Raw genomic sequence first — 69,728 nt, 5'->3', positions numbered from 1 at the left:
CAGACGCTCAACTCCTGAGCTCACCAGGAGTCCCTGAATCATATTTTCTTTATCCATCCTTTGTTGACAGACACTTAAGTTGCTACATATCTTGGATGCTGTAAATAATGTTGCAATGAATATGAGAGTACATACCTCTTTTCAGGTTAGTGGGTTGTTGTTGTTGTTGTTCTTTTGTTTTGTTTTAGTGTCTTTGTTGGAAAAATACCTGGAAGTGGAATTGCTGGATTATATAGTAGTTCTATTTTTGAGTTTTTGAGGAACCCCTTACTGTTTTCCATAGTGGCCTTACCACGTTACATATGCACCAACTGGACACAAGAGTTCCCTTTTCTCCACATCCTCATCGACATTTGTTATTTCCTGTCCTTTTGACAATAGCCATTCTGACAGGTGCAAGGTGGCTCATTGTGGTTTGATTTGCATTTCCCTGATGATCATGTTGCTCAGCACCTTTTCATGTGCTTTTTGGCCATTTGTATGTCTTCTTTGGAAAAAAGGAGGAGGGGCTGAGGGAGAAGCAGGCGCCCCACTGAGCAGGGAGCCTGATATGGAGCTCGATCCCAGGACCCAAGGATCATGATCTGAGCTGAAGACAGATGCTTAACTGACTGAGACACCTAGGTGCCTCAGGTCTTTTTCAATTTTTTTTTTTTTATCAATGTCTTACAGTTTCCAGTGGATGTGTCTTTCATCTTCTTGATTAAATTTATTCCTAAGTATTTTATTGTTTTTGTTTATTTACGTAAGCTCTACACCCAACATGGTGCTCAAACTCAACAACCCCGAGATCAAAGGTCACTTGCTCTACAAACTGAGCCAGCCAAGAACACTCCCATTATTGTTTTTGAAGCAATGGTAAATGAGATTGAGTTCTTAATTTCTCACTCTTTTTAAAATTTTTTTAAGATTTTATTTATTTATTAATGAGACAGAGAGAGAGAGAGAGAAGGGGCAGAGACACAGGCAGAGGGAGAAGCAGGCCCCATGCAGGGAGCCGGATATAGAACTTGATCCCAGGTCTCCAGGATCAGGCCCTGGGCTGAAGGTGGTGCTAAACCACTTAGCCACCTGGGCCGCCCTCTCTTTTTTTTGAGAGAGAGAAAGATAGCACATGCATGTGGGTGGGTGGGAGAGGGGCAGAGGGAAAGGGAGAGAGAGAATCTTAAGCAGGCTCCATGTCTAGTGTGGAGCCCAATAGGGCTTCACCTCACAACCCCATGATCATGATCTGAACTGAAATCAAGAGCCAGATGCTTAACCAACTGAGCCACCCAGGCACCCCTTAATTTCTCTTTCTCCTACTTCATTATTAGTATATAGAAATGCAACAGATTTCTGTATATTAATTTTATATTCTGCAACTTTATCAAATTATTAATCAGTTTTAATAAGTTTTTGTTTTTTGGTGGAGTCTTTAGGGTTTTATGTATTTAATATCACATCATCTGCAAATAGTGACAGTATTACTATGCCCTTTTCTTTCCTTCTTTTTTAAGATTTTATTTCTTTATTCATGAGAGACACAGAAAGAGAGGCAGAGACACAGGCAGAGGGAGAAGCAGGCTCCATGCAGGGAGCCCGATGTGGGACTCGATCTCGGGACTCCGGGATCACGCCCTGAGCCAAAGGCAGATGCTCAACCACTGAACCACCCGGGTGTCCCTACGGAGAAGTTTTTGATTACTGATTTAATCTGTAATCAGCATCTTCAGACTTTTTTATTTCTTCATGATTCAGTTTTAGTAAGTTACATGTTTCTAGGAACCTATTCATTTCTTCCAGGTTGTCTGATTTGTTGGCATATTTTTGTCCATAGTCATCTCATGATCCTTTGTATTTCTGTGGTATCAGTTGTAAGTCTCCTCTTTCATTTTTTTTAAAGATTTTATTTATTTACTCATGAGACAGACAGAGAGAGAGAGAGGGAGAGAGAGGCAAAGACACAGGCAGAGGGAGGAGCAGGCTCCATGCAGGGAGCATGACTCGGGACTCGATCCCGGGTCTCCAGGATCAGGCCCTGGGCCAAAGGTGGCACTAAACTGCTGAACCACATGGGCTGCCCTCCTCTTTCATTTATGATTCTATTGATATGAGTCTCTTATTTTCTCGTGAGTTTTTTCGTGAGTCTAGCTAAAGGCATGTCAGTTTTGTTCATCTTTACATTGATCTTTTCCATTGTCTTTTTACTCCCTATTTCATTTATTTCCACTCTTACCTTCATTATTTCCTTTCTTCTACTAACATAGGGCTCCATTTGTTCTTATTTTTCTAGTTCCTTGTGGTGTAAAGTTAGATTGTTTATTTGATATTTTCTTGTTTCTTGAGGTATGCCTTTATTGCTATGAACTTCCCTGTTAGAACTGTTTCTGCTAGAGTTTTGGTATATTATGTTTCCATTTTTATTTCTCTCAAGGTATTTTTAAAAAGGATTTATTTATTTGAGAGAGAGAAAAAAATACATGGGGGGAGGGCGGAGGGAGAGGGAGAGGGAGAGAGAAATCCAAGCAGACACTGTGCTAAGCATGGAACCCCACGCAGGGCTGGATCATGACCCTGAGATCACAATCTGAGCCAAAACCAAGAGTCAGATGCTTAACCAACTGTGTCACTCAGAAACCCTTCAAAGCAATTTTTTCTTTCTCTGTTGATTTCTTCTTTGACTCATTGGTTGTTCGGTAGCATGCTGTTGAACCTCCGTGTGTTTGTTGATTTCTAGATTCGTACCATTGTGAAAACACGCTTCATAGGAGTTCAGTCTTTTCAAGTTTATTAAGACTCGTTTGTGCCAACCATGTGGTCTATCATAGAGTGCTCTGGGGTACCTGGGTGGTTCAGATGGTTAAGCATATGACTTCAGCTCAGGTTATGATCTTGCGGTTCTTGAGTGAGCCCCAAGTCAGGCTCCTTGCTCAGTAGGGACTCTGCATGTCCCTCTCCCTCTACCCTTCCCCCTACTCATGCTCTCTCTCTCTCTTAAATAAATAAAATCTTTTTTAAAAAAGAATATTCTGGGCAGCCCAGGTGGCTCAGCTGTTTAGCGCTGCCTTCATCTCAGGGCGTGATCCTGGAGACATGGGATCGAGTCCCATGTCAGGCTCCCTGCATGGAGCCTACTTCTCCCTCTGCCTGTGTCTTTGCCTCTTTGTGTGTGTGTCTCATGGGTAAATAAATAAAATATTTTTTAAAAAATAAAATCTTTTAAAATATATATTCTATGTATAGTTGAGAAGAATGTACATTCTCTTGCTTTTAGATGGAATGTTCTTTATATCTGTTAACTCCATCTAGTCTAACATGTCATTAAAATCCAATGCTTCCGTATTGATTTTCTATCTGGATGATCTGTCCTTAATGAAAGTGGAGTATTGGGCAGCCCGGGTGGCTCTGTGGTTTAGCACCGCCTTCAGCCCAGGGCGCGATCCGAGAGACACAGGATCGAGTCCCACGTTGGGCTCCCGGCATGGAGTCTGCTTCTCCCTCTGCCTGTGTCTCTGCCTCTCTCTCTCTGTGTCTCTCATGAGTAAATAAATAAAATCTTTAAATTATATATATATGTATATATATAACAAGTTATATTTATAGCCATCTAGATTTTAAATTTTATTATAACCATTCTAGCATGTATGAAGTGGTATCTCACTGTGGTTTAAACTTGCATTTCCCTAATAACTAATGATGTTTGGCAACTTTTCATCTACTTGTTGTCCTCTTGCATATCTTCTTTAGAGAAGTCTATTCAAGTCTTTGACCCATTTTTTAATTGAGTTGTTTTCTTATTGTCAATTTGTGGAATTTCTTTGTATATTCTGGATATTAATCTCTTATCAGATATATGATTTGCAAATATTTTCTCCTATTCTGTGGCTTATGTTTTCATTCTTTTGATAATGCCCTTTGGTGAGACCTGGGCCTTTTGCAGGTAACCCAAGTGCTTCTGGGGAGCTTATCCTCTCTTCACTGTGCATGAAGAAATCAAGGCCTTGTGAGAAGTCATATGTTTTGAGGATGGGACATGACGGATTCTCTAGCCATTGGGATTTGGCCCACAAGGGTTGGTCCCTTCCTTCATGTTCCCCTCAAGTGTTCAAAGACTTGGGTCAAACAAGAAAGGAGAGAAAAGAGAGCAGTGAATAATGTGCCCATCAATGATTGAGGAAACAAACCTGGACCTACTCTTACAACTCAAGAAACCCGGGTTTACTGATGTACACTGCAACATAGATGAAGCTTGAAAACATTACACTAAGTGAAGAAGCTGGTAACAAAAGACCACTAGTTATACAATTGCATTTGTTTGAAATGTCAACAGTAGGCAAATCTATAGAGACAAAAAGTAGATTAGTAGTTGCCTAGAACCGGTGGGACATGGAGGTGAGTTAGGGGAAATGGGGAGGGACTGCTAACAGGAATGGATTGCTTTTCCAGTTGATGAGAAGGTTCTTCTTTTTTTATGAGAAGGTTCTAAAATTGATTACGGTGTGGTAGTACAACTCTATTGTGATATTGTGATTTATAAGAAATGTAGGGTTGGTCACTCAGATGACCAAAATATATTTCTTATATATATTTGGTCTTTGTCCACAGATCCTGGCTCAGAGCTCCCCAAACCCTTGGAATTCCCTAAGTGTTGAGATTAATGAAGGTGTCTTTTGTTATATTCACATAGATAACTTTTGAACTGCACTCAAGGGTGGGAACTGGTTGCCAGGAGATCCAACCATGTGATTAGAATGTTAGATCAGTCCTACTCCCTGACTTCCAAGGAGGGGTAAAGGTCTGGAGGATCAATCAGCCAATGGCCAAAGACAGTCCTGAGTATGCAATGAAGCCTCCATAAAATCCCAAAAGGATTGGGGTTGAGAGCTTCCAGGTTGGTGAACACGCGGAGAATGGCAAGAGTGATGTGCTTGGAGAGGGCACGGAAGCTCTGTGCCTTCTTCCCCATGTCTCGCCCTGTGTATCTCTTTATCTGGCTGTTGACTCATATCATTTGTCATATCCTTTAATAAACTGGTAAACAAAAGTGTTTCCTTGAGTTCTGTGAGCCACTCTAGCAAATTAAAGAACGTAAGAAGGAGGTCGTTGGAACCTCCAATCTGAAGTTGATTGGTCAGAAGCGCAGCTGATAACAGCCTGGGGCTTGTGACTGGCAACTGAAGTCAGGGGTGGGGGGTAGTCTTGTAGGTTTGAGCCCTTAACCTGTGAAGTGTAAGCTTGCTATCTCTGGGTAGATAGTGTCAGAATCGAGTTGAATTCTTGGACACCCTGTTGGTGCCTGAGAACTGTTTGGTGTTGTGGGGAAGAGGGACCCCCATGTTGAAACTGGGGCCAGGAACCCCCAAAGATCTGTGAACAGACTAAAAGCCATTGGATTGTATACATTAAGAAGACGAGGTGTATGGTGTGTGTATTATACCTCAATGAAACTTTTATTTAAGAAGAAGGAAAAAAAACAAGGGCTGAGGCCCCATGGGTGATCCTTCCCCTCCCTCTGCCTTGGCATGCTGGTGCCTTCACTTGATGGAGAAGCGTGGCCGTGCCTGGACATGCTCACAGCGGGTGTGCTTCATGGTCAGCCCATAGATGGGGGTTAGGTCTACTCTCACACCTGCTGGCACGCTGAACTCCAGCCGCTGCAGCAAGATGGCTAGGAAGAGGAAGATCTCCCACTTGGCCAGGACCTCTCCTATGCACCGGCGCTTGCCCATGCCAAAGAGCATCACCTTCTCACTCAAGGTCTTGTTGATGGCGGTGCCATCTGCAGTGAGGAATCGCTCTGGCCGGAATGCAAATGGATCCCCCCACACCTGTCTGCAAGAGGAACAGAGGAGTCAGGATTTCTGGGCTAGGGAGACCCTAGGAAGAAAAGCCTGAGCAAGACTTCTGTTGATAGCACAAGGGTTAGAATAGATCAAGAGTAATGAGAAGAGAGTGGAGAGAGGAACCGAGATATACTTTCAAACTTATTTCTTTTACAAAGCTGTCTCTAAAATGACCCTGTTAATGGTGCTTTATCATAGTGTTATTTTAAAGAAATAATGGTTCAACTATAAGAAATTAAAAGAAGGAAAACATGGGATGCCTGGTGGCTCAGCGGTTGGGTGTCTGCCTTTGGCTCGGGGCATGATCACAGGATCTGGGATCGAGTCCCACATCAGGCTCCCTGTGGGGAGCCTGCTTCTCCCTCTGCTTATGTCTCTGCCCCTTCTGTGTGTCTCTAATAAATAAATAAATAAATAAATAAATAAATAAATAAATCTTAAAAAAAAAAGAAGGAAAACATTATCTCCATCCTACTGAACACAAGGAGTATCAGCTGTACCTCCTGGTTTATGCTTTATTGTTTTGGAATAACTGTTGACAGCATCCCTTTTCCTCAGAAGTACCTCAATTTGGATGGTAAATTATATGGTCCCCCTACCTGTAGGCTAGAGTGGGATTTTCCAAAGAGAGGTCGGTAGACCATTGACATCACAATCACCTGAGATGTTCCACTTTACTTACCGAAGTGGAATCTTAGGGGATAGGCACCCTAACCTAACCAACCTCTGGTCATTTCCTATGTACACTAATGTTTGAGAAATATGGACCTCAATTTTGTTACTTAGAACACATTACATAGGGCACCTGCCTGCAGCTCAGGTCATGATCCCAGGGTCCTGAGATTGAGCCCGCATCAGCGAGGAGTCTGTTTCTCTCTCTACCTCTCCTTGCTTGTGATCTCTCTCTCTCATGCTTTGTCTCAAATAAATAAACAAAATCTTTTTTTTTTTTAAAAGAACATACTATATATATAGCCATTGAGACCCCATTCCTGTATTATACCCAGTTCCCAGGGGGACAAATAGCCTTCCTGACTGCTGAGCCTCATATATTTTTCAATGGGGGAGGTATACTCACTGGTCATGATTGACCTGCCACTGGTTTATGAAGACACAGCATTCCTTGGGGATGTAGAAGCCCTTTAAGGTTGTGTCCTTTGTTGTGCTGAGGAGGGAAGAGGGCTCTGTCAGGCTCAGGGCAGGAACACTGGGGTGTGTCTCTGGGATCTACTTGCTCCTTCTTCCACCCCAATAGCTTGTCCCCCACAGTCTCTATGTCCTACACTGGGAGGGACTATCAGGAGCACGGAAGGGGTGAAACTATCCTTCCTCTTCCTCAGCTTCTGTTCTTCAACTTCAGCAAGTGTTCACTAAACCTTTGTTTGTGTCCAGCTGTGCACTTGGCCATCCTCTGAAGCCAAGAAACTGGCAGTCTGGAGTATCCCTGGGTAGTTCCCAGCCTGACTGAGGAGTCAGACCTTCTACTCTGGGAATAAATAGACCAACATATGGGTAAGAGTAAATGTTCACTAAGTCTCTTGATGTTGTTAAAATCCCAGGACATAATCAAGGACAAATGGCTGAAAGTCCTACAATATATCAGAGAATGAAGCTGTGCCAGCTGGATGAGTCAAGAAAGCCTGATAGTGAAGGGGAAGTTTGTGTCAGGATTGACCTTGGGCAAGGGTAAGATTCAGGTGGTGGGAGAAGAGGTTAAAAGGCATTCCAGGCAGAAGGTCCAGCATAAGCAAAATTGGAGGTTGACCGCATCATGCTGGGGAGGTACAGCGAGGCCAGCCCGGGTGGATTGAGAGTACTTGCAGGAAAGGAATGTGAGCAGAGGTGAATGAGAGCTGAGATCAGCAGTGTGACTTTCTCCTGAAAGCTGGGTAGTTTGATCATGGTTGGATTGGTTGTCGGCAGCCAAGAGGCTGAGGGGAACTTGGTGACGTGGCCAGAAGTGAGAGGCCGAGGTCTGAGCCAGATCCAGGGCTGAGAAGATGGGAGGAAGAAACATGGTGAAGGCTACAAAGGTGGCAAGGCAGAAGAAGCAGGCCTTACCTGTGGGGGATGGTGAAGGGGATAAAGGAGGTGTGTCGGAAGATCTCCAGGATGAAGGCCTCCATTAAGGGCAGCTGGGGCCTGTCAGAGAGGCGAGGCTGCCGTGCCCTGCCAATCACCGTGTCTGCAGAACACAGAAGACCAAACCGGGCTTAGGGCTGCCCCGACTGCTTCATGGTATCTAAGTCCCCTATTACATAGTACTGTCTGTTATATATCTAAGGCCCAGTAACCACCCTACCCCCAGCATGTTCTAGGCAAGGGTGGGCACCAGTGTATGCCCAGGGCTTACACATGGTAGGCACACAACAGCTATATGTCATTGAACAAAGAACCTGGGGATCTCAAGCTTCTCTTAGCTTGTGCATCTCTACCGCATACCCAACTCCTTCTGGATCTTTCTCTGTATCTCAGGGTTTGCCACAAGGTACATAAGACTCCAGGAAATGGCCGTTGTGACAGTGTCAAATCCTAGGCAGCATGATGCAAGGTGAGGAAGGGGGAAGACAAGAACAAGAAACCAACATTTACTAAGCATCCAGCACTTACGTACCAAGCATTGCTTTCTCTGTCTCCTTCCAAGTACATCCTCCACCCCCCATGATTTTCCGGAGAGTAGAGACTGGGTCTCCTAGTTTTATAATTAGCTGCTAGAATTACATGAGAACCCCTTATTGTTCATGTGGGGAAACTGATGCCCAGAAACAGACAGGGACTTAGTTGAATTTCCACTGGGAATTGTTGGCATGACCTGGACTCAGAACCCTGAACATGGGCCAGATGTCTGTGTCCTGCACTATCTGGGGTATAGTTGGCAAATTATCTGATGGACTCAGGGGCTGGACAAGTCTGTGGTCGAACAACAGGCATGAATGGATGGAAGGGACGTGGGTCTGGTTCCTACCGGCCCCAAAAATGTCGTTGATAACGTTGACTATCTTCTCATGGGAGATGTGGCCATCACTACTCCTGGAGCTCTTCTCACTGTGCTTCAAGAGGGTGCCTGTGATGTCCTGGACACTGTGCTGTGGGGACACAAGCTTAGGGGCACCATGGCGCTTCCAGGTTGGACCTTGCCGTACCCTATATGGCACTGCCACCTGGATTCCAGGCAGTAGGTTGGGCTTACAGGAGGAACTGGTAGCAGCCTGGATACCTTCCCTCACAATAACCTCAGGGGCCCAATTTCAAAGGAAGAGCTTGTGGAGAGTACTGGCAGCCAAGTGCTACCTAGGTGTGGATAAGCCCCCGTCAGGGTTCGGGTTCCTGAAGAACAAAAGCCTTCTCATGGTAACATCCCCCCACATTGTGGAACTTTGCCAGGGCCCCATTCACAGCCAAATATCTCTGGGACTTTGAGCAACCCCAAGACGGAGGCAATTGGATGAGGAATCTGAGCCCCAAGAGGGAGAAAGATTGGTCCCAGATGTTCCAGAGTCTTCCTAGGCCTTGGCAGCACATCAGCCGTGTGTGTACCTCAAAGCTGGGTGAGAGGGGCCACACCCATGCTCTGCAGGGTACCCCCTCACCACCAGCACCTTGGGCTCACCTCATCAAAGTCTTGATAGTGTTCCTGGACAATTTTCTGCAGGGACTGCACGAACGTCTGGTTGAAGTTCTTGAATCTCTGCAGGGCTGAGTTGGGCATATATTGGAGAATGGAGAAGAAGTCCACCGGGTTCCCGGAGGAGGCGGTCTCCACAAAATCATTGGAGCTCATTAGGAGGGGGAGCATTTCCTCACTTCTCTGAGAGAAGTGGTGCCCAAAGCACATTGCACCAATGACATTGGCCACTGACAGCAGCACATGGTTGTAGGGATCAAAGCGCCCAACCTCTGCCATCTGCTCCTGCAGCCTGCTGAGAAGGGCCTCGGCCTCCTTGCTCACATGCTCTTCCAGGTAGCAAGAGCACGAGGAAGCCGGGTCGGAGGCAATGGAGAAGGTGTTGAGCGCGTTCTGAGCCAGGCGCCTGCGCGCAGCCCACACTGGTCCGGAGTCTGGGCTGAAGGACATGCTTTGACCCTCGGTCACCAGAGAGAAGCTGTAGAGGTCGGGCCGGCCCTTGAAATCATCCCCCTGGCGCACCAGGGCCTGCCGGATGGTGTCCAGGCTGCTGAGCACCAGCACGGGGGTGGAGCCGATGCGGATCTGCAGCACGTCCCCATAACGCTGGCTCAGCCTGGACAGCGCCAGGTGAGGGCTCTTGCCCAAGGTCAGCACGTTCCCGAGCAGGGGCCAGCCCCAGGGCCCCGGTGGACTCTTCAGGCCTTTGGGAAGCCGAGGCTGCCAGGCCTTGACCACCCAGAGTATCAAACAGAAGATGGTGGAGGCCAGGAGAAGCTCTGTGGCCATCTGGGACAATGCCATCTGTATCAACTACGGGGGAAGAAGAAGGAGGAGCCAAGCCAAGTGTCAAGTTGCAGCCAATCATTCATTCACTCACTCAGTCAATCCACACTGGCACCTGTTCAGTGCTTGGCTCCCCGCTGGACACCAGAAAGACTAAGATACATCCGCCCTGGGTCCTGTGTGCCCGGAGCTCATCGTTAGAGCATCACAGAATCTCAGGCCTGGAAAGGAGCCTCAAAATTCCTAACCTGAGGAATCACCTCCCCTGTGCCTCCCCTGTGCCATCACCTCAGTTTCCAATTCTGAGGCTGGAGTGGAGGCAACTGACACTTGAAAACAGGAAGCCCCCTTACCAGGCCCCAGCTCAAGGTCATGCTGGACATCATGCCAAGCAGTCCCTGTCCATACTGGCTTCCTGCCAATACCTCCTTCTACCCAGGGTACAGGGAGCTGCTCCCCCCCAGCAACACGGAGGGGGCCAACATCCCAGGCTGATGCAAATGACTGGTGATGCCCCTTGCCCGAGGCATTCTTTACTACACCCCAGGAGACACCTCCTCTGAGGATGAGTCCCCATCCCCTCATAATCTCAGAGCCTGAGGTTGGGCTGCAGCCAGAGCCTCGGCTGCCCTCGTCCAGGTGGGGATCCCTCCCCATTTCTCCATTTGAATCACTCCAAGGGCCCTTAAGATGGTCCAGTCCAAGCCGCTAATTTCAAAATGGAGAAACTGAGGTTTGGAGCTGGGCAGGGAGGCCTTGAATTCAGGCCTCCTACACCTAACCTCAGGTCCTTTCATTCCTCCAACTCCACTGTTCCCAGGATATATGGTAGAGTTTCCAGGGACTGGAAAATGAGCTCAAGAAACGTACCTGTAGAGGCAGGAGCTTGAGATCAGTAGGATTGTGGAGGCTGGTACAGAGCTTCTGGCCCCTGGGGGAGGAGGCCTTTTATAAATACCACCCTCTCTCAGATTGGCCCAGCCATCCTGGCCACCTGATATCAGTTACCAAATGAAGCTGGAAGGCTCAGCCCTTGGCCTTGGGCCATGTTCTCTTGGCTCCATCTACTACCCAGGGCAGGTCTTCAGGGAGAGATGCCATGTCGCTAGGGAGGAACATCCAGCTCTTCTCAGGATCCAGGATCAGCCTACTTATTTCTCTCAAGGGCAGGACAAGGTGCTGAAAACAAGTCTCCTGGGTTGTTCCAGGTTCCTTTCTCACTGCACCCATGAGGAGGGACCCTCCTCTGTCCAGGCGGATGTGCTCCTCTTGGGAAGCGTGCTCTGTAGCACCCCTCCAACACCCTGCACAACCAGGTAGGGAATGGGCATGTTCTGGCCATCTCTGAATTTCAGTCCAAGTCCTTAATCTAAAACAAGAGACAGGGACTCCTGGGTGGCTCAGCGGTTGAGCGTCTGCCTCCGGCTCGGGGCCTCATCCTGGGGTCCCTAGATTGAGCCCCACATCTGGCCTCTTGCGGGGAGCCTGCTTCTACCTCTCCCTGTGTCTCTGCCTCTGTGTGTGTGTGTGTGTGTGTCTCTCATGAATAAATACATACAATCTTTTTAAAAAAATAAATAAAAACAAGAGACAATAAGACCCTGCATTCTAAAGGGCAACTCCTTTGCCCTCCTCTATCCTTGTAAGAGATGATAAAAAACTTAAAATCAAGTGAAGAATATCCATGCTATGGGCTGTTCCTCATGGAAACGGGCTTAAATTCTTCAAAACAGTCAATATAATTTTTTTTTAAAAGGTCCTTTTCAACGGCAGCCCTGATGGCGCAGCAGTTTGGTGCCGCCTTTAGCCTTGGGTGTGATCCTGGAGACCTGGGATCGAGTCCCACATCGGGCTCCCTGCATGGAGCCTACTTCTCCCTCTCCCTCTGTCTGTGTCTCTGCCTCTCTCTGTGTGTCTATGAATAAATAAATAAAATCTTTAAAAAAATAAAATAAAAAATTTAAAAAAGGTCTTTTTCTAGGTTGAAGAGTGAAGAAACAAAACAACCAAATGCTATATGTACAATTTCATGGGACCCTGGACCTAAAAACTGTTTAAAGTTACAAAAGACATTTTTGGGACAATTGGGGGTACATAAGCATGGACAGGAGATTAGAAAATATTATGGAATTAATGTGAGGTTTCTTTTTTTTAAAGATTTTATTTATTTGAGAGCAAGCTCGCAAGGTCATAAGTGGGGGGAGGGGCGGAGGGAGAGGGAGAAGCAGACTCCTGCTGACTGTGGGGGGCAAGTGGGGGTGGAAGGCAGACTGGGCCTCCAGGTGCCCCTAATGTGAATTTTCTTAGTCATGAACATAGCACTGCAATTATGTGGGAGGATATTGTAGGAAATCCTAGGCGACTAAGGTTGAGCATTCAGGGGTGAGGTGCCACGATTTCTGCAACTTACTGCTAAATGATTCTATTTAGTGATGGAATTAGAGGGACGCTTGGGTGGCTTGGCAGGTGAGCACCTGCTTTCAGCTCAGGGCATGATCCTGGAGCCCCAGGTTCAAGTCCCACGTCGGGCTCCCTGCATGGAGCCTGCTTCTCCCTTGGCCTGAGTCTCTGCCTCTCTCTTTGTGTGTCTGTCATGAATAAATAAATAAGATCTTGAAGAAGAGGAAGAAGAAGAAGAAGAAGAAGAAGAAGAAGAAGAAGAAGAAGAAGAAGGCTGTCCCCTAGACCAGCACACTGTGTACCTGCTTGAAATGTATCCCTGGATTGGGGGGGGAGCAGCTGTGATGGTGGGGGCAGCAGAGGGCAGCCTGCATGACAGAGTGGGGTGCAATACGAGGATATGAGTCTCCCGAGAGCCAGGTAGGCATCCTGAAGGCGCTGGACTCAAGCTGCATGCATGGGGGCTCACTGCAGAGGAGACCCTAGAAGCCACAGGGTGGGGGTGAGCCGGGGGGGCAGGAGGTCAGCCAGAGTCCAGGAGCCACTTAGGAACTCTGTGATGTGCAGGACAGCGGGGACCCTAAGGCACTTGATGAAAAGCCCGCAGGGGAACACCTGCTCCATAAGGGCACCCTTCACCCAGGGAGAAGATACACAGCACCAGCCGGATAGAGATTGGTGTCTCCTCCAGCACCCTCCCCCTGCACCCATCCAGGTGGAGAGGCCTGCAAGGTGGGGGGCCGGGGGAGGAAGGAGCACAGAAACAGAGCAGACTTCTCCCCTCCCCGTGGGGTCTCGTCGGGTCCGCAGAAGGCTGAGAACACGCCCCAGACTGGATGTGAGGAGCAAATTTAGATTTAGACGGGACTGGGCTCTCTCATTCCTGAAAAGGAGAAAGCTGTGTGCTCAATCTGGGCCGCAGTCAGGGCCACGGCTGGGGAGTCTGGAGGAGCCGCCGAGCAGGTGTGAGGACCGCGGCTGAGAGAAAGGACGACAGTCTTCAGTCTGTGTCTCTACTAGGTTCCGCTCACGCAATAAAAAGATCAGGGTCTGAGCCGAGGCTGAGTTTTAGGGAACACCGCTCTCGGTCTGCCTGCGTCTCCCTCCCCACCTCCCTCCCTGCCTCCCTCCCTCCCTCACCCCGTCTCCCTCTCCCTCTCCCCCTCTCTGGCGCTCACTCCTTAATGAACTAAAGTCGTGCTTTATTCAATCTCCTTAGTTTTAGCCTGATGTCCTCTCCTGTTCCAGGATCCCATCGAGGAAGACACCACATTATACTGAGTGACCATGTGTCGTTAAGCTCCCCTTGGCTGTGACGTTTCTGACTATCTTTGTTTTTGATGACCTTGACAGTTTTCAGGAATACTGGCCTGGTATTCCACAGGAGGCCCAGTACTGGAAACTGTCTGCTTCTCTCAGGTTGAGGCTGGGGTTATGGGTTATTGGCAGGAGGACCATAGAAGTAAAGTGCCATCTTACTCACATCATGTCAAGGCTAGATATTGTCAGCCTGACTCAGGATGGTTGATGTTGGCCTTAATCAACCTGTTGAAGTAGTGTTTGTCAAGTTTCTTCGTGGTGAGTCATTCTTTCCACTCCTTACCATACTGATCTCCTTGGAAGAAGTCACTGTGAATGGCCCACACCTATGGAGAGGGGACTCCTGCTCCTCTTCCTTGAGGACGGAGTATCTACGTAAAGTATTTGAACTTCTACTTATCTTTTTATTTTTAATAAAAATCTTAAAACGTTTATTCAATGATAAGAACCATGCAGAAAAGCACAGCTGTCATGTACAACTTGAATTTTTACAGATTTAACAAAGCCATATAACCAGCCCTCAGATCAAGAGAAAGAACATGACCAGCACCCCAGAACCCCCTTGGGTAACCCCTAGTTACCCAAGGGTAACTACAACCCCAAGTTGTAATAGTGTACATTACTTGGGTCTGTTTTTGTTCTTTCTATAAATGAAATCATGCTGTGTGTACTCTTTTTTTGGTCATGGAATATTTTGTTAATTAACAGATTTTATTTTTTATTTATTACTTAAAAGATTGTATTTATTTGAGATAGAAAGAGAGAGGAAGAGCAGACCAGCAGGGGGAGAGGCAGAGGGGAGGGAGAAGCAGGCTCCCCGCTGAGCAGAGAGTCCAGAGCCTGGCTGCATCTAGGACCCTGGGATCATGACCTGAGCTGAAGGCAGATGCCTAACCGACTGAGCCACCAAGGGACCCCAAGATTTGATTTGATTTGATTTTTTTTTAAAATTTTTATTTATTTATGATAGTCACACACAGAGAGAGAGAGAGAGAGGCAGAGACACAGGCAGAGGGAGAAGCAGGCTCCATGCACCGGGAGCCTGATGTGGGATTCGATTCCGGGTCTCCAGGATCGCGCCCTGGGCCAAAGGCAGGCGCCAAACCGCTGCGCCACCCAGGGATCCCTTGATTTGATTTTTAAAAAATATTTTATTTATTTATTCATGAGAGAGAGAGAGAGAGAGAGAGGCAGAGACACAGGCGGAAGGAGAAGCAGGCTCCACGCAGGGAGCCCCATGTGGGACTTGATCCCTAGTCCCCAGATCACGCCCTGGGCTGAAGGCGGAGCGAAACCGCTGCGCCACCAGGGCTGCCCCAGATTTTATTTTTAACAATAGTCTTAGCTTTATAGAAAAATCAAGTGGAAAAAAGAAAAAGAAAAAGAAAAATTGAGTGGAAAGTACAGAAAACTGCGACATATTCCCTACACCCATGCACACTTTCATGGGGTTGATACTCACATTTGTATCACTTGATGCAACTGATGTATGAATATTGAAACATTAGTAATAACTAAAGTCTGCAGTTTACATTAAAGTACACACTAAATCAAAGTACACCCTATATTGTAGGGCTCTCTGAATTTTTTTAAATTTTATTTATTTTTTCATGAGAGACACACTGAGACAGGCAGAAACATTGGCAGAGGGAAAAGCAGGCTCCGCGCAGGGAGCCCGATGTGGGACTCGATCCCGGGACCACAGGATCACACCCTGGGTCAAAGGCAGGCACTTAACCGCCAAGTCACCGAGGCGATCCCAGGCTCTATAATTTGTTTTCACTTTCTTATGGGTCAACTATAAAAGATAAATTTAACATTTCAGCCACTTTTAAAAAAAATTTTTTTTTAATTTATTTATGATTGGCACACAGTGAGAGAGAGAGAGGCAGAGACACAGGCAGAGGGAGAAGCAGGCTCCATGCACCAGGAGCCCGACGTGGGATTCAATCCCGCGTCTCCAGGATCGTGCCCTGGGCCAAAGGCAGGCGCCAAACCGCTGCGCCACCCAGGGATCCCCCATTTCAGCCACTTTTAAAAAGATTTTATTTATTCATGAAACACAGAGGGAGACAGAGAGAGAGAGAGAGAGAGAGAGAGAGAGATGCAGAGAAGTAGGCTCCATGCAAGGAGCCGGATGTGGGACTCCATCCCAGGAATCTGGGTCACGCCTGGGACTGAAGGCGAAGGCGGTGCTAAACCGCTGGGCCACCAGGGCTGCCCTTGTTTTGCTTTCTTTAAGAGAAAGCTTTTGTCTCCTTTTTTTTTTTTGTTTTGTTTTGTTTTTGTTTTGTTTTAAAGATTTCATTTGTTTGAGAGAGAGAAAGAGAACACACACAAGAGAGGGGAGGGGCAGAGGGAGAAGTAGATTCCCCGCTGAGCAGGGAGCCCATCTTGGAGCTCCATTCCTGGACCCTGAGGTCACAACTTGAGCTAAAGTCAGGTGCTTAACCGGCTAAACCACCCAGGCCCCCCTTGCACATGTTTTTGTATGTATTTCTGTCATGTATAGACCCATGAGTAGACATGCTAGGTCATAGACTAGACATATGTCCGATGCTAGTAGATTCTACAGAAACAGAACAATTTTTCAGAGTACTTGAACCAATAGGCATGCCCACCAGCTTGCTCACTACCATGGAATATTTTTAATATTTTTCATTTTATCCGTTCTGGAGTGCATATTGTCCGCTTCGCTTTTTAAAATCCCTCAGTGCGGGATCCCTGGGTGGCACAGCGGTTTGACGCCTGCCTTTGGCCCAGGGCACGATCCTGGAGACCCGGGATCAAGTCCCACATCAGGCTCCCGGTGCATGGAGCCTGCTTCTCCCTCTGCCTGTGTCTCTGCCTCTCTCTCTCTCTCTCTGTGACTATCATAAATAAATTAAAAAAAAAAAAAATCCCTCAGTGCTTCCCAGAGATTTCAAGCTAAAAACCAAACTCCTTCGCTTAGTACCCAAAGGCTTCAGCAGGAGCTCTTGCTCACCTCTCTGGATCTGTTTGCCCCCATGACCCCTCCAGCCCCACCACCATCGTCTTTCTCCTTAGGTTTATCCCTTTTCTTGAAACTCATGCCTCACCCTGCATTCTCTGGCCAGCTCCTGCTCATCATTCTATACCCTGCTCAGCTGTCACCACACTGCTCCGCTCTGAGTTCCCACAGGCCCCATACTGCCCTCCTCTAAGGCACCCTTCATGCTGCCTCCCCTTTGGACTGTGAGCTTCAAGGTCGAGGTAGCCTCTGCTTCTCTTCTTATCTCTAGTTCCTAGCACGGGGACGGGCACGCATGTATTCAGAACAAGATTTGCTGAATCAGTTAGTGTTCACAAGTAAGAATGCTAACCGGCACAAGAGCTTTGTGAAGACTCTGCTTTGGGCCTTTCCTGCATTGCTTTTATGGAACTTGCAAGTAATAATCCTTATGGTTAAAATTTATGGAGCACCTGCTATGCCTTAACCTCTGTGCTGCATGTTGAGGTCGGCCGTCTCTGTTTTAGCTTCATAGCAATCCTATCCTGAGGAGAGGATCTCAGGGAAACACAGGACGTGGCTAAGGTTAAGGTGAGGGGAAGGTTAAGAGCACCCCTGGGTCACTCGACAAATTTATTCTGTGCATTCATCAGGATGGCTGGGGGTCAGGACTCAGGAATTGACAGCTCCTGTCTTGCTCGTTGTTTTTGCCTCTTACTTCCATTCTCACTATGCCATGGCTCTGGCCACAGGAAGCCGTGGCTTCTGGCTGGTCCATGGTCTAAGCCAAATTCCAGCCAACTGTGGGCCTCTGAAGGCAGGGGCTGAGCCCCATTTGTCTCTGTTTCCAGACCTGGCAGAGAAGGAGAACCCTGGTGGACACAGGTGAGTCATAAATGCAGGTGGACTGGAATCTATGAGATATGGACCCGGAGCTTCCATCCTGGACGCCCAGTCACCCGCTGTGAGTGTGCACCCAGAGGCCCCCTCCCACAGCTCCCGCATATGCCCAAATGAGGCCTGTCATTCCCTGTGCACACGCTGCCCCTCTGATCTCACCCCAGCCAGAAGCCGGGAATCCTGGAGGTCTCTCTCTGTCATTCCCCACCAGCCGGGTTCTCAGGATTCTACGGCGTAAATACCTCTCGGGTCTCACTCCTTCTCTCCATTACTGGGGCACTGTCTGCACAACGTTGTCAACACCGCTTCCCGCCGGGGCTTTTGCAGGAACCTCCTACTGGATCTCACCACATGTAGGCCGGTGTTGTCCAATAGAGCCTTCTGCTGTGATGGGAATGTTCTCTGTCTGTGCCATCCGATAGGGTAGCCCTGAGCCACATAGAGCTATGGGGCTCTTGTCGGGGTAAGTGCAACTGAGATCCGAAATTTTATTTTATTTTAAAGATTTTATTTATTTATGAGAGACACAGAGAGAGGCAGAGACACAGGCAGCTGGAGAAGCAGGCTCCACACAGGGAGCCTGACGGGGGACTTGATCGCAAGTCCCCAGGATCATGCCCTGGGCTGAAGGCAGAAGCTAAACCGCTGAGCCACCCAGGGATCCCTCATTTTGTTATTTTAAAGAAATAATGGTTCAACTAAAAGAAATTAAAAGAAGGAAAACATGGGATGCCTGTGGGGAGCCTGCTTCTCCCTCTGCTTATGTCTCTGCCTCTCTCTGTGTGTCTCTCATGAATAAATAAATAAATCTTAAAAAAAAAAAACCTTACCATTTTAACCATTGTTAAGCATGTAATTCGGTGACACTAAATATATCCACAGTGTTGTGAAACTATCCGTTCTGCCCATCTCCAGAACTTTGTCATCATCCCAAACTGAAATTGTACCCGTTGAACACTAACTCCGTATTTTTCCGTCTCCAGCTCTTGGTAACTAACCGTTGTTCTAATTTCTGTCTCTTTGAGTGTGACTATTCTAGGTGCTTCACACAAGTGGAATCATACACTATTTGTCCTTTTGCACCTGGCTTAGGTGCAAAAGTTCACTTAGGATAATGTTTTCCAACTCCATCCATGTCACAGCATGGGCAAGGATGTCATTCCTTTTTATGGCCAAATAATATTCCACTGTATTTCTATGTGATACTTTATCTGTTCATCTGTTGTGCACTTGGGCTGTTTCCTCCTTGAACCATGGAAAATAATGTTGCGACAAACATTCTTGTACAAGTTTTTGTTTGAACATCTGTTTTCAGTTCTTTTGGGTGTATACCTAAGAGCAGAACTGGTGGGTCGTCCGGGGATTCTATGTTTCACCCTTGGAGGAACTGCCGAACTGCCGTCTACGATGACGACACAATTTTACATCCCTCCCAGAAATGCACACTGCTATCATTTATCCACTTCCTCACCAACACGTGCTGTTTACTGGCTTTTTAAAAACTTGCATATAACTGACATATATTAGTTTCAGTGCACAACGCGATTCAGTGTTTGTATATGTTGCAAAATGGTCACCACAATATGTCTAGTTAACACCCATCACCAAACACAGTCACATTTTTTCTTGTGATGAGAACTTTTAGGTTTCCTCTTTTAGCAACTTTCAAATATATGATACAGTATATAATTATGGTCACCATGCTGTACATTATATCCCAGTAATTTATCTATTCTAATAGATGGAACTTTGTACTTTTAAAAAAAAGAGTTTTATTTATTTGAGAGAGAGAGAGAGAGCATGAGAGTGAGTGGGGGGAGGAGCAGATGTAACAGGGGAGAGAGAAAGAGAGAGAGAGAGACAGAGAGAGAGAGAGAGAGAGAATCTCCAGCAGACTTCTCGCTGAGCCCAGAGCCCGTGACCCCGAGATCATGACCTGAGGTGAAGTCAAGAGTCGGATACTTCATTGACTGAGTCATCCAGATGCCCCAGAAGTTTGAGCTTTTAACCCTCTTCTTCCATTTTATTCTCCCTCTACCCTCTCCCTCTGGAAACCATCAATCTGGTCTCCGTATCTATGAGCTCAGTTTGTTTGTTGTTTGTTTTTTAGATTTCACATATAGAAGCGATCTGACTTATTTTACTTAGCATATGACCTCAAGATTCATCCATATTGTCACAAATGGCAAGATTTCCTTCTTTTTCATGGCTGAATGATATTCCTGTGTGTGTATGTACCACATTTTCTTTTTTTTTCTTTTTTTTCTGTACATTTTTAAAATATTTTATTGATTTATTCATGAGAGAGAGAGGCCAAGACATAGACAGAGAGAGAAGTAGGGTCCCTGCGAGGAGTCTGATGCAGGACTCAATCCCTGGACCCCAGGATCACGACCTGAGCCAAAGGCAGACGCTCAACTCCTGAGCTCACCAGGCGTCCCTGAATCATATTTTCTTTATCCATCCTTTGTTGACAGACACTTAAGTTGCTACATATCTTGGATGCTGTAAATAATGTTGCAATGAATATGAGAGTACATACCTCTTTTCAGGTTAGTGGGTTGTTGTTGTTGTTGTTCTTTTGTTTTGTTTTAGTGTCTTTGTAGGAAAAATACCTGGAAGTGGAATTGCTGGATTATATAGTAGTTCTATTTTTGAGTTTTTGAGGAACCCCTTACTGTTTTCCATAGTGGCCTTACCACGTTACATATGCACCAACTGGACACAAGAGTTCCCTTTTCTCCACATCCTCATCGACATTTGTTATTTCCTGTCCTTTTGACAATAGCCATTCTGACAGGTGCCAGGTGGCTCATTGTGGTTTGATTTGCATTTCCCTGATGATCATGTTGCTGAGCACCTTTTCATGTGCTTTTTGGCCATTTGTATGTCTTCTTTGGAAAAAAGGAGGAGGGGCTGAGGGAGAAGCAGGCGCCCCACTGAGCAGGGAGCCTGATATGGAGCTCGATCCCAGGACCCAAGGATCATGATCTGAGCTGAAGACAGATGCTTAACTGACTGAGACATCTAGGTGCCTCAGGTCTTTTTCAATTTTTTTTTTTATCAATGTCTTACAGTTTCCAGCGGATGTGTCTTTCATCTTCTTGATTAAATTTATTCCTAGGTATTTTATTGTTTTTGTTTATTTACGTAAGCTCTACACCCAACACGGTGCTCAAACTCAACAACCCCGAGATCAAAGGTCACTTGCTCTACAAACTGAGCCAGCCAAGAACACTCCCATTATTGTTTTTGAAGCAATGGTAAATGAGATTGAGTTCTTAATTTCTCACTCTTTTTAAAATTTTTTTAAGATTTTATTTATTTATTAATGAGACAGAGAGAGAGAGAAGGGGCAGAGACACAGGCAGAGGGAGAAGCAGGCCCCATGCAGGAAGCCGGATATAGAACTTGATCCCAGGTCTCCAGGATCAGGCCCTGGGCTGAAGGTGGTGCTAAACCGCTTAGCCACCTGGGCCGCCCTCTCTTTTTTTGAGAGAGAGAGAAAGAGAGCACATGCATGTGGGTGGGTGGGAGAGGGGCAGAGGGAAAGGGAGAGAGAGAATCTTAAGCAGGCTCCATGTCTAGTGTGGAGCCCAATAGGGCTTCACCTCACAACCCCATGATCATGATCTGAACTGAAATCAAGAGCCAGATGCTTAACCAACTGAGCCACCCAGGCACCCCTTAATTTCTCTTTCTCCTACTACATTATTAGTATATAGAAATGCAACAGATTTCTGTATATTAATTTTATATTCTGCAACTTTATCAAATTATTGATCAGTTTTAATAAGTTTTTGTTTTTTGGTGGAGTCTTTAGGGTTTTATGTATTTAATATCACATCATCTGCAAATAGTGACAGTATTACTATGCCCTTTTCTTTCCTTCTTTTTTAAGATTTTATTTCTTTATTCATGAGAGACACAGAAAGAGAGGCAGAGACACAGGCAGAGGGAGAAGCAGGCTCCATGCAGGGAGCCCGATGTGGGACTCGATCTCGGGACTCCGGGATCACGCCCTGAGCCAAAGGCAGATGCTCAACCACTGAGCCACCCGGGTGTCCCTACAGAGAAGTTTTTGATTACTGATTTAATCTGTAATCAGCATCTTCAGACTTTTTTATTTCTTCATGATTCAGTCTTAGTAGGTTACATGTTTCTAGGAACTTATTCATTTCTTCCAGGTTGTCTGATTTGTTGGCATATTTTTGTCCATAGTCATCTGATGATCCTTTGTATTTCTGTGGTATCAGTTGTAAGTCTCCTCTTTCATTTTTTTTAAAGATTTTATTTATTTACTCATGAGACAGACAGAGAGAGAGAGAAAGAGAGGGAGAGAGAGGCAGAGACAGGCAGAGGGAGGAGCAGGCTCCATGCAGGGAGCACAATTCGGGACTCGATCCCGGGTCTCCAGGATCAGGCCCTGGGCCAAAGGTGGCACTAAACTGCTGAACCACATGGGCTGCCCTCCTCTTTCATTTATGATTCTATTGATTTGAGTCTCTTATTTTCTCGTGAGTTTTTTCGTGAGTCTAGCTAAAGGCATGTCAGTTTTGTTCATCTTTACATTGATCTTTTCCATTGTCTTTTTACTCCCTATTTCATTTATTTCCACTCTTACCTTCATTATTTCCTTTCTTCTACTAACATAGGGCTCCATTTGTTCTTATTTTTCTAGTTCCTTGTGGTGTAAAGTTAGATTGTTTATTTGATATTTTCTTGTTTCTTGAGGTATGCCTTTATTGCTATGAACTTCCCTCTTAGAACTGTTTCTGCTACAGTTTTGGTATATTATGTTTCCATTTTTATTTCTCTCAAGGTATTTTTAAAAAGGATTTATTTATTTGAGAGAGAGAAAAGATACATGGGGGGAGGGCGGAGGGAGAGGGAGAGGGAGAGAGAAATCCAAGCAGACACTGTGCTAAGCATGGAGCCCCACGCAGGGCTGGATCATGACCCTGAGATCACAATCTGAGCCAAAACCAAGAGTCAGATGCTTAACCATCTGTGTCACTCAGAAACCCTTCAAAGTAATTTTTTCTTTCTCTGTTGATTTCTTCTTTGACTCATTGGTTGTTCGGTAGCATGCTGTTGAACCTCCGTGTGTTTGTTGATTTCTAGATTCATACCATTGTGAAAACACGCTTCATAGGAGTTCAGTCTTTTCAAGTTTATTAAGACTCGTTTGTGCCAACCATGTGGTCTATCATAGAGTGCTCTGGGGTACCTGGGTGGTTCAGATGGTTAAGCATATGACTTCAGCTCAGGTTATGATCTTAGGGTTCTGGGAGTGCGCCCCAAGTCAGCCTCCTTGCTCAGTAGGGACTCTGCATGTCCCTCTCCCTCTACCCTTCCCCCTACTCATGCTCTCTCTCTCTCTTAAATAAATAAAATCTTTTTTAAAAAAGAATATTCTGGGCAGCCCAGGTGGCTCAGCTGTTTAGCGCTGCCTTCATCTCAGGGCGTGATCCTGGAGACATGGGATCGAGTCCCACGTCGGGCTCCCTGCATGGAGCCTACTTCTCCCTCTGCCTGTTTCTTTGCCTCTTTGTGTGTGTGTCTCATGGGTAAATAAATAAAATATTTTTTAAAAAATAAAATCTTTTAAAATATATATTCTATGTATAGTTGAGAAGAACGTACATTCTCTTGCTTTTAGATGGAATGTTCTTTATATATCTGTTAACTCCATCTAGTCTAACATGTCATTAAAATCCAATGCTTCCGTATTGATTTTCTATCTGGATGATCTGTCCTTAATGAAAGTGGGGTATTGGGCAGCCCGGGTGGCTCAGTGGTTTAGCACCGCCTTCAGCCCAGGGCCCGATCCGAGAGACCCAGGATCGAGTCCCACGTTGGGCTCCCGGCATGGAGTCTGCTTCTCCCTCTGCCTGTGTCTCTGCCTCTCTCTCTCTGTGTCTCTCATGAGTAAATAAATAAAATCTTTAAATTATATATATATGTATATATATAACAAGTTATATTTATAGCCATCTAGATTTTAAATTGTATTATAACCATTCTAGCATGTATGAAGTGGTATCTCACTGTGGTTTTGACTTGCATTTCCCTAATAACTAATGATGTTTGGCAACTTTTCATGTACTTGTTGTCCTCTTGCATATCTTCTTTAGAGAAGTCTATTCAAGTCTTTGACCCATTTTTTAATTGAGTTGTTTTCTTATTGTCAATTTGTAGAATTTCTTTGTATATTCTGGATATTAATCCCTTATCAGATATATGATTTGCAAATATTTTCTCCTATTCTGTGGCTTATGTTTTCATTCTTTTGATAATGCCTTTTGGTGAGACCTGGGCCTTTTTCAGGTAACCCAAGTGCTTCTGGGGAGCTTATCCTCCCTTCACTGTGCATGAAGAAATCAAGGCCTTGTGAGAAGTCAGATGTTTTGAAGATGGGACATGACGGACTCTCTATTTAGCCATCGGGGTTTGGCCCACAAGGGTTGGTCCCTTCCTTCATGTTCCCCTCAAGTGTTCAAAGACTTGGGTCAAACAGGAAAGGAGAGAAAAGAGAGCAGTGAATAATGTGCCCATCAATGATTGAGGAAACAAACCTGGACCTACTCTTACAACTCAAGAAACCAGGGCTTCCTGATGTACACTGCAACATAGATGAAGCTTGAAAACATTACACTAAGTGAAGAAGCTGGTAACAAAAGACCACTAGTTATATAATTGCATTTGTTTGAAATGTCCACAGTAGGCAAATCTATAGAGACAAAAAGTAGATTAGTAGTTGCCTAGAACCGGTGGGACATGGAGGTGAGTTAGGGGAAATGGGGAGGGACTGCTAACAGGAATGGGATTGCTTTTCCAGTTGATGAGAAGGTTCTTCTTTTTTTATGAGAAGGTTCTAAAATTGATTACGGTGTGGTAGTACAACTCTATTGTGATATTGTGATTTATAAGAAATGTAGGGTTGAAAAAAAAAAAAAGGAAATGTAGGGTTGGTCACTCAGATGACCAAAATATATTTCTTATATATATTTGGTCTTTGTCCACAGATCCTGGCTCAGAGCTCCCCAAACCCTTGGAATTCCCTAAGTGTTGAGATTAATGAAGGTGTCTTTTGTTATATTCACATAGATAACTTTTGAACTGCACTCAAGGGTGGGAACTGGTTGCCAGGAGATCCAACCATGTGATTAGAACGTTAGATCAGTCCTACTCCCTGACTTCCAAGGAGGGGTAAAGGTCTGGAGGATCAATCAGCCAATGGCCAAAGACAGTCCTGAGTATGCAATGAAGCCTCCATAAAATCCCAAAAGGATTGGGGTTGAGAGCTTCCAGGTTGGTGAACACGCGGAGAATGGCAAGAGTGATGTGCTTGGAGAGGGCTCGGAAGCTCTGTGCCTTCTTCCTCATGTCTCGCCCTGTGTATCTCTTTATCTGGCTGTTGACTCATATCATTTGTCATATCCTTTAATAAACTGGTAAACAAAAGTGTTTCCTTGAGTTCTGTGAGCCACTCTAGCAAATTAAAGAACGTAAGAAGGAGGTCGTTGGAACCTCCAATCTGAAGTTGATTGGTCAGAAGCGCAGCTGATAACAGCCTGGGGCTTGTGACTGGCAACTGAAGTCAGGGGTGGGGGGTAGTCTTGTAGGTTTGAGCCCTTAACCTGTGAAGTGTAAGCTTGCTATCTCTGGGTAGATAGTGTCAGAATCGAGTTGAATTCTTGGACACCCTGTTGGTGTCTGAGAAGTGTTTGGTGTTGTGGGGAAGAGGGACCCCCATGTTGAAACTGGGGCCAGGAACCCCCAAAGATCTGTGAATAGACTAAAACCCATTGGATTGTATACATTAAGAAGACGAGGTGTATGGTGTGTGTATTATACCTTAATGAAACTTTATTTAAGAAGAAGGAAAAAAAAGAAGGGCTGAGGCCCCATGGGTGATCCTTCTCCTCCCTCTGCCTTGGCATGCTGGTGCCTTCACTTGATGGAGAAGCGTGGCCGTGCCTGGACATGCTCACAGCGGGTGTGCTTCATGGTCAGCCCATAGATGGGGGTTAGGTCTACTTTCACACCTGCTGGCACGCTGAACTCCAGCCGCTGCAGCAAGATGGCTAGGAAGAGGAAGATCTCCCACTTGGCCAGGACCTCTCCTATGCACCGGCGCTTGCCCATGCCAAAGAGCATCACCTTCTCACTCAAGGTCTTGTTGATGGTGGTGCCATCTGCAGTGAGGAATCGCTCTGGCCGGAATGCAAATGGATCCCCCCACACCTGTCTGCAAGAGGAACAGAGGAGACGGGATTTCTGGGCTAGGGAGACCCTAGGAGGAAAAGCCTGGGCAAGACTTCTGTTGATAGCACAAGGGTTAGAATAGATCAAGAGTAATGAGAAGAGAGTGGAGAGAGGAACCGAGATATACTTTCAAACTTATTTCTTTTACAAAGCTGTCTCTAAAACGACCCTGTTAATGGTGCTTTATCATAGTGTTATTTTAAAGAAATAATGGTTCAACTATAAGAAATTAAAAGAAGGAAAACATGGGATGCCTGGTGGCTCAGCGGTTGGGTGTCTGCCTTTGGCTCGGGGCATGATCACAGGATCTGGGATCGAGTCCCACATCAGGCTCCCTGTGGGGAGCCTGCTTCTCCCTCTGCTTATGTCTCTGCCTCTCTCTGTGTGTCTCTCATGAATAAATAAATAAATCTTTAAAAAAAAAAAGAAGGAAAACATTATCTCCATCCTACTGAACACAAGGAGTATCAGCTGTACCTCCTGGTTTATGCTTTATTGTTTTGGAATAACTGTTGACAGCATCCCTTTTCCTCAGAAGTACCTCAATTTGGATGGTAAATTATATGGTCCCCCTACCTGTAGGCTAGAGTGGGATTTTCCAAAGAGAGGTCGGTAGACCATTGACATCACAATCACCTGAGATGTTCCACTTTACTTACCGAAGTGGAATCTTAGGGGATAGGCACCCTAACCTAACCAACCTCTGGTCATTTCCTATGTACACTAATGTTTGAGAAATATAGACCTCAATTTTGTTACTTAGAACACATTACATAGGGCACCTGCCTGCAGCTCAGGTCATGATCCCAGGGTCCTGAGATTGAGCCCGCATCAGCGAGGAGTCTGTTTCTCTCTCTACCTCTCCTTGCTTGTGATCTCTCTCTCTCATGCTTTGTCTCAAATAAATAAACAAAATCTTTTTTTTTTTTTTTAAATAATTTTTTAAAATTTATTTATGACAGTCATACAGAGATTGAGAGAGAGAGAGAGACAGAGACACAAGCAGAGGGAGAAGCAGGCTCCATGCACCGGGAGCCCGATGTGGGATTCGATCCGGGTCTCCAGGATCACGCCCTGGGCCAAAGGCAGGCGCCAAACCGCTGCGCCACCCAGGGATCCCTTTTTTCTTTTTTTTTTAAAGAACATACTATATATATAGCCATTGAGACCCCATTCCTGTATTATACCCAGTTCCCAGGGGGACAAATAGCCTTCCTGACTGCTGAGCCTCATATATTTTTCAATGGGGGAGGTATACTCACTGGTCATGATTGACCTGCCACTGGTTTATGAAGACACAGCATTCCTTGGGGATGTAGAAGCCCTTTAACGTTGTGTCCTTTGTTGTGCTGAGGAGGGAAGAGGGCTCTGTCAGGCTCAGGGCAGGAACACTGGGGTGTGTCTCTGGGATCTACTTGCTCCTTCTTCCACCCCAATAGCTTGTCCCCCACAGTCTCTATGTCCTACACTGGGAGGGACTATCAGGAGCACGGAAGGGGTGAAACTATCCTTCCTCTTCCTCAGCTTCTGTTCTTCAACTTCAGCAAGTGTTCACTAAACCTTTGTTTGTGTCCAGCTGTGCACTTGGCCATCCTCTGAAGCCAAGAAACTGGCAGTCTGGAGTATCCCTGGGTAGTTCCCAGCCTGACTGAGGAGTCAGACCTTCTACTCTGGGAATAAATAGACCAACATATGGGTAAGAGTAAATGTTCACTAAGTCTCTTGATGTTGTTAAAATCCCAGGACATAATCAAGGACAAATGGCTGAAAGTCCTACAATATATCAGAGAATGAAGCTGTGCCAGCTGGATGAGTCAAGAAAGCCTGATAGTGAAGGGGAAGTTTGTGTCAGGATTGACCTTGGGCAAGGGTAAGATTCAGGTGGTGGGAGAAGAGGTTAAAAGGCATTCCAGGCAGAAGGTCCAGCATAAGCAAAATTGGAGGTTGACCGCATCATGCTGGGGAGGTACAGCGAGGCCAGCCCGGGTGGATTGAGAGTACTTGCAGGAAAGGAATGTGAGCAGAGGTGAATGAGAGCTGAGATCAGCAGTGTGACTTTCTCCTGAAAGCTGGGTAGTTTGATCATGGTTGGATTGGTTGTCGGCAGCCAAGAGGCTGAGGGGAACTTGGTGACGTGGCCAGAAGTGAGAGGCCGAGGTCTGAGCCAGATCCAGGGCTGAGAAGATGGGAGGAAGAAACATGGTGAAGGCTACAAAGGTGGCAAGGCAGAAGAAGCAGGCCTTACCTGTGGGGGATGGTGAAGGGGACAAAGGAGGTGTGTCGGAAGATCTCCAGGATGAAGGCCTCCATTAAGGGCAGCTGGGGCCTGTCAGAGAGGCGAGGCTGCCGTGCCCTGCCAATCACCGTGTCTGCAGAACACAGAAGACCAAACCGGGCTTAGGGCTGCCCCGACTGCTTCATGGTATCTAAGTCCCCTATTACATAGTACTGTCTGTTATATATCTAAGGCCCAGTAACCACCCTACCCCAGCATGTTCTAGGCAAGGGTGGGCACCAGTGTATGCCCAGGGCTTACACATGGTAGGCACACAACAGCTATATGTCATTGAACAAAGAACCTGGGGATCTCAAGCTTCTCTTAGCTTGTGCATCTCTACCGCATACCCAACTCCTTCTGGATCTTTCTCTGTATCTCAGGGTTTGCCACAAGGTACATAAGACTCCAGGAAATGGCCGTTGTGACAGTGTCAAATCCTAGGCAGCATGATGCAAGGTGAGGAAGGGGGAAGACAAGAACAAGAAACCAACATTTACTAAGCATCCAGCACTTACGTACCAAGCATTGCTTTCTCTGTCTCCTTCCAAGTACATCCTCCACCCCCCATGATTTTCCGGAGAGTAGAGACTGGGTCTCCTAGTTTTATAATTAGCTGCTAGAATTACATGAGCACCCCTTATTGTTCATGTGGGGAAACTGATGCCCAGAAACAGACAGGGACTTAGTTGAATTTCCACTGGGAATTGTTGGCATGACCTGGACTCAGAACCCTGAACATGGGCCAGATGTCTGTGTCCTGCACTATCTGGGGTATAGTTGGCAAATTATCTGATGGACTCAGGGACTGGACAAGTCTGTGGTCGAACAACAGGCATGGATGGATGGAAGGGACGTGGGTCTGGTACCTACCGGCCCCAAAAATGTCGTTGATAAGGTTGACAATCTTCTCTTGGGGGATGTGGCCATCACTAGCCCTAGAGCTCTTCTCATTGTGCTTCAAGAGGGCGCCTGTGATGTCCTGGACACTGCGCTGTGGGGACACAAGCTTAGGGGCACCATAGCACTTCCAGGTTGGACCTTGCCGTACCCTATATGGCACTGCCACCTGGATTCCAGGCAGTAGGTTGGGCTTACAGGAGGAACTGGTAGCAGCCTGGATACCTTCCCTCACAATAACCTCAGGGGCCCAATTTCAAAGGAAGAGCTTGTGGAGAGTACTGGCAGCCAAGTGCTACCTAGGTGTGGATAAGCCCCCGTCAGGGTTCGGGTTCCTGAAGAACAAAAGCCTTCTCATGGTAACATCCCCCCACATTGTGGAACTTTGCCAGGGCCCCATTCACAGCCAAATATCTCTGGGACTTTGAGCAACCCCAAGACGGAGGCAATTGGATGAGGAATCTGAGCCCCAAGAGGGAGAAAGATTGGTCCCAGATGTTCCAGAGGCTTCCTAGGCCTTGGCAGCACATCAGCCGTGTGTGTACCTCAAAGCTGGGTGAGAGGGGCCACACCCATGCTCTGCAGGGTACCCCCTCACCACCAGCACCCTGGGCTCACCTCATCAAAGTCTTGATAGTGTTCCTGGACAATTTTCTGCAGGGACTGCACAAACGTCTGGTTGAAGTTCTTGAATCTCTGCAGGGCTGAGTTGGGCATATATTGGAGAATGGGGAAAAAGTCCACCGGGTTCCCGGAGGAGGCGGTCTCCACAAAATCACTGGAGCTCATTAGGAGGGGGAGCATTTCCTCACTTCTCTGAGAGAAGTGGTGCCCAAAGCACATTGCACCAATGACATTGGCCACTGACAGCAGCACTTGGTTGTAGGGATCAAAGCGCCCAACCTCTGCCATCTGTTCCTGCAGCCTGCTGAGAAGGGCCTCGGCCTCCTTGCTCACATGCTCTTCCAGGTAGCAAGAGCACGAGGAAGCCGGGTCGGAGGCAATGGAGAAGGTGTTGAGCGCGTTCTGAGCCAGGCGCCTGCGCGCAGCCCACACTGGTCCGGAGTCTGGGCTGAAGGACATGCTTTGGCCGTCGGTAATCAGAGACAAGCTGTAGAGGTCGGGCCGGCCCTTGAAATCATCCCCCTGGCGCACCAGGGCCTGCCGGATGGTGTCCAGGCCACTGAGCACCAGCACGGGGGTGGAGCCGATGCGGATCTGCAGCACGTCCCCATAACGCTGGCTCAGCCTGGACAGCGCCAGGTGAGGGCTCTTGCCCAAGGTCAGCACGTTCCCGAGCAGGGGCCAGCCCCAGGGCCCCGGTGGACTCTTCAGGCCTTTGGGAAGCCGAGGCTGCCAGACCTTGACCACCCAGAGTATCAAGCAGAAGATGGTGGAGGCCAGGAGAAGCTCTGTGGCCATCTGGGACAATGCCATCTGTATCAACTACGGGGGAAGAAGAAGGAGGAGCCAAGCCAAGTGTCAAGTTGCAGCCAATCATTCATTCACTCACTCAGTCAATCCACACTGGCACCTGTTCAGTGCTTGGCTCCCCGCTGGACGCCAGAAAGACTAAGATACATCCGCCCTGGGTCCTGTGTGCCCGGAGCTCATCGTTAGAGCATCACAGAATCTCAGGCCTGGAAAGGAGCCTCAAAATTCCCAACCTGAGGGTTTGCACTTCTAACTTTGACCCTCCCCTGTGCCATCACCTTAGTTTCCAATTCTGAGGCTGGAGTGGAGGCAACTGACACTTGAAAACAGGAAGCCCCCTTACCAGGCCCCAGCTCAAGGTCATGCTGGACATCATGCCAAGCAGTCCCTGTCCATACTGGCTTCCTGCCAATACCTCCTTCTACCCAGGGTACAGGGAGCTGCTCCCCCCCAGCAACACGGAGGGGGCCAACATCCCAGGCTGATGCAAATGACTGGTGATGCCCCTTGCCCGAGGCATTCTTTACGATACCCCAGAAGACACCTCCTCTGAGGATGAGTCCCCATCCCCTCATAATCTCAGAGCCTGAGGTTGGGCTGCAGCCAGAGCCTCGGCTGCCCTCGTCCAGGTGGGGATCCCTCCCCATTTCTCCATTTGAATCACTCCAAGGGCCCTTAAGATGGTCCAGTCCTAGCCGCTAATTTCAAAATGGAGAAACTGAGGTTTGGAGCTGGGCAGGGAGGCCTTGAATTCAGGCCTCCTACACCTAACCTCAGGTCCTTTCATTCCTCCAACTCCACTGTTCCCAGGATATATGGTAGAGTTTCCAGGGACTGGAAAATGAGCTCAAGAAACGTACCTGTAGAGGCAGGAGCTTGAGATCAGTAGGATTGTGGAGGCTGGTACAGAGCTTCTGGCCCCTGGGGGAGGAGGCCTTTTATAAATACCACCCTCTCTCAGATTGGCCCAGCCATCCTGGCCACCTGATATCAGTTACCAAATGAAGCTGGAAGGCTCAGCCCTTGGCCTTGGGCCATGTTCTCTTGGCTCCATCTACTACCCAGGGCAGGTCTTCAGGGAGAGATGCCATGTCGCTAGGGAGGAACATCCAGCTCTTCTCAGGATCCAGGATCAGCCTACTTATTTCTCTCAAGGGCAGGACAAGGTGCTGAAAACAAGTCTCCTGGGTTGTTCCAGGTTCCTTTCTCACTGCACCCATGAGGAGGGACCCTCCTCTGTCCAGGCGGATGTGCTCCTCTTGGGAAGCGTGCTCTGTAGCACCCCTGCAACACCCTGCACAACCAGGTAGGGAATGGGCATGTTCTGGCCATCTCTGAATTTCAGTCCAAGTCCTTAATCTAAAAACAAGAGACAGGGACTCCTGGGTGGCTCAGCAGTTGAGCGTCTGCCTCAGGCTCAGGGCGTGAATCCATGGTCCTGAGATCAAGTCCCGCGTTGGGCTGCCTGTGGGGAGCCTGCTTCTTCTTCTGCCTGTGTCTCTGCCACTCTCTCTGTGTGTGTCTCTCATGAATAAATACATAAAATCTTTTTTAAAAATAGCCCTTATCTGTGCCAGTCCAGCATCCTCCGGCGCGGCCGGGGGTGAGAGGGAGGAAACTGGGCTGCCAGGGCCAGGGAGAGGGCGGGCCAGCCAGGAGCAGCTCATTTTCCCTCGAGGGATCCACGCGGCCCTCTGCGGCCTTTGGGAGCCTGGGAGAGGTGCGGCCCTGACCGCTGCCCAGGCTGCATCCGACTGGGGCCACGGAGCCCGGCCTGGAGCCGTGAAGGACAGAGCCAGGGCACTCACCAGACAGCAGGACCAGCGCCAGGGTGAGCACCCCCTTGGGGTCCATGTGCCTGCCCCAGGCCCAGGCAGAGATGGACCCCACCATGACTGAGAAGGCCGAAACGGTGTGTGCCCCCAGCCCAGTGCCTGCTCTGCCCCCCACGCCCGCCTCGCCTGGGCCCCCGAAAGTGAAGGAGGTTGGCCACCAAAGCTCCTCACCTCCCAGGCTGCACCCTGGCGTGCCAGTGATCAGCCTGGGCCACGCCAGGCCCCCAGGGGCAGCCGTGGCCACCACGGAGCTGAGTGCCCTGCGGCCCCGCTGCTGCAGCTCTCTACCCTGGGAACCGCCCCAGGCCCCTGGCCCTGCATTACCACCCTCACCCTTTCCTCAACGTCAGTGGGGAGCTGGGGCCTGGGGGGAATACGGGGCTGGGGTCCTTGCCCACAGGGCGTTAGTGACCCACGACCCATTACAGCCTCTACATTGGGCCAGCAGGACCTTTTGGCATCTTCCCTAGCAGCCGGCTGAAGCGGAGGCCGAGCCACTGTGAGCTGGAGCTGGCCGTGGGGCACCAGCCCCAGAAGGTGGTCCCGCGTGTGTTCACCGACAGCCGGGAGCGCCGGCGGCAGCAGAACGTGAATGGGGCCTTCGCAAAGCTCAGGAAGCTGCTGCCAATGCACCTGCTCGACCCCAACCCCGACCCAGCTGAGCAGGAACGAGGCTCCGCTTGGCCATGAAATACATTGGCTTCCTGGTGCGCAGCCCGGGCCGCAAACGGCGGGCGCACCGAGCCCCACACCAGGGCTCCCGCTGCGGTCCGGTCCTTGTCACAGGCCCCTGCTTCTCCCTCCTCCTGTGTCTCTGCCTCTCTCTCTGCGTCTCTCGTGAATAAATAAATAAAATCTTTAAAAAAAAAAAAGTCCTTTTCTAGAGTGAAGAGCTCAGAGACAAAACGACCAAATACTATATGTAAAATTTCATGGCACCCTGGACTTAAAAACTTTTTAAAGTTACAGAAGACATTTTTGGGACAATTGGAGGTACATGAGCATGGACAGGAGATTAGAAAATATTATGGAATTAATGTGAATTTTCTTTTTTTTAAGATTTTATTTATTTGAGAACAAGCTCGCAAGTTCATAAGTGGGGGGAGGGGCGGAGGGAGAGGGAGAAGCAGACTCCCTGCTGACTGTGGGGGGGCGGTGCAGAAGGCCAACTAGGCCACCCAGGGTGACCCTAATGTGAATTTTCTTAGGCGTGAACATAGCACCACAGTTATGTGGGAGGATATTGTAGGAAATCCTAGGAGACTAATGTTGGGCATTCAGGGGTGAGGTGCCATGATTTCTGCAACTTACTGCTAAATGATTCTGTTTAGTGATGGAATTAGAGGGACGCTTGGGTGGCTTGGCGGGAGAGCACCTGCTTTAGGCTCAGTCCCACATCGGGCTCCCTGCATGGAGCCTGCTTCTCCCTCGGCCTGTGTCTCTGCCTCTCTTTCTGTGTCTCTCATGAATAAATAAAATCTAAAAAAAAAAAAAAAAGATGAGATCAGAGAGGGAGACAAACCACGGGAGACACTTAATCATAAAAAACAAACTGAGAAAAATAAAAAATAAAAAAATAAAAAAATAAAAATAATTTATAAAAGGAAACAAACTGAGGGTCGCTGAGGGAAGGTGGGTGGGGGGATGGGACAACTGGGTGGTGGAACATTAAGGAAAGTATGTGATGTCATGAGCACTGGGTGTCCTACAAGACCGACAAATCACTGACCTCTACCTCTGAAACTAATAATACACTGTATGTTAATCAATGAATTTAAATTAAAAAAAAGATTCCATTTAAAAATAGATGTCTGGGTGTGTGTTTGTACATAGAGAGGAGAGAGGGAGTAGAAGTGGCAGATGGCTGCGACGCAGGGCCCTGGGGAAGGTGTGTGGGCCTTCAGCGAATGTCCGGAGCCTTAGGGTGGTGGCAGACGGTTGCTTGGCGAGGAGTTGTCCTCGATGATCCTGTGTCTCCTCCCGGGACAGCGGCCTGGAGGCCGGCGCTGAGATGGGGATGCCTGCAAGAGGGGAGAATGGCCTCGGCCTCCCGCTGGGCGTCCTGTGGGTTGGAGAACCGTGCGGGGCCTGTGCCACTGACACACGTATCACACACTTTATAGAGCTTGATGCTTATGGGCTCAGTTGTCCTAAGAGCTACGTATGAAGGAAACACGTTCTCAGGGATCCTGTGGGAATGAAATTAATACTTTTCTCACGTGACAACAGGGTAATAGAAACGCAGAGAAGTTGTGTCATTTGTTCTGGGTCCCAGAGCAGTGTGTTAGAGCTGAGACCAGACCTTCAGAAGACTGTCCTCGGGATCCTGGTGGCTCAGCGGTTGAGCATCTGCCTTCGGCCCAGGCCGTGATCCTGGAGACCCAAGATCGAGTCCCAGGTCAGGCTCCCAGCATGGAGCCTGCTTCTCCCTCGGCCTGTGTCTCTGCTTTTCTCTCTGTGTGTCTCTCATAATAAATAAATAAGATCTTTAAAAGAAGAAGAAGGCTGTCCCCTGGACCAGCACACTGTGTACCTGCTTGAAATGTATCCCTGGATTGTGGGGGGAGCAGCTGTGATGGTGGGGGCAGCAGAGGGCAGCCTGCGTGACACAGTGGGGTGCAATACGAGGATATGAGTCTCCCGAGAGCCAGGTAGGCATCCTGAAGGCGCTGGACTCAAGCTGCATGCATGGGGGCTCACTGCAGAGGAGACCCTAGAAGCCACAGGGTGGGGGTGAGCTGGGGGGGCAGGAGGTCAGCCAGAGTCCAGGAGCCACCTAGGAACTCTGTGATGTGCAGGACAGCGGGGACCCTAAGGCACTTGATGAAAAGCCCGCAGGGGAACACCTGCTCCATAAGGGCACCCTTCACCCAGGGAGAAGATACACAGCACCAGCCGGATAGAGATTGGTGTCTCCTCCAGCACCCTCCCCCTGCACCCATCCAGGTGGAGAGGCCTGCAAGGTGGGGGGTCGGGGGAGGAAGGAGCACAGAAACAGAGCAGACTTCTCCCCTCCCCGTGGGGTCTCGTCGGGTCCGCAGAAGGCTGAGAACACGCCCCAGACTGGATGTGAGGAGCAAATTTAGATTTAGACGGGACTGGGCTCTCTCATTCCTGAAAAGGAGAAAGCTGTGTGCTCAATCTGGGCCGCAGTCAGGGCCACGGCTGGGGAGTCTGGAGGAGCCGCCGAGCAGGTGTGAGGACCGCGGCTGAGAGAAAGGACGACAGTCTTCAGTCTGTGTCTCTACTAGGTTCCGCTCACGCAATAAAAAGATCAGGGTCTGAGCCGAGGCTGAGTTTTAGGGAACACCGCTCTCGGTCTGCCTGCGTCTCCCTCCCCACCTCCCTCCCTGCCTCCCTCCCTCCCTCCCTCACCCCGTCTCCCTCTCCCTCTCCCCCTCTCTGGCTCTCACTCCTTAATGAACTAAAGTCGTGCTTTATTCAATCTCCTTAGTTTTAGCCTGATGTCCTCTCCTGTTCCAGGATCCCATCGAGGAAGACACCACATTATACTGAGTGACCATGTGCCGTTAAGCTCCCCTTGGCTGTGACCTTTCTCAGACTATCTTTGTTTTTGTTTTTTTTAAGGTTTTTTTTTATTGATTTTATTTATATATTCACAAGATACACAGAGAGAGAGGCAGAGAGACATAGGTAGAGGGAGGAGAAGCAGGATCCATGCAGGGAGCCTGATGTGGGACTCAATCCTGGGACTCTGGGATCATGCCCTGGGCCGAAGGCAGACGCTCAACCACTGAGCCACCCAGGCGTCCTGGTTTATTTATTTATTTATTTATTTATTTATTTATTTATTTATTTATTTATGAGAGAGAGAGAGAATGAGAGAGAGGCAGAGACACAGGAGGAGGGAGAAGCAGGCTCCATGCTGGGAGCCCAATGTGGGACTCAGCCTGGGCCAAAAGCAGGCACTAAACTGCTGAGCCACCCAGGGATCCCCACTATCTTTGTTTTTGATGACCTTGACAGTTTTCAGGAATACTGGCCTGGTATTCCACAGGAGGCCCAGTACTGGAAACTGTCTGCTTCTCTCACGTTGAGGCTGGGGTTATGGGTTATTGGCAGGAGGACCATAGAAGTAAAGTGCCATCTTACTCACATCATGTCAAGGCTAGATATTGTCAGCCTGACTCAGGATGGTTGATGTTGGCCTTAATCAACCTGTTGAAGTAGTGTTTGTCAAGTTTCTTCGTGGTGAGTCATTCTTTCCACTCCTTACCATACTGTGCTCCTTGGAAGAAGTCACTGTGTGTGAATAGCCCACACCTATGGAGAGGGGACTTCTTCTCCCCCTCCTTGAGGATGGAGTATCTACATAAAGTATTTGAACTTCTACTTATCTTTTTATTTTTAATAAAAATCTTAAAACGTTTATTCAATGCTAAGGACCATGCAGAAAAGCACAGCTGTCATGTACAACTTGAATTTTTACAGATTTAACAAAGCCACATAACCAGCCCTCAGATCAAAAGAAAGAACATGACCAGCACCCCAGAACCCCCTTTGAGCTCCCTCCCCAAGGGTAACTACAACCCCAACTTCTAAAAGTGTACATTACTTGGGTCTGTTTTTGTTCTTTCTATAAATGAAATCATGCTGTGTGTACTCTTTTTTTGGTCACGGAATATTTTGTTAATTAACAGATTTTATTTTTTATTTATTATTTAAAATATTTTATTTATTTATTTGAGACAGAAGGAGAGAGGAAGAGCAGACCAGCAGGGGGAGAGGTAGAGGGGAGGAAGAAGCAGGCTCCCCGCTGAGCAGAGAGTCCAGAGCCTGGCTGCATCTAGGACCCTGGGATCATGACCTGAGCTGAAGGCAGATGCCTAACCGACTGAGCCACCAAGGGACCCCCAGATTTGATTTGATTTTTTAAAGATTTTATTTATTTATTCATGAGAGAGAGAGAGAGGCAGAGACACAAGCAGAGGAAGAAGTAGGCTCCATGCAGGGAGCCTGACGTGGGACTCGATCCCAGGAATCACGCCCTGGGCTGAAGGCGGTGCTAAACCGCTGGGCCACCAGGGCTGCCCTTGTTTTGTTTTCTTTAAGAGAAAGCTTTTCTTTTTTCTTTTTTTTTTTTTTTTAAGATTTCATTTATTTGAGAGAGAGAAAGAGAACACACACAAGAGAGGGGAGGGGCAGAGGGAGAAGTAGATTCCCCGCTGAGCAGGGAGCCCATCTTGGAGCTCCATTCCTGGACCCTGAGGTCACAACTTGAGCTAAAGTCAGGTGCTTAACCGGCTAAACCACCCAGGCCCCCCTTGCACATGTTTTTGTATGTATTTCTGTCGTGTATAGACCCATGAGTAGACATGCTAGGTCATAGACTAGACATATGTCCGATGCTAGTAGATTCTACAGAAACAGAACAATTTTTCAGAGTACTTGAACCAATAGGCATGCCCACCAGCTTGCTCACTACCATGGAATATTTTTTTTTAATATTTTTTTTCAATTTTTATTTATTTATGATAGTCATAGAGAGAGAGAGAGAGGCAGAGACATAGGCCGAGGGAGAAGCAGGCTCCATGCACCGGGAGCCCGACGTGGGATTCGATCCCAGGTCTCCAGGATCGCGCCCTGGGCCAAAGGCAGGCGCCAAACCGCTGCGCCACCCAGGGATCCCCTACCATGGAATATTTTTAATATTTTTCATTTTATCCATTCTGGAGTGCATATTGACTGCTTCGCTTTTTAAAATCCCTCAGTGCTTCCCAGAGATTTCAAGCTAAAAACCAAACTCCTTCGCTTAGTACCCAAAGGCTTCAGCAGGAGCTCTTGCTCACCTCTCTGGATCTGTTTGCCCCCATGACCCCTCCAGCCCCACCACCATCGTCTTTCTCCTTAGGTTTATCCCTTTTCTTGAAACTCATGCCTCACCCTGCATTCTCTGGCCAGCTCCTGCTCATCATTCTATACCCTGCTCAGCTGTCACCACACTGCTCGGCTCTGAGTTCCCACAGGCCCCATACTGCCCTCCTCTAAGGCACCCTTCATGCTGCCTCCCCATTGGACTGTGAGCTTCAAGGTCGAGGTAGCCTCTGCTTCTCTTCTTATCTCTAGTTCCTAGCACGGGGACGGGCACGCATGTATTCAGAACAAGATTTGCTGAATCAGTTAGTGTTCACAAGTAAGAATGCTAACCGGCATGAGAGCTTTGTGAAGACTCTGCTTTGGGCCTTTCCTGCATTGGTTTTATGGAACTTCCAAGTAATAATCCTTACGGTTAAAATTTATGGAGCACCTGCTATGCCTTAACCTCTGTGCTGCATGTTGAGGTCGGCCGTCTCTGTTTTAGCTTCATAGCAATCCTATCCTGAGGAGAGGATCTCAGGGAAACACAGGACGTGGCTAAGGTTAAGGTGAGGGGAAGGTTAAGAGCACCCCTGGGTCACTCGACAAATTTATTCTGTGCATTCATCAGGATGGCTGGGGGTCAGGACTCAGGAATTGACAGCTCCTGTCTTGCTCGTTGTTTTTGCCTCTTACTTCCATTCTCACTATGCCACGGCTCTGGCCACAGGAAGCCGTGGCTTCTGGCTGGTCCATGGTCTAAGCCAAATTCCAGCCAACTGTGGGCCTCTGAAGGCAGGGGCTGAGCCCCATTTGTCTCTGTTTCCAGACCTGGCAGAGAAGGAGAACCCTGGTGGACACAGGTGAGTCATAAATGCAGGTGGACTGGAATCTATGAGATATGGACCCGGAGCTTCCATCCTGGACGCCCAGTCACCCGCTGTGAGTGTCCACCCAGAGGCCCCCTCCCACAGCACCCGCATATGCCCAAATGAGGCCTGTCATTCCCTGTGCACACGCTGCCCCTCTGATCTCACCCCAGCCAGAAGCCGGGAATCCTGGAGGGTCTCTCTCTGTCATTCCCCACCAGCCGGGTTCTCAGGATTCTACGGCGTAAATACCTGTTGGGTCTCACTCCTTCTCTCCATTACTGGGGCACTGTCTGCACAACGTTGTCAACACCGCTTCCCGCTGGGGCTTTTGCAGGAACCTCCTGCTGGATCTCACCACGTGTAGGCCGGTGTTGTCCGATAGAGCCTTCTGCTGTGATGGGAATGTTCTCTGTGCCATCCGATAGGGTAGCCCTGAGCCACATAGAGCTATGGAGCTCTTGTCGGGGTAAGTGCAACTGAGATCCGAAATTTTATTTTATTTTAAAGATTTTATTTATTTATGAGAGACACAGAGAGAGGCAGAGACATAGGCACAGGGAGAAGCAGGCTCCACGCAGGGAGCCCGATGTGGGACTCGATCCTGGGACTCCAGGATCATGCCCTGGGCCAAAGGCGGGCACCAAACCGCTGAGCCACCCAGGGATCTCTAGATCCGAAATTTTAAATCGTAGTAGCTGCATGTGATTCGCGGCTGCCACATTGGCTGGAGCTGTTCTTGGCTCCCTCCTCAGCTCATCCTTCCAAGCCGTCACCCACTCGCACTTGCAGAACTGCAAACTGAGCGGGTCCTATCCCTCCTTCAAATCCTTCAGGAGTTTCTTAAAGCAATGGAAACAAAATTCAAACTCAGCCCAGCGCATGAGCCAGTTCCTGCTCCCTCGTCTCCTCATTTCCCGCCAGCTTTCCCAACATTTGAAGCGAGCAGCTTCTTATTCCTCCAGATTTCTGCCTCTGGGCTTTCACATATGCTGTTCCCTCTGCCTGGAGCACCCTACCCTCCTCCCGACCTTCCCCTGCCAACAAACACCCTCCAGGATTGCGTCCAGGTTCGAAATGCTTACTTATACTGTGGCAAGGGGATGCATCAATGACGAAGGATTCCCATCTCTCCTGTGGAGCAAATCCTCCAAACCTCAGCTCCCAGCCCACCTCCTCTGGGCCTTCCTGACCCCTTCCTCTGGCTCAGATCCTCCTCTTTGGGGCATGACTCGCTCTCGTGTCATATTGCTTGGTTTCCTTCTCGCTCTCTAGACTGGACAACTTGAGGCAAACAGTGTTCTCGTTTGCTCAGTTTTTAGGGCAGTGCCTGTCGCCAGCAGATGTTTGGCCATATTCTTTGAGCATAACTTAAGCTGCCAGTCCCTGTTCTAGGAGAAGACTTAGAGCCGTGGACAAGACAGGCCCCGCCCTCATGGAGGAGACTGACACACAAGCAGGCAGTCAGATGAATGAGATCATCGCAGGTGCTCTGCACCTCCTCTTTGTCTTCCAGGTCCACCCGACCCCCCTCTCTGGGCACTGAGAGGCTGATCCCTGCAGACTGTATCGGTGGGCAACCCCCTCCTCTGGCTTCTTGTTGGTTTATTTTTTTTTTTAATTTTTATTTCTTTATGATAGAGAGAGAGAGAGAGAGAGGGAGAGGGAGAGGTACAGGCAGAGGGAGAAGCAGGCTCCATGCACCGGGAGCCCGATGTGGGACTCGATCCCGGGTCTCCAGGATCGCGCCCTGGGCCAAAGGCAGGCGCCAAACCGCTGCGCTACCCAGGGATCCCCCTTCTTGTTGGTTTAGTCAACGGGAGGCACTAGCATGAGATGCACGGGTCCAGAGAATGAGCCCGGGGTATCTTTTCTCCACACGTCCCAGTCACTCTGGTAGGTCATAGCTCCGGCCAGGCCGTCCTCCTCTCCTTAGTCTCTCTCTGGTCCTGGAAACACCTCCTTCTTCTGTCCCTTCAGGCCCAAGATAGCAAGGGGTCCTCTCTGTTCCTAACTGTATGGCACTGCACTATCCTGTGTTGGTGTCTCTACACCTGCCCACACCTTTGTAAATAGTCTCCTTATTAAACTCTCCCCAATGACTCAGTCTGAATGGATCTTATTTCCTGTGAGGACCCTAATAACACATTCGTTCTCTGCAAATCTGTGGTCCACCATCCTGGGAACATCGGCTGTTTGCCCCAGCTGTCTCCCTCTGGTCACAATATGGCTGCTGCAGCTCCAGCCATCACATACAGACATGACAAGAGCCAGAGGGACAAGACTGCACCTCTTGCCATGTATCCCTTTTAAGAGTGAAGCCGCTTTTCCTGAAAGTTGTCCCAGGTGACCTCAGTTTTCAGAATAGCTTGCTCTGAAGTATTTTTTCATTAAGGGAATTGCCCTGTCCGTCCTGTGGTTTTCAGTAAACAATCACGAATGTGTTCCAGAAAGCATTTGGTCCCAGCTGTAGTAAAATTGCTCTTAGTAAACAAACAAACAAAAAATATTGTCAGCCAAAAGCTCCTGAGTGGGCTCCCGCAGTCTCTTTCAGGGAGGTGGTTCCATTCAGACCTATCGGCGCAGCCTGGCTGCCCCCCCAGCGACGGGCCGCTCAACCCACTCGGGAACCCTTGCTCAGCTGCCCCACCCTGGCAGACGCAGATAGCCATTCCTTATTTTTTACTCTAGGCAATAAAAACTCAAGCAGAATCTCCGTCTCTCTCCACCACACCTCTAGCTCTTGGCTTCTGTCTCCTGCAGGCCATGAGGCTTGGGGCGGGGGGTGAGGGGGGTGGGGGGGTGCGGTGGACCTTCTCAGGCTCTTGGGAGCCTCTGTCTTCCCGCCAATAGTGCAGCCACTGTCCCGGACCCAGCACCCATAGGAAGAGCAGTGGCCCCCTTGGCAGCCAGCTCGATTGGACCTAGTATCACACATAAAAATGGTCCACAAAACGTTCTCCTCTCTTTCTGAAGGTTTTGTGATACTCTGCTATCCTTAACCAGTCTTTCTTTCTTTTTTAAAATTGTCTTAAAAAAAAAAACATTTATTTATTCTTGAGGACAGAGAGAGAGAGGCAGGACACAAGCAGGCTCAATGCAGGGAGCCCGACGTGGGACTCGTTCTCAGGACCCCGGGGTCACGCCCTGAGCCAAAGGCAGACGCTCAACCACTGAGCCACTCGGGCCGCCCTAACCTGTCTTTCTTAACCACATTCCTATCACCAACTAGATTTCTTCTACAGGTCATTGGCCAGAATCCCATCACACATTTGAGTTTAATCTAATCACCAGCAAGGCAACTGGGGCTGCCATGACTGGTTCAGAGCAGCCAGGACACATTAGGTCAGGCTGGGGGCTGGGGAGGGAACATGGAGGATCCTTGCACAAAACTAGGGGTGGGGAGGGTGTGAGGAAGAAGAGAGCCCCAACGTGGGGGGAACAGCCATGGGGTGTCTACCAGGGGTGGGGCAGTTGAGAAAGGGTTCGGTTCCTAAGTTGGTGGAGTAGTCTGACAACGGCTGGTGGGGCACCAGGCTGTGCCCCCCTAGGGCTGAAAGAGACGACCTCCTGGGCAGAGACAGTGGGAGGTCATCCAGGAGCATTTGGCTGACAAAGCAGAGGCCTTGCTTTGATGAGAGGATGCAGCTTTCGCTCTCAGCTAATCTCTGTGTTTATGCATAAAAGGGCATCTCCAGCTGGGCGGAGCATGCCCCGGAGCCTGCCAAACATGCCCTCCAGCAAGTCAAACATCTCCCTGCACGACTGTTTTTACAATTCACTGGCTTGGCAAATGTTCCCCAGCAGTAAAGCCACCTGCCAACCTGAGTAGAATTAGCCAAATTCCGACCTATAATATGGGCCTAAATTAATCATATCTGTTGCTATTGAAGGAAGAAGAGCAAAAGGAAAAAGAAGGGCTGCCTTCCTCTGCACGTGCTCTAGAGTTAGCCCAGAGCCATGTGCACCCCGTGCCCCTTACCCCCCACCAGCCCTCTCTGTGCAGCGTCCCAGGGTCTGCACCTTCCCAGCCGGTCCCCACCTGTCAAAACATGGGGGTCTCATCCCAATCCCGCAGAGCGCGTCTGCTGAGGGCCGCCCCAGAGCCTGCCCCCTGCGGATCACTGGGGGGGCTCGACTGCAGCCCGTCAAGAGGAGCCGGGAGGCCTTGACACCGAAAGAGACCGAGGACTTCCGGTGATCAGGGCCATGTGGTCAGCCTCGCGCCTTGCCAGCTGCTGGCCCTGGACGGGAGGGAAGGCCGGGTAGGCTGGGACTCCTGCTCTGGGCCAGGCTGGGAGGAGCTTCTCAAGGATGGCTGTGCCCATGGCCTGTCTTCTGGGAGCGACATGACTGACCGAGCAGGTGCTGAAGAAAGGATCTGGCCTGCGTGGGGAATCCTTCGGGTGGCCATCTGGGACCTGTTGCCCTGCCTATAGAGACCCAGAATCTCACTGGGCCTCTGTTATTTAAAAATAGATGTTGGGGGACGTCTGGGGGGCTCAGCGGTTGAGCATCTGCCTTTGGTTCAGGTCATGATCCTGGGGTCCTGGGATCAAGTCCCGCATTGGGCTCCCTGCACGGAGCCTGCTTCTCCCTCTGTCTGTGTCTCTGCCTCTCTCTCTCTCTCTGTGTCTCTCATGAATAAACAAAATCTTTTTTTAAAATGTATTTTTATGGGATCCCTGGGTGGCGCAGTGGTTTGGCGCCTGCCTTTGGCCCAGGGCGCAATCCTGGAGACCCGGGATCTAATCCCACGTCGGGCTCCTGATGCATGGAGCCTGCTTCTCCCTCTGCCTATGTCTCTGCCTCTCTCTCTCTCTCTCTCTCTCTCTGTGACTATCATAAATAAATAAAGATTTCTTAAAAATGTATTTTTCTATTTGGGGATTTAGCATGTTTCCATTCCATGTATTTAACAGATATGCATTTAGCATCCACAATGTGCCAGTTTGCTATTGATGAAGCATTGATCAAAACGGACAAGAGGGGACACCTGGGTGGCTCAGTTGGCTAACATCTGACTCTTGACTTGGGGTTCCCGTCATGATCTCAGGGTTATGGGATTGAGCCTTTCATTGGGCTCTGTGCTTAGAGTAGAGTCTGCTTGTCCCTCTGCCTCTGCTCCTACTCTGGCTTGTGTTCTCTCTCAAATAGATAAATAAAATCTTTAAAAGAGAGAGAGAGAGAAGAGAGAAAAGAGTCCACCCTCTGCTGGAGCTTACATTCTAGTCGAGGGAAATAGACTATACACTACATAATAAAATATATAGTATATTTGAAGTTTGTAAGTATACAAACAAAAACCATGTATGAAGAAGTAAGACATGAAGATTTGGGGAGAAAGCTTCCAGGGGGAGGGGGAACAGCAAGTGCAAAGGTCCTGAGGCAGAGTGCTGGATATCTCCCACTTACCCTTCCAGACCTACTCTTCACTGTTCTCTACCCTTGGTCCCGGAGGCTGAATTTCGTGGGCTACAAGAACTGGTTCCTTGCTCTCTGGCTTTCAGTTGGGTTCATGGAAGTTACCAGCAGGACATCAGAGGGCATGACTAGAGTGAGGTCAGAGTGCTTAGGCTCTCTCCTTGCAGGGTCTTTGCATGTTAGCTGCAATTCTCTACTGAAGGCCCCAGCTCCCTCTGTGTAGCCTCTCCGTAGCCTCCTTCCCTGTGGTCTGTCTTCTGCTCCTTTCCCTTATCAAATCCGGCCTTGTTGTTGCTAACCCTGCGGTGCTGCATTGTCCCTTGCTGGCTTCTCTAAATCTTGCTCATACCTTTGCAAATGGTCCCTTTATTAAACTCTCTTAAATGACCCAATTCGAGGGGAGCCCCCTGTTTCCTGCAAGGACTGACCCTGACAAATATAAGCAGGGACTTGCCTGGAGCGTCTTAGGAACACCAAGGAGGCTATTGCGCCTAGAGAGGAGTGAGCCAGATAAGGTCCGAGAGCTAATAGGAGCCACATCTGGAAGGGCCTGGCAGGCCATCATAAGGACTGCTTCCCCCAAGATTCCACAAAAGCTTCCTTCTGAAAACTTCAACTTGTTCCATCCCGAACTTGGCAAGAGAATGGTATCTTTTCCTCAGCTAGGAGCTGTGGGAGCAAATTGGGGCATGAGGAACTTGGAGACGGCCACTTCCCTCCCAGGGCATCCCCCAGCCAATGGGACACTGAGCTCTGCTCCCAGTACATTGAGGGGCACACACTCGTCTGATGGCCTCTGCTTCATATGTGGGTTCTCTCCAGACACTCACTAGCCAAGAGCTCCTCAACACTGTCACAGGGGCTTCTGGAGAAGAATTAGCCTCCCCCAGTGATGTCGATGGTGGCATTTTTGGCACAGGGACAGGCCAATGGAAGTGATTAGGAATAACTTCTTAGGATTCCACCCCACTGTTCAGGATATCTTAGGGTCAGCCTCAAGGGCTGCGGTTTTTCTTTTTTTAGAGATTTTATGAATCTATTAGGGAGAGCATATGAGAGAGAGAGAGAGCAGCAGACTCCCCGCTGAGCAGGGAGCCCAATGTGGGGACTCGATCCCAGGACCCCAAGATCATGACCTGAGTCAAAGACAGACGCCTAACCGACGGAGCCACCCCAGTGCCCCAAGGCCTGAGGTGTAATCACTCAGAGAGCTCTCTGGCAGGCAGGTTTTGGTTATGATTCTTCAGCTTTAAGTCCTCAACCCCAAATCCTAATAGAAGAAAAAGAGGCGGTGGAGGAAGAAAGGAAAGAGGAAGAGGTGAAGAAGAAGGAAAAAGGGAGGTGGTAGTGATGTGGAGTCATGCACCAGAGATGTTCTATGGATGCGTTTCCTGGCTTCTGGAATAACGGGATCTAGGTGCCCAAGGTCATCAATTCTTTCTCTGTTCCCCTGCCCTCATCTCCCAGCTCTGCTTTCCCCTGAATGGGCGTCATTTGAACGTAGGCCTTCTTTAAAAATGGCCACTGGTAGCCCAGACTTATTTTCTAACCAGCTTAGCCACCCCTGGCAAAAAGAGAACTCTTTTCCAACAATTTCATAAAAATCTCTGGAGGTTCTCATTGGCCCGGCCTGGGTCAGCTAGCCTAATACCCTGGGGCGGGGCCAGTTCCTGCAAACCGCCTGGCTGACAGTAGGAGTGAGGGGGTCCCCAAAGGACATTCCAAGTGGTGTTGCCAGAGGAAGAGAGAATGGATGCTGGGCACGCAAAGCCCCTCAGACAGCCACTAGCACTGGGCAACTATATGATGTATTGTCTAAGCCAGGACTCCCTCAAGAGGGAAAGAAGGCGCTTTTAATAATTATACCAGTTCAACAGGCTTAGACAAAGACTATCTTGACAAAGTGTTGTCAACCCTAACTCTAGCAGCCGCGTGCCAGAGAGCCAGAGGCGCTCCCCCAGAGGAGCCCTGGCTCCAGCAAACTGGATCTCCCTGGCTGTCTGGGCGCAGGTAGGAAGGGGAAGTGCTCAGGGTTCAGAGCTCGGGGGTGGTGGAGGCTGAAGACACCCTGGGAAGCAAGTCCCACTTCTCCACATCTGCTCACACCCCTGTCTTGCCCCCCAGCCTCAGCCGGCCTCCCGCTGCCTTGCCCTTCAGTGCTGCGCCCTCTCCCCAGGCCAGGAATGCCCCCATATACCCTTCTTAGTCCGCCTATCCTGCTGAGCCCCTTACCTGCGCCCACCCCAGGGTCTCAGCCTTCTCACAGCTCCTGAGCATTTCCAAATTGGGCACAGGCTATGTTTGGGTGTGAGTCCCATCTCCGCCATGGGACAGGGGTTTGCTGTGGCTCTTGCTGTCTCTCCATGCCTCCCCACCCCCCCACCGCCTTCCGAAGTGCTGACCAAACACTCTTGGTTGGGCCAAGACCCTCAGCCCCGAGCCCTCTCCCTTCCCTGCTGCCCTGCTGCCCCGCTGCCCCCATGTTCCTGGTAGCAGATTGATCGATGGCCAGGGAATCCTAGCCAAAAGTCTTCTCACGCAAAGGCATGAGAACTTTGACCCAGGATGGGCTGTTCAGCTCCACGCCAAGGCCCTCTAACCTCCTGCCTGCCTCCCTCCTTCTCTGCCTGGTGATTTGGAGGCCCCGTTGTCTTGGGGGCTGTTCCCCGAGACAGGGCTTATTGATGAGGAGTGCAATGCCCCTCGTAACCCCAGTGCACCAGACTCTCGTCCAGGAGTATGGGGAGATGGGGGGCCCTGACCCAGGGGCTGAGCCTGTCCACCTTTGGAGCGCTGGTAGTCTGAGATGATAAATCATGGTGGGTAGAGCCCTGGCCAGGACGTAAGGGGCCAGAGTTCTAGAGTCTGGTTTGCCACATGTCCTTGGGCCTTCTCTTTTCTGGCATCTGTCTCTTTAGCTCAAATTGCCTGAGAAGTGGGAGAGAAATCGGCTTAATCAGCTAATGAATTTCTTGGGGATCAAGAGCCCCTTAGAGTATGTGATCAAAGCATCTTCTACCAAGAGGAGTTTGCTGGGTCCCTGGTCAGGAGCCCTAGCAGATGACCTTCCAGCCCTGAGGAGCCGGCTGCCACAGTTCTCTAGAGCTAGGGCATGGGTGGGGACTCTGGGAAGCCAAGGACTAGGCTGCAGAATAGGAGAGGGATCTGGGAGGGAGGCCTTGCTCCTGGCTTCTTTGCCACAATTTCCATGTGTATTTTCTATTCTCTGCGGCTCTAGCTCCAATGGAGATTGAAGGACAGACTTCTCTTGGGGACCACGAAGCTCTTCAGGCTAAACCAGAGATGCAGAGGTGGATACCTCCCTTGTCTCCTGCCTGTTTTGTTGCCTAAATTCCACTATCATAGTATCAGCACTTGGGGCAGCTCAGCATCACCCCGAGGGATTTAACTCCTTGACCAATCATTAATATCTTGCAAAGGCTTTGCTTATCAATCTATTTCCCCCAGGTTGGTGTTTTTCTGTGTTAGGGCTTCGAGGAAAAATGACAGGTAGGGTTGAAGTCATCACAAGGGTCAAGAGCCCTGAGAGTTACCAGGGAGGAGTAACTATGGAAACATAGATCAGGAGATACTGAAATAGCTGTGGGGAGGATTTGGGGGGGGGGGGTAGAGGCTTCCCAGAGGAAGTGAGCTGAGATTGATTGATTGATTACAAGATTTTATTTATTTATTTGAGAGAGAGGTCAAGGAGGGGGGAAGAGCTGAGGCAGAGGGAGAAGCAGACTCTCTCCTGAGCAGGATCTCAGACCTGAGCAGAAGGCAGACACCGACTGAGCCCCCCAGGCTCTCCTATTTATTGTTTTTTTTTTTTTTAAAGATGTATTTATTTATTTTAAGGAAAGAGAGAAAGGGAAAGAAAGTGAGTGCAAGTGTCCTGGGGGACAGGGTAGCGGGAGAGAGAGACTCTCAAACAGACTCCCTGCTGAGCCAGGAGCCCCACACAGGGCTTGATCTCAACATCCTAAGATCATGACCTGAGCCAAAATCAAGAGTTGGATGGTTTAACTGACTGAGCCACCCAGCTGCCCCTTAGCTGAGGTTTAAAATAGGGGAGAGGGGATCCCTGGGTGGCTCAGCGGTTTGGCGCCTGCCTTTGGCCCAGGGCGTGATCCTGGAGTCCCGGGATCGAATCCCACGTCAGGCTCCCGGCATGGAGCCTGCTTCTCCCTCCTCCTGTGTCTCTGCCTCTCTCTCTCTATCTATCATAAATAAATAAATAAATCTTTTAAAAAAATAAAATAAAATAGGGGAGATTAGAAGTAGAAGTGGTGGGACTCTTGGGTGGCTCAGTTGGTTAAGCTAAGTGGCTGCCTTAAGCTCAGGTCGGGATCCCAGGCTCCCTATTCAGTGAGGAGTCTGTTTTTTTCCTCTCCCTCTGTCCGTTCCCCTGCTTGTGTGCTCTGTTTCTCAAATAAATAAATAAAATAAAATAGAAATAAAAAGTATGATGATGAAGAAGAAGAAGAAGAAGAAGGAGAAGTAATAGTAGTAGTAGTAGTAGTAGTAGTAGTAGTAGTAGTAGTAGTAGTAATAGGTAGAGGTGATCAGGCCTGGTAGGTTCTGTCGAAGATTCTGGGCTTTGTTCAGATGCAAACTATTGAAGGGGCATGGTTGCGATAGAATGACGTTTTCCTTTGTGTGTGTGTGTGTGTGTGTGTGACATTTTCCATTTTGGAAAGGACCACTGTGGATACCACAGGCTTGAGAAGGAGTTGGAGGGAGTGACAGGCAAGTGGGAACCAGGTTTGGAGGCTGTTTTGACCCTAGGGAGCAATGATGGGATCCTGAACGGAGGATGTGGCGGCAGGGCTGGACAGATGTCAGGGTGGAGAAAGGCTTCCTCCGCAAGGTGTACTCTCAGCACTAGAGCCAGAGCCATCTTCCTTGCCCCAGACCCCACAATGCGATCTCACACAGAGAAGATGTTTCTCTGCGGGGTGCTCTCTGCACCCTGCGAAGGGGACCCTCAATTCTAGGAGAAACCCCCAGTCACAAGAAGACTGCGCATTTCCAGGGCCCCGGGTGCTTCTCCCTTCCTTGTCCGACCCAAGGACCACCTTTAGGGGCCTTTAAACTTGCTGCTTCCTCTGCTTCCAGGTGTTTGTTCGCCTTGAGTCTTGGTTCCACACTCCTGCGTCCGCTCATTTCCTCAGCGAGGCCTTCTCTGACTACCCTAAGTTTTTCAAAGTAGGTTCCACACCCAAGGTGGGGCTTGAACTCATGACCTGGAAATCAAGAGTCACTTGCTCCACCTGAGCCAGCCAGGCGCCCCTGAGCACCCTGCGTTGAGCTGCAATTTTCCCCACGGTGATTCCTATCCTTTCTCTCCTTTATTTCTCTCCAAAGCGCCTCTCCGGCTCCGACATTCCCCGCGCCTTATCCGCTCACCGCCGCCCCCTCGCGTCCCCAGCGGGAGCTCCACGGGAGCAGGACGCGCGTCAGATTCGTTCACTTTTCGATCAATCGCCCGCATCCAGGACAGCGCCCGGCGCGGAGCAGGCGATTGGAAGATATTCGGAGCCCCGGCTTTTGGTGGGGTGCAAGTGTCCTGGGGTGTCCTCGCCGAGCGGGGGAGCAGGCGGGGAGCCCCGGTGGTGCGGGTGGCTGGGGCGCAGCTGGAGCAAGCGGCGCGTTCCCGGGAGGGCCGGGCAGGCCTGGGGCTGCGTGTCCTGCCGCACGCGTGGGACTCACACACGACACGCGCGGGCTCCCGCTGGCGGGCCAAAGCCTGGCTCCGCACGCAAAGCTGGGCCCTTTGCACCGCCCCCCCTTCCAGCTGCGCCCCGCGGAGCCGGGCGGTTCCTCCCACGCCCCGAGCCCGGCCCTATGGGAGCCCCGCCCCCGCCCCCCCCAACTTCGCGTGACAGCGCCGGGACCGAGGTGGGGAGTCCGGGTGGCTGCGCCCGCCCCGGGCCCTTCTCACGCAACTCCCGGGCACCGCGCCCCCGGCCAGGTGCGGCGGGGATGGGCCGCGTGACCTCTGCCCCGGGCTGCGCACCGGCGGGGAGGCCTCGCCCCGGGGCGCCCCCCCGCCCCCCAGCCCGGGGGTCCCCCTCCTCCGCCGCCCGCCGCCCGCCGCCGCACAGCCCCACTCGTCGCCCCACTTCTCCGGCCCGCAGACTCGCTCACACCCCAGCAGCCAGGAGGGAACCTCAGGCCTGGGGGCCGGGCCGGGGCGCCCCTGGTTCGCAGCCCCCCAGCGCTCCCGGGCTCCCCAGAGGCGGCGGGCGCTCGGCGGACTGCGCGTCCCCGCCCCGCGCGGCTGCGCCTCGGGGACCCCGGCCTCGCCCGGTGACCGGCCGCGGGGGCCCCGGGGAAGCGAGCCAGCCCTTCGGCGCCGCTGGCCTTCCGGCCCGGTGACCTCGGGCTGGGGTCGCCGCACTTCTCACGCGAGCCTGGGCCCGGTCCCCCGGGGGAAGAGGCCGCCGCCCGCCCGCCCCGCCCCTCCCCTCCCGCCCGCAGCCCCGAGCCGAGGCCCCTGCGAGCCCCGCGCCCCGCGGACGCACCGGGAGGGAGAGGGCGACCGGCCCTCGCAGCGGGGGATGCAGGGCTTCCTGGAGCCCGTCTTGGGGCTGTCCCGGGACGCCTCCTTCAGATCCCCACCTAGCTGGGGTCTGCGCCCTCCTGGGGGTCCAGGTGTCCCCTGCCCTCACCCCTTGGCGCGCTGGCACTTGGATGAGGAATCCCCTAGTGGGCTCTTACCTGTCTCTCTGAGGTCCCCCACCCTGTCTTCCCCCCCACTTCCCACCCCTTCACCCCCTATTCCCTCCCTCCTTCCCCCTACATCCTACAGCACCCCACCTCCCGCCTAGGGGCCGCCCCTCCCGTCCCAGCTCCAGGGGGCGTGGCCCAGCGCGCGAGCCGCTTATAAAGGTACAAGTGCTTTCACCCTCATCCCGAAGGGGACAGCTCCTAGGAGCCTTCCTTCCTTGGGGTCCCTGGCTTACGAGACCGCTCGTGCCGGCTCAGTACCTTCTCACGGCCACAGGTGAGTGTGGGGGGCTTCTGGCTCGGCCCTTCCCTCCCAACAGGAAGAAAGTCGGGATGCCTCCGAGCTTTCCTAGGTGGCCACTGGTCTAGCAACTCAAAAAGGTCACTAAGAGTGTCCTTAGTGGCCAGGCGCTCCAGCTCCGTAGTGGGACGACTGAGGCCAGGGGAAGGGCAGGAAGGAATTACCCAAGGCCCCACAGCTGGTGCCAGAATTCTAGATTTTAGAGCTTCAAGGACTCCAGCCATCAGGCTCCAGTTTCCTTCCCAGCGACTCTCTGAATGCCCTGGGGCCTCCCCATCAGGGTCACCTGGGAGACTGGGGTAAGGACGGGGCTGTGGGAAGCCAGGGTGATGTGCAGCCCCTTGTTCAGGCTGTGTGAGGAGGGGGGCTTCTCCCTGGGTGGTCAGGATGGATGGAGGGGGGCAGGTTGGGCTCTGACCAGCTGCACTTTGCCTTATATAAAAGCTACCGCAGCTGTCTCGCCCCTCCGCAGACCTGGGTTGTCAGGGCCACGATGTGCTGGCCAGGACAGGAGCTGCTGATCTGAACGGGAGGCCTGGGCACTGCCCAGGGCCCTTCGCTGCCTCACCGACCGCCTCCTCTGACCTGTACTGGGGGGCAAGCTGTGTGCAAGACTGCCGGCTGCCGAGAGCTGGCCTATCCGCCCCTGAACATTCGCCAGTCACATCTCTCTTGGCCTCCTACCATCTCGCTAAGGCTGGAGGTCCCTGGGGTGCCCTGCGTGCAGAAGGGAACACCATGGCACCCCAAGGCTTGCTTGTCCCTAGTTCACTCAGGGAGCCTGAGCTTGAGTGTGCTTTGGGATCCAGCTCCTCCAGGCAGCCTTCCTAGACAGATGGCTATAGACTCAAGGCAGGAACCAGATAATCTCCCCATCTCGGATGGTTCTCCTGTGGGGGAACCTCACAGGTCACACTGGGAGGTTCCCCAGGTCAGATCTAGGTTTTCTCTTTTCTGAGATCTAGCTGAGCCCCTTGAATCAGAGATCATACCCCCCCTCCACTCCCTCAAGCGATATAACTGGAGCCAGAAAGGCGAAATGCAAGTCCAAGGCCATGCCATGGAACGCCAGATCTCCTGTCTCCAGTCCCTGGCACCTGGCCGATGCCCCAGTTAGAGGCCAATGTCTTGAGGAGACTACTCCATGAATTTGCACACCCTGTCTAGAACAAGCTAGAGGAAAATATTGTCTCCCCTCTGTTAAATTCGGATTGATTCCTCATTTCCCTTATTCCAGTCTAGCATTTTCTTGCAACCCTGTTCTGGTGGGAATCTTCCATTTATCTCTGTTCTTTGGTGACTGGCAAAAGCTGACTACTGTTCATTCATTGAGAACCGAGCCCAACAAAAACCCTGGCCTGGATTTCTACAACCAGGAGCCTCAGTGTAGCTTGTCTCTGGCTGCTTTTCAGCCCTGTGGCTGAACTCAGAGAGCTGAGGCTGAGTAGTGTGGCTCAGGCTGTGGCCTTCCAGTCACCTGTCCCTTCCCTGCCGTGTCCTAGGGTCTGGTCTGGCAGGATTCCTTAGACTCTGGGATGGAGCAGTGCAAAACTGAGAGTTCTGGGAGAGTTCCCTTTCATTGATCTGACCACTCTTCAAAGGGAGGTACCTGTGACAGGAGCTGAGAACTTCCCAGGGAACTTTCCCTATGAGGTCTGAGTCCTGGCTGAGTGACTCTGGTCAAGTCAGTGGCCCCTCTGGAGGTCAATTTCCCTAAGCATGAAATAAGGCAAAAGAAGAGCATGATCCCTAGTTCCCCCGATGGCAGTAATTCCCCAAGTGTGGTGGGTAGCGCTCAAGCCAATTGGAGGTGACACATGTCGACTATGTGTTTAATATACGTTAGGAGGAAAGAAATCAAACCTGTACTTTGACGCAGGTGTTTTTGTTTGGGATGATGCTAAGTGGGTAGATTTAAGGTTGATTTTAGAAAAGCATAAAATAGGGATCCCTGGGTGGCGCAGCGGTTTGGCGCCTGCCTTTGGCCCAGGGCGCGATCCTGGAGACCCGGGATCGAATCCCACGTCAGGCTCCCGGTGCATGGAGCCTGCTTCTCCCTCTGCCTGTGTCTCTGCCTCTCTCTCTCTCTCACTGTGTGCTTATCATAAATAAAATAAAATAAAAAAAAAAAAAAAGAAAAGCATAAAATAAATAACAGTGCAGGTGCTATAGGGAAATCACAGACTGATGTGTGGAAACCCTGTTTTATTTTATTTATTCATTTTAAGTGGGCTCCATGCTGGGCTTGAACTCACGACCCTGAGCTTAAGACCCTGAGCTCAAGACCTGAGCTGAGATCAGGAGTCAGATGCTTAACCAACTGAGCCACCCATGTGCCCTAAGGAAAACCCTGTTTTAGACTGGTGCAGCTGTGGTCTGGAATTGGACACTTTGAGTTGGGAGCGTGGATCCAACACTTCCTGACTGTGTGATCGTGTGCAAGTCACTTACCTTCTCTGAACCTCACTGTAGTCTACCTTTTAGGCTGTGGCCAAGACGGAATGAACGGCTGTGAAGTTCTTGGCACGTAGCTGGAGATCGACGAGCAGCTTCTCCCGTCCCCTCCTCCCCTGCGTGTGTGTTAGCTGTTCTGGATAGGAAGCTTTCTCCTTTCCTTGACCAGCATGCTGACCCTTGAGGACACTGGTTCCTCATCTCTCCCCATCTGATCTCTTGACCTTTTCTTCCCACCCCATGTCTCCGCAGCTGTCTTGAGGTCTCTACGCTGGTGATGATGTCCATGTTCAGACTCTCCATCCCCATCTCGGCCTCAGAGCTTCTCCTGGCCTCCACCGTCTTCTGCTTGGTACTCTGGGTGGTCAAGGCCTGGCAGCCTCGGCTTCCCAAAGGCCTGAAGAGTCCACCGGGGCCCTGGGGCTGGCCCCTGCTCGGGAACGTGCTGACCTTGGGCAAGAGCCCCCACCTGGCGCTGTCCAGGCTGAGCCAGCGTTATGGGGACGTGCTGCAGATCCGCATCGGCTCCACCCCCGTGCTGGTGCTCAGTGGCCTGGACACCATCCGGCAGGCCCTGGTGCGCCAGGGGGATGATTTCAAGGGCCGGCCCGACCTCTACAGCTTCTCTCTGGTTACCGACGGCCAAAGCCTGACCTTCAGCCCAGACTCCGGACCAGTGTGGGCTGCGCGCAGGCGCCTGGCCCAGAACGCGCTGAAGAGTTTCTCCATTGCCTCCGACCTGGCTTCCTCGTGCTCTTGCTACCTGGAAGAGCATGTGAGCAAGGAGGCCGAGGTCCTTCTCAGCAGGCTGCAGGAGCAGATGGCAGAGGTTGGGCGCTTTGATCCCTATAGATACATAGTGGTGTCGGTGGCCAACGTCATCTGTGCCATGTGCTTTAGCAAGCGCTATGACCATGACGACCAGGAGCTGCTTAGCTTAGTCAACCTGAGTAATGAGTTTGGAGAGGGGGTTGCCTCTGCGAACCCCTTGGACTTCTTTCCCATCCTTCGATACCTACCCAACCCTGCCCTGGATTTCTTCAAGGACCTGAATAAGAGATTCTACAGCTTCATGCAAAAGATGGTCAAGGAACACTATAAAACGTTTGAGAAGGTACAGGCTGGGGGGAGATTATAGGTGGGTGGTGGGGTGTAGGCCAGCAGGTCAGAGATAATCGAAGAAGTAGGGGGCTCAGGGGTCTGGCGGGCTCTCAGGGGCCTTCACCCTGGGATTTTGAGGCCGGCGGTAGAGTAGACTCCATCCTTGGCAAGGAAATAGAACTTTTCCTTGATTAGCCTTTCTCTCCTTCCATCAGACAGCAGTATTTACTGAACACCCAGTCTGTGCGGGACCCTAGGCCAGCTGATGTGGGGGAACAGAAAGGATTACAAAGCTGGTCTCCCGGCTTCATGGGAGAGAGAAGGGTAAAGAGCCTGCCTGGGTGACACCTCTGTCTCGGGTGTCCCTTGAGCTGGGGCTGCCAGTATTCTGAGGCAGGAGATCACCTTAAAGAGGCATGAGAAGCTGGGATGGCAGCCTTCGGGTAGAGGGTCATCTCTTGAATCAAGGTGCTAGGGATGGTGAAGAACCAGGCCTGGATGGAAAGGTAGGTCTGGGTTTGGCATCTTGTTCACCTGTGGGCCTTCCCCGCCCAGGGCCAAATTCGGGATGTCACAGACAGCCTGATCGAGCACTGTCAGGATAAGAGGCTGGATGAGAATGCCAATATCCAGCTGTCTGATGAGAAGATTGTTAATGTTGTCTTGGACCTCTTTGGAGCTGGTAAGAGCTACCCCATTGTGCCTTTCCTGGGCCCAACTGCCCCAACCTGCCAACTGCCTGATTTGTCCCTTTGTTCTTCCCTGGTCAGGATTTGACACAGTCACAACTGCCATCTCCTGGAGCCTCCTGTACTTGGTGACAAACCCCAATGTACAGAAAAAGATCCAGAAGGAGCTGGGTAGGTGGTAGCTTCCTTTAAGTGCTCAAGGCAGAGGGCCTGGCCAAGTTCCGGGCAGCACCTTCATCCACATGGTTCTTTCTGTTCTGCAGACACAGTGATTGGCAGGGCACGGCAACCCCGGCTCTCTGACAGGCCCCAGCTGCCCTACATGGAGGCATTCATCCTGGAGACCTTCCGACATGCTTCCTTCGTCCCCTTCACCATCCCTCATAGGTAAAGCCCCATGGATCCCCTGCTGTCTGATACTGGGCCTTCCTCAGGTCCATTTACCCCATCAGGGCTGGTGGGAGGGACATGTATGGGAGGCAAGGGGATGTCCTGCGGTCCTGAGCCTGACTGGGCTTCCTTCCTCCCCAGCACCACAAGAGACACGAGTCTGAGTGGCTTTTACATCCCCAAGGGACGTTGCGTCTTTGTGAACCAGTGGCAGATCAACCATGACCAGTAAGTCGAGAGGAGGCAAGGGAAACTTTGCCCTCTGCCAAGCCTCAGACCTCGCTGACTCTGGGCCACTTGCCCAACCCCAACTCTTTTGGGCTGGGGTTCAACCCACTTGATGCTTCACTTCTGACCACTTCAGCTCCTCTCTCTGATTACAGGAAGCTATGGGGTAACCCGTCTGAGTTCCAACCAGAACGATTCCTCACTCTCGATGGCACCATCAACAAGGCACTGAGTGAGAAGGTGATTCTCTTTGGTTTGGGCAAGCGGAAGTGCATCGGTGAGACCATCGCTCGCTTGGAGGTCTTTCTCTTTCTGGCCATCCTGCTGCAGCAGGTGGAATTTAGTGTGCCAGAGGGCACAAAGGTAGATATGACCCCCATTTATGGGCTGACCATGAAGCACGCCCGCTGTGAACATTTCCAAGTGAGGGTGCGCACTGAGGGGGCTGAGAGTCCTGCAGCCTAGACTCTGTCTACCTGGCCTGTCTGGGTGGCCGGGCCAGGGGGCTGGCCCGGGGTCAGGGGGGTGTTCTAAGCTATGGCCTGAAACCCACAGATACTGGTCTGGCTGGTTTTTGCTTTCTGGGCTGCGGGAAGCCTGAAGGCTCATGCCTGCCCACCACTCTGGACTTGCTCCTCTGCATACTGACCACAGACAGTGGACACAGCAGGGCCACGAAGGAGCAGATGGGACCTTCTGGAGCTGTGCTTGAGCCAGGAGGCTTGGTAGGATTAGGAGGTCCTCAAGCCCCTGGAAACCTCGAAGGAATGCTCTAGAAGCCCCTGAGCCCAATGACTGGCTGGCTTTCTGTGGCGACTGACTGGTTTGAGAAACATTCAGAGCAGGCTACACCAGAGCCTGTCCAATCGCTTTGACTATTGGGAGCTGGCAAGAGTGAAGGGAAGAGGCGCAGAGGTGGTCTCCCAGTTTGAACAAGGCTGAGCAATCCGACCACATCTTTCTGGGACACAGTGATACCTTTTTCTGCTCTCCCTGCAGGCAGGAACAGGGCTGCCTCCTAGCCTTGGAAGGCCCCTGTTCCTGTCCAGGAGGGGTTGGGGACTTGAATCCAAGAGGAGTAGAGAGTGGAGGCAGTACCCAGATTCAGGCACCAGAGACCAAGTCTCTATGCTCTATGTAAAAATGCCTTTTAAAATGTTTGTACCAAAAAAATAAAATAAAATAAAATGTTTGTACCAATCAATAAATAAATAAATAAATAAATAAATAAATAAATAAATAAAATAAAATAAAATAAAATAAAATAAAAAAATGTTTGTACACAAGAAGCTTTTATCCAGCCTGCGTTGTACTGGTATGTCTGCATTTATCGTATATAAGAGCTTAAGAACAATTTATTGAGTGCAATAGAGAAAATTCTAATCCATGTATCCAGAAATGTGTAAGAAACATCTACTTAAGCTAACTAAATAAAAGTATTATTCAGAAGTCCTATTGTGGAAATTTGTTGAATCTTTTTTTTTTTTAATTTTTATTTATTTACGATAGTCACACAGAGAGAGAGGCAGAGACATAGGCAGAGGGAGAAGCAGGCTCCATGCAGCAGGAGCCCGATGTGGGACTCGATCCCAGGTCTCCAGGATCACGCCCTGGGCCAAAGGCAGGCGCTAAACTGCTGCGCCACCCAGGGATCCCAATTTGTTGAATCTTGAATGAATCCATCACTCCCCTACATGCCCAGTCTGAGCCCAGTCTCATATTGGTTTTTACTGTCGGAGGAAGAAGAGGAGGAGGCAGTGAAGAGGTGAAGCTGTGACTCTCGGGAAGCTCACAATCCAGTTGGGGCAAAAGACTAGCTCTTACTGCCTTCCTCCCAAATTGATCACACGTTGACAAAGCACATCCTCTAGACGAGGCATGGAGGGATATAAACCAAATAAAACACGGTCTCTGCCTTCAAAAGCCTCCCCAACAGGTTGGAGGAGCCAGTTTATAAACACATCATCCAATTCATTCTGAGTAGGGCTCTACCAGAGAGATATATTACAGGAGGGTGAGGCCCAGAGCTGGGGCTGGCTGCTTGGTGGGGGTGGGGGTGGGGGTGGGGATCCTGAAGAACTTAAGGACATTTAGGCAGATCGCTCTTCAAACAATGAGAGGGAGGGGGCCCCTGGGTGGCTCAGTCTGTTGAGCCTCTGACTCTTGACTTTGGCTCAAGTCATAATCTCAGGGTCATTGGATGGAGCCTGAGTCAGGCTCTGAGCTTAGCTTGGAGTCAATAAACAAAATCTTAAAAAAAGAGAAGGAAGGAAGGAAGGAAGGAAGGAAGGAAGGAAGGAAGGAAGGAAGGAAGGAAGGAAGGAAGAAAGAAAAGAAAAGAAAAGAAAAGAAAAGAAAAGAAAAGAAAAGAAAAGAAAAGAAAAGAAAAGAAAAGAAAAGAAAAGAAAAGAAAAGAGGAGAGAAAGAAAGAGAATAAAGGCCAGTCTTACTTGGGTCTCACAGTGTTAGATTCTCAAGTCCAATAGGCTAGACTCTGGTCACGGTGTGGGGGAAGGAGGGAGGTTCTCAGCTCAGAAGCTGTGATCTACTCCTCACTGTTCATGCCCGTTTCAGGCCCTGCTGCCTTTCTAGAACCCAAGGCTGGTCACAGTTGGGAAAGGAGGACTCTGGTCATTGGGCACCACAAGCAGACTGTGGCCCAGATTTCAACACTGAAAATCCCTGTCCATCTAGGGTGTCAGAGTAGTGGTGCCCAGTAAGGACAGAGGCTGGACCCATGAAGCCAGGAGCGGTTCTGGTGGAGAAACGGGGAGACGACACATCTTGAGATGTGACCTCCAGCCTAGCTTGCTTGCTTGCTTGCTTTTTAAGATTTTGACAGAGAGAGAGAGAGAGACAGAGAGAGCACACAAGCAGGGGAAAGGGAGAAGTAGACTTCCCGTGGAGCAAGGAGCCCTATGTGGGGCTCAATCCTAGGACCCTTTGATCATGACCTGAGCCAAAAGGAGATGCTTAATTGACTGAGCCACCCAGGCGCCCCAGCCTAGCTTTCTAACTCAAGCATCGTGCAATGGCCATCACACATCCATTCATACTCTCTGTTTTCTGGCAAGGGGAGATAGAGCCCCCTCAACAAGAGTTTCAGGCTACTGCCAGGAATGAGCTAAAGTTAGTTGGAGCAACCTGTTTATATAGGGAAATGAGGAATTTGGTGCTCATTCTTATATTGATTTATTTTTTGCTTAAAAAAGAACTTGTATGCCAGACACGAAAGGCCACATATTATATGATTCCATTTGTATGAAATGTCTAGAACAATGTAAATCTATAGAGAAAAAAGTAGATTAGTGGTTGCCAGGGATGGAGGGAGGGGAGAATGGAAGGTGCAGGGGTTTCTTTTAGGGGTGATGGAAATATTCTGGAAGTGGGTAGTAGAAATGATTGTATAACTTTGTGAATATACTAATGTCCACTGAATTACACAAGGAGGGCACTTGATGTAATGAGCACTGGGTGTTATGTGCAACTGGTAAGTCACTAAATTCTACCCCTGAGGGCACCTCGGTGGCTCAGTGGTTGAGTATCTGTCTTTGGCTCAGGTCATGATCCCGGGGTCCTGGGATCGAGTCCCACATCGGGCTCCTCGCAGGGAGCCTGCTTCTCCCTCTGCTTATGTCACTGCCTCTCTCTCTGTGTCTGAGACATAGAGGGAGAAGCAGGCTCCCTGCAGAGTCCAATGGAGGACTCGAGCCCAAGACCCCAGGATCATTACCTGAGCCCAAGGCAAACGCTCAACCACTGAACCACCCAGGTGTCCCCAAAACTCCCTATTTTCTCCTCCCTGTGGTCATTCTGATACGGGAGGGTGGTCTGGCTTGTTCCTTTAAATCTGGTTTCCTTACACCTCAGCATTCTTGGGATTTTTGTAAGCCTGCTTCTATGGCCCCTATCTAGTCCTGCCCAGCCCTGTTTGTCCCTAACTTAATTCTACTTCTGCCTCTACAAAAAGTGACCTTATTTGTTTCATTTTATCACATTCTCAGAATAACTTTTTATGAGGTTGGTGTTCCGTGAGAAGAGAGCCAAAGAGGGTAACAAAGGAGCCTGCGAGCATTAGAGCGGCTTGTGATAAAAGTGAGGTCTGGCTGTGAGCATCAGATTATTTCCAGCTATCAGGGGCTTTCTTTCTCAGTCCTCCTTTTTCATCGAGGGCAGACAAAGTCAGGTCTTAGGATATCATCCATTATATCCAGATTTTCATCATTGCCACGATTTTGCTGATTAAAATAAATTTGCTGATTAAGAACATCCACTGAATGTCATCTATAATTGACCTAGAATTCATCTTTCCCTCTTCTGTTGTAGCATGAGTTCTTGGTCCATCTGATGTGACAATGGCTGCCCTACCGATAATGTCCTAGTAGTACTTAAGATTCTAGTCAGACTACACAGGCCAATTGTAACATAGGCAATTATCAGAATCAAAATGACTAAGTCTTTTAATAGTCTGGAAACCAAAAACCTAGATTATTAAATCCAGGCAATCAAAAATTGTTCCAAATTGGGATGACTGTGTGGCTCAGTGGTTGGGCATCTTGCCTTCGGCTCGGGGTATGATCCTGGAGTTCCGGGATGGAGTTCCAGGATCGAGTCCCATATCTGGCTCCTGCATGGAGCCTGCTTCTCCCTCTGCTGTGTCTCTGCCTCTCTCTCTGTGTCTCTCATAAATAAACAAATAAATCTTTAAAAAAAAAATTGTTCCCAAATCAAGTTTTATTTTATTTTATTTTATTTTAGTCATTTATTTTTAAAAGATTTTATTTATTTATTCATGAGAGACACAGAGAAGGGCAGAGATGTAGGCAAAGGGAGAAGCAGGCTTCTCACAGGACTCAATCCCAGGACCCCAGGATCATGACCCAAACCAAAGACAGACACTCAACCACCGAGCCACCCAGGTGCCCCAAATTGGCTTATTTTAGAGAGTCAGGTGGCATTTTCTTTTTGTCTTACACCATTTACAGAGATGTAGCAAATAGTGTTTGCTATAACCCAAATTTCCCCTTAATTGACTAAGAGGAAATCATGGGCCATACAATTATCTCTGACAACTCTAGTTAATAAATTTAGACTAGCTTGTTTAGAGCAAAGTATGGTCGTATACGACTTATGATAGGTCAGTGATAAACTTTGAACTTTTCCTACTTTTACTAGTCCCACCATGGGAATCGCAGCTGGTAGAGCACACATGAAGAGGGAATCAGTTATGAAAGGTCCCCTGAATAATCTGTGCTTGTCTCATTTGGGGGGCTTCTGAGTCTTTTCAGGGAAGCATGATATACTTTAGTGTCTATAAAAATATAAGCACATGAAAAGATGCTCAACATTACTCATCATCAGGGAAATGCCACTCAAAACCACAATGAGATATCGCCTCACACCTGTCACAATGGCTATTACAAAAAGGCAAAAAATAACAAGTGTTGGCAAGGATGTTGGGGAAAAAAGGAACCCTCGGGCGGCCCGGGTGGCTCAGCGGTTTGCCGCCGCCTTCAACCCAGGACCCGATCCTGGAGAACCGGGATCAAGTCCCACGTCGGGCTCCCTGCATGGAGCCTGCTTCTCCCTCTGCCTGTGTCTCTGCCTCTCTCTCTGTATGTATCTCATTAATAAATAAATAAAATCTTAAAAAAGAAAAAAGGAACTCTCATGGACTGCTGGTGGGAATATGACCTGTGCAACTACTATGGAAAACAGTATGAAGTTTCCTCAAAAAATTGAAAATAGAAGATACCACAGGATGTAGTAAATCCACTGCAGGGTATTTATTTGAAGAAAACAAAAACACTAACTCAATATATGCATTCCCGTGTTTGTTACAGCAGCATTTATTTGTTTGTTTATTTGTTTATTTATTAGATTTTATCTATGTATTCGTGAGAGACACAGAGAGAGGCAGAGACACAGGCAGAGGGAGAAGCAGGCTCCATGCAGGGAGCCCGACATGGGACTCGATCCCGGGACCCCAGGATCACGCCTTGGGCCTAAGGCAGACTCTCAGCCACTGAGCCACCCAGGCATCTCAGCATTACTTCACAGTAGCCAAGATATGGAGTCGTCTGGGTCGCTCAGTTAGTTAGGCATCTGCTTTTCCCTTAGGTCACGATCTTGGGGTCCTGGGATGGAACCCCGAGCCCAGCTTCCTGTTCAGTGGGGAGTCTGTTTCTCTCTCTCCCTCTGCTCCTCCCCCGACTCATGCTCGTGCACTCTCTCTTTCAAATAAATAGATAAAATATTTTAAAAAAAAATAGCGAAGTGGGGACACCTAAGTGGCTCAGTAGTTGAGACTTTGGCTTAGGATGTGGTCCTGGAATCCCAGGATCGAGTCTCACATCAGTCACGCTGCATGGAGCCTGCTTCTCCCTCTGCCTGTGTCTCTGCCTCTCTCTCTGTGTCTCTCATGAATAAATAAATAAATAAATTCTTTTTAAAAAATAGCCAAGTTATAGAATCAACCTTAGTGTCCATTGATAGATGAATAATTTAAAGAAGATGTGTGTGCATGTGTGTGTACACAATGGAATGCTACTTATGCATAAAATGAATGAAATCTTATCATTTGTGATGACATGGATGGACCTTGAGGCATTATGCTCAGTGAAATAAGTTAGTAAAAGAGAGTCGTACCGCATGATTTCACTTATAAGCAGGATCTAAAAGCAAACAAAATAAAATTCAGACTAATTTATAGAGAGAACATCGCTGTGTTCGACAGGTGGGAAAGGACTGATCAGAGTTGTAAAATGGTGAAGAAGATCAAGAAGTACATACTTCCAGTTATAAAATAAATAAGTCATGGGATGTAAAGTACAGCAGAGGGGGTACAGTCAAAAGTATTGTGGTGACTTTGTATGATGGTGGAAGTTAACTAGATTTATCATGTGACCAGTTTGTAAAATATACAAATGTTGAATCTCTGTGTTATAAACTAATGAAACTAATAGAATATTATACGTTAATTATACTTCAAAAGAAAAAAAAAGAAAAAAGAAAAAAAAGAAATACTCATACATTGCTGTGAAATGCAAAATGATCTTACCACTTTGGAAAATAGTTCCTTAAAAGATTGAACCCAGAGTAACCCTATAATCCAGTAATTCCATTGTTAGGTATATACCCCAGAGAATTGAAATATATATCCACACAAAAACTTGCACATGGATGTTCACAGCAGTGTTATTTATAATAGCCAAAAAAGTGGAAATAATTCAAATATGCATCACCTGGTGAATGGATAAATAAAATGCAGTATATCCATATAATGGAAAACTATTCTGCAGTAAAAAAATCATGTCGGAAACACTTACACATGCTGTAACATGGATGGGACTTGAAAACATTATGTGAAGTCAAAGAAGCCAGACCACTTTTTATACGCAGGTCACATTATATGATTTAACTTATGTGATATGTTCAAAATAGGCAAATCCATGGAGACAGCAGATTCGTGGTTGCCAGGGGCTGAATTGTAGTAGGACAGGAATGGGAAGTGACGCTAGTGGTACAGGATTTGTTTTGGGGGGGTAAGGAAAATACTCTGCAATTAGTGGTAACCATTGCACAATTTTGTAAATACAGTAAAAATGATTAAATCACACACTTTAGAACAGTGAATATTTGATATATGTATTCTATTTCAATTTTTTAAAAATCACATCAGGGGCTAGGAGACCAGAATATATCATATCAGGCTTATAGACCATTGAAGCTGGATGCTGGGGTGGCTCAGTGGTTGAACTTTTGCCTTCGGCCCAGGGCGTGATCCTGGGGTCCCGGGATCGAGTACCGCATCGGCCTCCCTGCATGGAGCCTGCTTCTCCCTCTGCCTGTCTCTGTCTCTGTCTCTGTCTGTGTGTGTGTGTGTGTGTGTGTGTGTCTCATGAATAAATAAAATCTTAAAAAAAAAACAAACTAAAAGCTAACTTGGTTAATCTTTCTATTATTTTTCTGGTCTTTGCTTCATTTATTTCTGGTCTGATCTCTGTTATTTAATTCTACTAACTTTGGCCTTAGTTTCTTCTTTTTCTAGTTCCTTGGGTTATGAAATTAGGTTGTTTATTTGAGATCTTTCTTTTTTTCTTAACATAAGCATATTTTGTGTGAGCTTCCTTCTTTGAACTGCTTTTGCAGCATCACATGGGTTTTGGTGTGTTGTGTTTCTTATTTTTTTTAAAAAGATTGTATTTATTTATTCGTGAGAGACACAGAAAGAGAGAGGCAGAGACACAGGCAGAGGGAGAAGCAGGCTCCATGCAGGGAGCCTGATGTGGGAATCGATCCCAGAACTCCAGGATCACACCCTGAGCCGAAGGCAGATGCTCAACCACTGAGCCATCCAGGCATGCCTGTGTTTCCATTTTTATTTGTTTCAAGGTATTTTTTGGTTTCTCTATGGATGTCTTCCTTGACCCATTGGTTTCTCAGGAGTGTGTTGCTTCATTTCTATGTATTTGTTCATTTTTCATTTTCCCTCCTTTCAATTATTTCTAGTTTTATACCAATACGTTTGAAAAAGATAATTGGTATTATTTCCTTTTTTTCTTAAGATTTTATTTATTTATTCATGAGAGACCAAACCGCTGAGCCACCCAAGGATCCCGGTATTATTTCAATATACTTAAATTTGCCATGACTCCAGACACCTAGTGGCTCAGCAGTTGAGCATCTGCCTTCAGCTTAGGGCGTGATCCTGGGATCAAGTCCCACGTCAGGCTCCCTGCATGGAGCCTGCTTCTCCCTCGGTCTGTGTCTCTGCCTCTCTCTGTGTTTCCCATGAATAAATAAATAAAATCTTTTAAAAAAATTGCCATGACTTTTGTGACCTATCATATGAGCCATCCTGGAGAATGTTCCTCGTACTTAAAATATGTATTCTGCTGCTATTGGACAGAATGTTCTGTAGATGTGTGTCAGGTCTATTTGGTATAAAGTATAGTTCAAATCCAATGTTTCTTTGTTGATTTTCTCTCTAGATAATCTAGGTATTGTTGACAGTGGGATATTGAAATCCTCTATTATTATTGTGTGGCTGTCTACCTTTCCCTTCAGATCTGTTAGTATTTGCTTAACATATATTAGGTGCTTGGGGATCCCTGGGTGGCTCAGCGGTTTATCACCTGCCTTCGGCCCAGGGCCTGATCCTGGAGACCTGGTATCGAGTCCCACATTGGGCTTCCTGCATGGAGCCAGCTTCTCCCTCTGCCTGTGTCTCTGCCTCTCTCTCTGTCTCTCATGAATAAATAAATAAAATCTTTAAAAACAAAAAAAATAAAAATAAAAAAAACAAAAACATATATTAGGTACTCTGACGTTGGGTGCAACGCACACACATATATATATTTATGATTATTATATGTTGTTGATGAATTGGCCTCTTTAACATTATATAATGACCTTCTTTATCTCTTGGTAGCATTTTTGGCTTGAAGCCTTATTTTTTTTTTTAATTTTTATTTATTTATGATAGTCACAGAGAGAGAGAGAGAGAGGTAGAGACATAGGCAGAGGGAGAAGCAGGCTCCATGCACCGGGAGCCCGACGTGGGACTCAATCCTGGGTCTCCAGGATCACGCCCTGGGCCAAAGGCAGGCACCAAACCGCTGCGCCACCCAGGGATCCTCCTTGAAGCCTTATTTTGTCTAAGTGTAACTACCTATGCTGTTTTTTGGTTTCCACTTGCATGGAATATCTTTTTTCCATCCCTTCACTTTTTAGCCTTTGTGTGTCCTGAAATTTGAAGTGAGTAGTTTGTAGGCAGTGTATAGCTAGGTCTTATTTTTTTTAACCATTCAACCACTTTCGGTCTTTTGAATGGAAAATTAAATTCTAATTTACATTTAAAATAATTATTGAAAGGTGCCTGGCTGGCTCAGTCAGTAGAGTATGTGATTCTTAATCTCTTAATGATAAATTCAAGCCCCACATTAGGTGTGGAGCCTACTTAAAATAAAAATAAATAAAATAAAAATATTTATTTATTTAGTTAAGATTTTATTTTTTTACTCATGAGAGACACATGAGGGGATCCCTGGATGGCTCAGCGGTTTGGCGCCTGCCTTTGGCCCAGGACGTGATCCTGGAGTCCCGGGATTGAGTCCCACGTCAGGCTCCCGGCATGGAGCCTGCTTCTCCCTCCTGTGTCTCTGCCTCTCTCTCTCTCTGTCTATGATAAATAAATAAATAAATAAATCGTAAAAAAAAAAAAAAAGAAAGAAAGAGAGAGAGAGACACATGAGTGAGAGAGAGAGGCAGGGACACAGGCAGAGGGAGAAGCAGGCCCCACACAGGGAGCCTGATGTGGGTCTCAATCCCAGGTCTCCAGGATCTGGGCTGAAGGCGGCTCTGAGCCACCCGGGCTGCCCAAAATAAAATATTTAAAATAATTATTGATAGGTAGGGACTTACTAACGCCATCTTCCACCTTCTTCATTGGTTTACTGGCTATTTTGTAGTTCCCTTGTATCTTTCTTCCTCTCTTTCTGCCTTTCTTTTTTTTTTTTTTCTTTCTGCCTTTCTTTGTGAATTGATGACTTTCCGTAGAAGTATCCTTTAAATCCCTTCTCTTCATCTTCTGTGAATCTACCGCAGGTTTTTGCTGTGTGGTTACCATGAGGCTTACATAAAACATCTTCTATATATAACAATCTATTTTTTATGGATAGCAATTTAACTTCAGTTGCATACAAAAATTCTATTTTACTCCCTCCTTTTGTTTTTGATATCACAATTCACATCTCTTTATATTGTGTATCCATTAACAAATTATTATAGTTATAGCTATTGTAATCATTTTGTCCTTTAACCTTTTTCTTTTTTAAATTCTGGTATAATTAAATGTAATTAGTGTTATATTGGTTTCAGGTGTACCATATAGTGATTCAACAATTTTAAGCATTACTCAACGCTCACCATGATAAGTGTATGTCCTTTAACCTTTTTTTTTTTCCTTTAACCTTTATACTAGAGTTAAGTGGTTAGCATATCACCATAGAACAGTATTAGAGTATTCTGAATTTAACTCTGTGCTTACCTTTAGCTGGTATGTTATATAGTTTCTTATGCTTTCATGTTACTGGTTAGTATTTTTTGTTTCAGCTTGAAGAACTCCCTTTACCATTTCTTGCAAGGCAGGTCTAGGGCTGGCAAATTCCGTCAGCTTTTGTTAGGAAAAAATCTTTGTCTTGTACAAGGTTTAACTTAAAATAGCTGATGTGATTTTTGTTACTTCATATATTCATGAAATTAATTATACTTTAAGATTAAAAATTAAAACTTTAATATTGTCATCCAACATTGTAGGGTATGACTAACTCTTTAAATATATTCACATAATAATATCAGTAAGTGAAAAATTTAAATATGGTAGGGACAAGGGGACTTATAGCTAAAGGAATATTATGGCCTGAAATATACAATTTACTCTGGATATGAAGAAATAAATATTTTTTGTCCTCTGGACACTCTACTCAGACAATACAATTATATTTTGCCTCACCTATGCAAATACTCTCAATTCTCAAAAAAATACAATTTCAGTTTCCCAGCTGCCTTTTCCTTTATTCCTAGGTTCTTTTATCTTTGTTTTATTTTTTATTTTTTCCTATGTTTTAAATAAAGCAACAAGGAATCTTCAGGAAGGATTAATACTTCAGGAAGGATAAAAATTCTTTTTTTTTTAAGATTTTATTTATTTATTCATGAGAGACACAAAGAGAGAGAGAGAGGCAGAGACACAGGCAGAGGGAGAAGCAGGCTCCACGCAGGGAGCCTGATGTGGGACTCAATCCCAGGACTCCGGGATCAGGCCCTGGGCCAAAGGTGGCGCTAAACCACTGAGCCTCCCGGGCTGGATCAGGAAGCATTAAAATTCTTAACGATTATCATGCTAGCTCTTTTACTATTGTTTTTATTGTTTTAAATATTGTTTTTATTATTATTTTTAAAATATTGTTATTATTATCATGATTAATGAGGTAGCCAAGATAACATATTCCTTGGGGCCAATCTGTTCCAACAACTTTTTTGACACTGCCTTTCCAAAATTTAAAATAATAAAGTATTAAGTCTTTGGGACAGTGGTAGACAGTTATAGAACCTTGCAAATACACTTAATGCCATTTAATTGTGCCCTTAAAACAGTTAAAATAGTAAATTCATGTTATGTGTATTTTATTACAATCTTTAAAAGAACAAGTCTTTTTACCTTAAATGACTTTGAAGTTTCTCAGGTCACTGACGAACCACAGAGACTTGCTTCTTCTCATAAAAGGAGGAATCATGGGTTTATTTGTTAATTTCTAGGTTTTATTTAACTCAAAATGTTGGAAAATTCTTTTTGTTTTCCAAATCCTGGATGAAAATAAATGAAATCTGACATATCAGAAAAAGACTTGTTTTTTTTTATGATTTTATTTATTTATTCATGAGAGACATACAGAGAGAGGCACAGACACAGGCAGAGGGAGAAGCAGGCTCCCTGCAGGGAGTCTGATGCGGGTCTAGATCCTGGATCCCAAGATCATGACCGGAGCCAAAGGCAGACACTCAACCACTGAGCCACCCAGGCATCCCAAAGAGTTTAGTTTTGATATTAATGTAAATATGTTTTAGGGACTATATACATTTTAGCTTGGGACTGGCATTCTCTCTCTTTTTAAAGATTTTATTTGAGAGAGAGAGAGAGAGCGCACAAGCGGGTGGAGCAGCAGAGGGAGAGAGAAGCAGGCTCCCCACTGAGCAGAGAGCCCCCAGTGGGGCTCAATCCCAGGAGCCCTGGGTCATGACCTGAGCCAAAGGAAGGTGTTTGACTGACTGAGCCATCTAGGTATGGCCTCACCCAAGAATAGGCATTCTCCTGTTCACCCACAACTGAAACAGCAACTGTATACAGATTGATGAACAACTTTTGTTTTTGTTTTATAAAGATTTTATTTATTTATGAGAGACACAGAAAGAGGCAGACACAGGCAGAGGGAGAAGCAGGCTCCCCGGTGGAAGCCTGATGTGGAACTTGATCCCTGGACCCCTGGATTAGGACCTGAGCCAAAGGTAGACACTAAAGGACTGAGCCTCCCAGGCGCCCCTGATGAGCAGCTTTTGTTTCTGGACTTAAATATCCATTTCAGTGGGGAACAATCATAAGGAAATCTTTGTAGAGGACG

General features: G+C 48.5%; 3 protein-coding genes across 3 annotated transcripts; 1 reads left to right on the top strand and 2 right to left on the bottom strand.

Annotated features, from left to right (window-relative positions):
• Positions 1 to 5,409: 5,409 nt before the first annotated feature.
• Positions 5,410 to 11,151, bottom strand: LOC140622856 (cytochrome P450 1A2-like). Its single transcript, XM_072808624.1, has 7 exons — positions 11,107 to 11,151; positions 9,436 to 10,263; positions 8,791 to 8,911; positions 8,268 to 8,357; positions 7,887 to 8,010; positions 6,904 to 6,990; positions 5,410 to 5,814 (listed from the first exon to the last, which is right to left on the bottom strand). The coding sequence occupies exons 2-7, from the start codon at positions 10,252 to 10,254 to the stop codon at positions 5,517 to 5,519; spliced, it is 1,539 nt and encodes a 512-aa protein (XP_072664725.1). The 5' UTR covers positions 10,255 to 10,263; positions 11,107 to 11,151; the 3' UTR covers positions 5,410 to 5,516.
• A 14,519-nt stretch (positions 11,152 to 25,670) lies between these two features.
• Positions 25,671 to 31,657, bottom strand: CYP1A2 (cytochrome P450 family 1 subfamily A member 2). Its single transcript, XM_072809659.1, has 7 exons — positions 31,568 to 31,657; positions 29,892 to 30,719; positions 29,247 to 29,367; positions 28,724 to 28,813; positions 28,344 to 28,467; positions 27,361 to 27,447; positions 25,671 to 26,081 (listed from the first exon to the last, which is right to left on the bottom strand). Exons 2-7 carry the CDS (start codon positions 30,708 to 30,710, stop codon positions 25,784 to 25,786), a joined length of 1,539 nt encoding a protein of 512 aa, XP_072665760.1. The 5' UTR covers positions 30,711 to 30,719; positions 31,568 to 31,657; the 3' UTR covers positions 25,671 to 25,783.
• Positions 31,658 to 51,133: 19,476 nt separating this feature from the next.
• CYP1A1 (cytochrome P450 family 1 subfamily A member 1) lies at positions 51,134 to 57,996 on the top strand. Its single transcript, XM_072809658.1, has 7 exons — positions 51,134 to 51,661; positions 54,392 to 55,253; positions 55,796 to 55,922; positions 56,011 to 56,100; positions 56,193 to 56,316; positions 56,461 to 56,547; positions 56,703 to 57,996. The coding sequence occupies exons 2-7, from the start codon at positions 54,417 to 54,419 to the stop codon at positions 57,010 to 57,012; spliced, it is 1,575 nt and encodes a 524-aa protein (XP_072665759.1). The 5' UTR covers positions 51,134 to 51,661; positions 54,392 to 54,416; the 3' UTR covers positions 57,013 to 57,996.
• Positions 57,997 to 69,728: the final 11,732 nt, after the last annotated feature.

This window comes from Canis lupus, chromosome 32 (assembly GCF_048164855.1).
Source record: "Canis lupus baileyi chromosome 32, mCanLup2.hap1, whole genome shotgun sequence".
Classification (NCBI taxonomy): domain Eukaryota; kingdom Metazoa; phylum Chordata; class Mammalia; order Carnivora; family Canidae; genus Canis; species Canis lupus.
Note: the sequence above shows the minus strand (reverse complement) of the source record. Positions and strands in the feature narration are given on the sequence as shown.

Coding starts and splice junctions, on each gene's coding strand:
- CYP1A1 (XM_072809658.1), top strand. CDS start 54,417: ATGATGTCCATGTTCAGACTCTCCATCCCCATCTCGGCCTCAGAGCTT. Junction 55,254..55,795: donor ACTATAAAACGTTTGAGAAG/GTACAGGCTGGG, acceptor TTCCCCGCCCAG/GGCCAAATTCGGGATGTCAC. Junction 56,548..56,702: donor TGGCAGATCAACCATGACCA/GTAAGTCGAGAG, acceptor CTCTGATTACAG/GAAGCTATGGGGTAACCCGT.
- LOC140622856 (XM_072808624.1), bottom strand. CDS start 10,254: ATGGCATTGTCCCAGATGGCCACAGAGCTTCTCCTGGCCTCCACCATC. Junction 8,912..9,435: donor ACTATCAAGACTTTGATGAG/GTGAGCCCAAGG, acceptor GTGTCCCCACAG/CACAGTGTCCAGGACATCAC. Junction 8,011..8,267: donor AAAGATCCAGAAGGAGTTGG/GTATGCGGTAGA, acceptor TGTGTTCTGCAG/ACACGGTGATTGGCAGGGCA.
- CYP1A2 (XM_072809659.1), bottom strand. CDS start 30,710: ATGGCATTGTCCCAGATGGCCACAGAGCTTCTCCTGGCCTCCACCATC. Junction 29,368..29,891: donor ACTATCAAGACTTTGATGAG/GTGAGCCCAGGG, acceptor GTGTCCCCACAG/CGCAGTGTCCAGGACATCAC. Junction 28,814..29,246: donor CAACGACATTTTTGGGGCCG/GTAGGTACCAGA, acceptor CATGCTGCCTAG/GATTTGACACTGTCACAACG.